The following is a 71,201-nucleotide window of genomic DNA, read 5'->3' on the forward strand; positions in this document are numbered from 1 at the left end:
GTAGCCCATTTCAGATAACAGAGGTGCGCCAAGGAGGTCGTTTTTATTGATTGAGCACTGGAAGAGCAGCTCATTACAAAAACATCAAACCACACAATGCCTCGTCAGAGGACTGGTGCATCCCAGCGGACATGCAAGAGGGAGACTATATGATAGTGGATCCTGCTTGTGATTTGAATGAAAGGGGTACTCGCGACAAAAACGACGGGAATGAGGTGGTGGACGATTGCGACCTACCACTGGACCTGGAGTTGGACCGATCGAGTAGAGGTGGACCACGAAACTCTACCTGATGCCAAAGAAGACTGGGACTGCCCAGAACAAACTGAAATTGATAAAGGAATACAACCCGACTTTCCTCTCACCATGAGACACGCCAGTGCAATAGAGGAAGGAATAGGAAGAAGTACAACCCGTACGGCGAGGATTTTGTCATAGACAGGATAGTTTTAAGTGATATGGTGGACTCGCTGGTAGGACTGGATGAGGTGGCGGTGCCAAAATAAATCGACTTGGTGATTGACATGGATCGGGATTGGATTGACGATCGTTCAGAACCGGAAGTGGAGTTCGAACCAGAGGCAGAACAGACTCATGAACAAGAACTAACGAACTTGCGAGTGCTCGAATGGCTCCATGATCTGCCGGCAGATCCTAAAGATACAATCTTGACAATTCAGGACGTCGATAAAGATTCATGACAATACCGAGTCCAACTGGGTCGCCCCAGATGGTCCTTTACGCGTTCCGCAATCCAACCTCGATCTGCTAGACTTTGGGCGATCGACGGGGACGTCGATGGACATTTTTGTCGGGAGAATGGGGGTAGGACTCACCCACACCAAAAACCTGATCATTAAAAAATTGAAATCGGCAAGAGAAACCGGAAAACTGGAGACGGAAGGCGAGAACGCTAAAAAACCACCTTTTGTACAAATTTTTGAATCTTATTTTGACCTACCGAACCATTATTCAAACAATATCGTCATAATGAACAGCGATTTCATACTCACGGATCCTACATGCGCTATAGCGATAACCGCGGATGTAAGCTTCAAAACAGCACTAGCGGCTGACTTCAAAATAGAGTCTAAGAATATCGAGTTTTTATGGAAACAGAGGCCTGGTGTGGGAGGGATGATAGCGCTGCCCCCTGCTGCATCACAGATACCAGGGAAATATTTGTGTTTCTTGCTTACTAAGGCCACTGATAGGCAACACGTAAATCCAGAGAGCTTGGTATTGGCCTTGAATCGATTTAGGGATTTTCTGGTTGAAAGAGGAGTGACCTCTCTCTCGTTGCCAGTCTATGATCCCAATAGGGGAAAGCTACATCCGAGAGTGTTGTACGCCCTTGTACACGTGATATTTTTGAAAGCTGACATAGAGGTTTACTTACATAAAAAGTACTATCTGAGCATATGCTAGGAGTTGCATTCGGCAATAAGTTGTTTTTATTTAGTTCACTTGATAGCAATTAGGATTGAGTTTTAGATTAGCTATTAGGAATTATGTTTATATGTGATAGTGTAGACATGTCATGTTTATGTGTTATGTTATTGTTAGGGTATGTTTTATGTGATGTTTGTGTCGTAGCAGACCTGGAACACTTCAAGTAGTGAAGGTGACAGCGCTCATTTGTGCTACCTTGACAAAGACGCAGGTGGACGATCCACCTTGGTGCTAACTTTTTAATGACCAGGAACAAAAAGAGATTTTCAATAGAGAGTTTTAAAGATCTGATTGATGTTATATCCTGAAAAAATGACGGTTTTAAGTCGTGACTTGTTTTTTAGATCTTGATTGATCAAATCTTGTTTAATCAAATCTTGTTTATTGAATCAAACAAACTAGGAGGAACTTGACGACACGAGAATCAACACGATAGAAATGGGTGATACGAATGAATTAATGGAATTCCTCTCAGCGAGTCTAGGAGCGATTCTAGACGAGATCTATCAGCGGCTGATTGATTGTGACTTTACACTAGAAGACCCGGGACTTGCGATGTTTGTGGTTGCGCTCCTCAACGCGTTAGGACAAAAGGGTGGAGGAAATCGCCCTACAGAAGAGATGTTGATGCTGGTCTTCGGTGTGTCCGGGACCGCCGAGAGAGGTCGAAACCGATTGATGAGATGGCGGCGAAGAGAAATGTCTGGCCACGTCTTGGCTCGTGAGCCAGGACTAGGTGAGCAGAAGGATCACCGGCTAGTTGAGATGCCCCTATCGGTCCAACCTGCGCAGCCGCTCATCGGAGCAAAAAGACTACGTGATGGGTCGGGCCCGTCACATTTAGTGGACTCTCCAACAGCTGCTCCTCCTCTGAAGAGAGTGAGGGTGAGCGAGATATAGATACAGACCTCGGAGACGATCGAGACGTTGGAGAAGAAAGAAAGTGATCAGAGCGAGCTGTGTGCCAAACTGCAGCAATATAGGGCAATAGCTCGAGAAATGGACGAATGGAAAAAGAAGTTCGAGGCTCTACAGGTGGCCTACAAGGAGGATGAAAAAAAGCACCTGAAGGAGCTGTATATGGCGAAGGTGAGCCAAATGACACCGGAGGTTCTGGCGACGATGAACTCCTCGGAGGGGTCCTGGGACACACGCCCCAGGACAAGGGTACAGGAGCTGTGCGCACCGAGAGAGCCCGAGGCTCCTCAGCAGACATCACAGTTTGCTCCCAACCCGAGAATCACGATAACAGACCCCTCTGACACGTATCTCGCTCCTCAGTTTCAAGAGTCATTCAATGAGGTGGCTAGAGCAACAATGGATGAGATCAACAGAACCACTGGGCGGACATTGGGTAGGGTCGTCCCTTCCCAACGCTTTGATCGTTCTTCAAGCAGCTCGGAGTGAGCACCCCGAACTGTAGTGTCAACGGGGACTGCGCATGGCGGAACCTTTCAAAAGTCTCGTGTAGTAGACATTAGAAAGAACCTGATGGTACGTATCCAGTTCACGCAAGTGGCCGCGGAGCATCCTCGAGCCTGCCTGAATGACATGAGCTGGAACCCCGCCACAAGAAACCAGGTAATTCCCACAGGAAATCGTCACCTGGTCATAGGAGATAGTTTGGTGAGGGATCTGAATGAGATCTTTGTCCATGGTCAGACTACTGCTCTATCTTTTGGAGGAGCTTCCGTGGCTCAAGTCATCAAAATGATGGAGTTCCAGAGCGAGGATTACCTAGACACGTTGGTGATAATGCTCGGAACCAATGATGTCTCGAGATCCCCAGTGACCCCAGAGGGCAAGTGGGAGCCTCTATTGGTCTGCCTTCTGAATGAACTGAAGGAGAAATGCAGGCCCAGAATTGTGGTGCTGTGCACGATACCGCAGAACCCGATGGTGGGCACTCTGGTGGCTGATTTCATGAACGGCAACGTGACCCGGTGGAACGAGATGACCCGCGGTGTGGTGAGAAATGACCCCGGCGAGCTGCGACGCATGGATCTCGAGAACATGCTGCGCATGATTGATCACCTCGCTTTCACCAGAGATGGAATAGATTTAAACACCCAGAAAGGGAGACGCTGGATCAATGTCGTATTCCAGACGCAGTTGAGGGAAGTGGAGCAGGAAATGAGGGCGACCAACTCACTGGCTTGGACCAGTTCGACTGGAGGAGGTAGAGTGAGCGGCAACGTGCCAGGATCACTCGTCAACCGCCTAGGGCCCCTGGCAACGGAAACGGGTACAGCTGCTCTCGTAGCTCCAAGCTCAGATGTGAGAGAAAGGTTGGGCACTGCTCCTCTCCCTAGAAGACAACCATTGGAGAGCCGACTGGGGAGATTGGTTGATCAGAATCAGCCTAGGTCCCAGACCGTGTATAGGACAGGTGATCCGGCCACTACGGCGACTCCTGCCGTGACAGCAAACCAGTCGACAAGTGCAATGCCGGTAGAGGGAGTTGAGCCAAGTTGCGTGCTGTTTTGGAACCGTCCAGACCCCAGCGGATGGGGACAGCACAAGACGGACATGTCAGCGAAGATGAACATGAACACGTTGACGTGTCGGGAGGACGCAAGGAAGATGATCGGCGGAGAGGGTCCCACGGTGTCACGATTATATCGAATACCGGGCGTGGATTGGCTGTTAGCAGAACAGGAACAGTTTAGCTCCGCGACTACGCTCAGGCACGTGGACCTTAATGGATTGCCTAGGACAATACCTTTGGGCCCTTGAACACCCGATCTCTCACGGACGTTCGTCGGAGAGCCAGAAAACTGACGCCACCTGCTCGGAAGGGCAAGGTTCTGGCAGAGAGTAAGCCTAACAACAAGTATCACAAGATGTACAGGCAGTTCGCCAAACCACCCGGCCAGGCGCCTGGTAAGTACTCGAGAGATTATCCCCGAGCGACCTCGGTGGAAGGAGACGACAAGAGATATGCGGGACTGAAGGCACCAATTGTTGACAACCGGTTTGCCGCCTATGATCCCTTGGATATGAAGGCTGCCAAATATCTGATAGTGGCCAGTTCGGATTACCTCTACACGCCCGGTTCTCTCTTTTGGATTGATGTGATTTTTTTGACGGCGCCTAAGTTGGACTGGGGACAGTCAGCGGGCATGACGATAAGTATGCGAAGAGTAGTCAGCATAAAACCGCAAGTGATAGTGATTGCCGGCTCGAATGTCCACCTGCAGAGCAGAGGGTTATTGTCCCGTCTGACGGATGGGTCGATCGCGAGTTATGAAATCATCGGAGAGGCGATAATGACATTGCTCTCAGACATGGCCGAGTTGGAGTCATCAGTACAACGACACTTCACCAAGAATGTGGTGAAGGTCATCTTTGTGTTATCACCGGGGTACGCCATACTGCCAGAACCCCTTCAGTTTGTGTATACGATGGTCACAATGATAGCAGAGGGACGATTCATCGTGATAATTCCCGCGCCAAACAGGACGGTGGACCCCAACAACTACTACTCACCCCGATCAGAGCTTCCTGCCGTTTGGGCCGACATTTCCAATGCCATACAGGGATTCAAGGATTGTAGTACAAATCGGGTGGTGCTGGATGAAGTCCTGGGGTTGGAGCTGTCCAAATTCGTCATGTTGCTAAAGTTGAGACCAGGGAACGATCTCTGGTTCAGATTGATGGATTACGCAGAGAATGAGCAGGGGAGGACAGTCAGGAAAAACATGACGTCAGCGGAAGAGGATCTCATGGCACTGGCTTTGCGGACGAAGCCGCACACCAACTCATGGTTGTACTTGTCACCGAGATTGTGTACCTTGGGGAAGATGCGTTCGAGCATGCATGGGCGGTGATCAAAGAGATACACGCGTATCTGAAAAACTTGTTTGATGAGAGGGAGTTAGCCGGGGGCATGATGTTGCAGTTGATGCAGGACGTGAACACGATGTCATTGGATAAGTTCCAAGCTGATATCTTGGCAACGAGGACAAAATATGAACAATCAGACGCTGTCTTTGGTGGAATGGGAGTGGGATGGACGCCATCCTTCCTTTCAACGTGCTATCCGAGGGCCTCCCAGAACCTGATCGCGAGCTTTGTCATGGATATCCGGAAGCTGTCAATCGGCCTGATATTAGCCTTGTACGTGATATTTGGTCACGAGAATTTCGTGAAGGGACCTGCGAATCTCTTCACCCAAGCGTTGGCAGACTTGAGCTTAGACGGACTCCTCACCCTGATCGCTATGACATCTGGTCGGTTCGGCGATTTGCTCGTGCTATTGCGCTACCCCGAACAACTCCAGGGAACGAGTCGTGAACTCAACGCGCAGTTGGAAACCGCCTCGCTCAGGAAGATGAAGGACTGGAGGACCCTCTTGCTCCAGTATCTCCTGCAACAGAACAGAAGTGTCACAGGAGAAGATAAGGTGGCGACGGATGCGGGTGAATGTCAACAGTATTGTGGCATGCCCTTGTTGACAGATCTGACTGTTATGATGCGGATCGATCCGCTGGCCCTAATTCATGGATAGCGGGAATTCGTCACGGTGGTGTATGGACCTGTGATGTCATTCGTGTTCCCGGACGTACAAGTGAAGGCATACAGGAACTCTGTGTTGTATGTCAACCTAGTCTCGGTTGTGGATTATTCCGTGCTGAATTGGGTGGAACAGAAGGAGCTCAGAGGGTTGGCCAGCGATGATAGGTTATTCGGAAGAATAGCAGAGCCGGGTTGGGTGCTTATGGACTTTAACAATCATTTCAAATGCCGAATGGGCCGCGAGGATCTTTCCCATGTCCAGTTCAATCCGAAGATTTGGAATCTGAGACCAGTGGTGAAGGGTACAGGAGAGGCGATGCTAGTCCCACTTTGGCGGGAAGCCTACGCACACGTCAAGGGGAACCAGCAAGAGTGGCTTTCTGGGTCGAGGCCGCTGCCGGACCAATGCCCCCGATACCCACCGATAAGGAGGATGTTGTTGGAGTCACATCTCTCGCAATTGCCCCTCGCATCGGAGCGGCTCGTGATGCGGAGAAGAGAATGCTTAAGTGGAGTGAAGGGATGGAGCCGCGCTTCATCAGTTGGAACGTTGCGGCCATGCATACGTTTGACTTCACATTTCCTGATGCTTGGAGCCGGAAGAAGATCAAAGCATCACCTTCCAGGAAACCAGAGGAGGTCTCGACTGAGGTATGGAATGATGTGTATACACCTGCAGATGATCTATCAAGATTGAAGTGGTCAGGGGAAGTGAAGGTAGTAATCCTGGAGGTCGCAAAAGAGTGCAGAGGAGGCACGTACATGACGGTGGATGATCTGGCGCCACATGGTAGAATTCCTAGTGAACGATGAGTTATTCTACCATGCAGGGGATCACGGCCGGACTCGGGCATGGATATGAGACAAGGCCCTTCGCGACCTAAGCCAAAACCGGATACGAATGATGACGAGCGGATGGATCAGGACGATGATCACATGGAGGGAAAGGGAGAGAAGTCGGGTGAAATGGACCTAGGAGCATTGGAGAGAGACTTGCTGGAATACCAGTTTAGTGAAGACGACGACGGGGAAGTCGATGGGAATCTATTGCTGATGACGCCATCGTCTTTCCTGTCCTCTACGAAGGAGGCGCCGGCCAACTTATCCCCAGTGGATCCGATAGGCCTGGCAATGGTTTACCGGAGTAGGGACCCACAAGAACTGCTCCATGAGTCACCAAGGAGGAGAAGAATTGACGAGACTCTGAGGGTATCCTTCGTGAGCACGTTGCCTGAAGAAGAGTTGGAGAGATACCAGAGTGAATTTGAACGAAAGGCAGGACCGACCTGGAACCGAGTGACCTTCATGGTTAGGACATGGGACGTGATACGCAGGTACGGGACGCAGTCCGTAATGAAGGTGGGATTAAACCAACCCATTTTGCGCGAGGTTCTGGAGAAAATAATGAACTCCATAGAGTCTGATGTTCTGACCTTGTCAGTTACAGAGGACAGTGCCGATGATCAGCAGGTCACCAGAAAATTACCCGTCAGACGAGCCAAGAAAGGGCTGAAGCGGCTGAAAGGAAAAACAGGAAGCCGAGCCGTGAACCACAAAGTGGTGAAGTCAAAAGCCAGCACAGTGTTGGCCTCGTTGGCGAGCGCAGCTCGTTCAGGCGAGAGCGGGCAAGGAGATGGTGCGACGCTGGCCGGGGGAGAAAAAGAGAACCTGATACCCCCTATGCTATTGGCAGGTCTGACCGCAACGGCCACGAAATCGAGGAAAAATGCACGGACTCTGGCGGATACTAAGCTAGAAATGGAGGTCATCAGTCAGTGCGGATCTGGAGGACTTGATGACTACAAGCCCTCGCGAACCAACATGGCCCGGATGAAGCTGGAGGGACAACTCGACGCGGTCGAATATAGTCGAATCACTGTGCCAGAATCGGTCCACATGGGAGATCCGGCAGGGAATTATGTGGAGATGCTGAAGGCGAGGAATTCCACGAGAGGAAACCTGATGGCTTGAATCAAAAAGCAAGTCATGCAGGACTATCTGAAAGAGCTGACGGAGAATTCTAACTTGAATCGGAAAGAATACGGCACGGTAATGTCCTCGGAGGCAAACGAGATCGGGCTGGAAAAGCTACTGGAAATCTCTTGGAGGGCGGCCCTCCAAAGATACTTCGATGAGACGATGCATGCGTCTGCGACGGTGGCAGCATACCTGGCTTATCCGTGTACAAGAACTGACTTGCAAGTACGATTGGCTTGGTGCCTTATGGGCATCATGAAGGCGGAATATGAAGCCAACAATGACTCGAAATCAAAGGAACAGGAACTGGAATTGATGGAAGCCCTGCGAATATTTTTTCTTGAGACGATTCAGCGATAGCCTGGGCTAAGCGTAAAGATGCCCTTTGCTTTGTAAGGTTCGTGGTGGATCGTATCCCCACTCCTGTTTTGGGAGAATGCATAAAGACCATTCGGCGAGGGGGAGTTGATTGTGAACGAAACTTTCTTAGGGCACTCCTGGAGCTAAATCAGGACATGCTGCTGGCCGTACCGAATAAGGAGTCGAACGACATGGAGAGCTATCCCAGGTTGGAAGAGGTGAGAAGGTATTCCATCAAAGAAAGAAAAGTGAGCCGAGAGTTAATTGAAGCAGTCAGGGGACAGAAAGACTTTGCAACACTAGGGAAATTGAAGTTGTTCTAATATGTGTCTGGCATACCTGGGATGGCATATAATCCCTTCGTAAATGCAGAAGCCAGGGAAAAGTACTTCGACTATGAGCAAGTTGTAGTGCTTGGTTTCTGGGTTGAACGGATCAAGGAAACTGGAATGCTGATGGTGGAACAAACCAAGCTGGGAATTGTTTTGGAAGAGCGAGTGGTCAAACCCTCGGTTCCCGAGCTGAAGGGGCAAGTGAGTTTTGATTGTGTTCTTGGGACGGTCCCTTGAAAACCAGCTTAATAACCATGTGGGAACTCATGAAGCCTTCTTGCTGTCCACGTCCCAACGCCGGTTTAATCTGGGATATGACGGCGGATGTCATATTGGACTTGGATGTGACGCGATTCTGCATGATTTGGCCTTGATACACCATCTGCTGGCCATGAGGATAACGAAGCAGAAGAACAGCCCATCCACAGAACCATCCGAAGGAAATCCATCGAGCAATTGGTTGTGACAAGGCACCTGTCTAGCTCACAGTAATGGAATGGAAGGACATGTGTGCAACTCAGGACACTGCCTGATTACGCTGAGCGAGCACATCGACAACTGGCACAACTGTATGGAAGATTGAGCATGTCGGATAAGAGTGGGATGGAGTTGATCGCGGACTGTCATGGAGTGACGGAAGTAAACTTGATCACTGCCTTGGGATTTTGCAGCATGACGAGCTCGATAGCATCACTGGAACGCCTAGAGCGTGCCCATGGGCTAGTGACGTCCCTCGGTGTGGAAGTATTTCCTGGAGCGATACAGACAGAGCAAAAGATTGAAGGCTGGCGAGAGGCTCTGGAAAATGAAATGAACTTGAAGGATAGTGAGGCCTATCATAGACCTACTGGCTCGAAATATCTGGTGGGTTCAAGCTCTGCACCATATTGTAATAGTAGTTATCCTACGCACATGGTGGTGATGGATGCGAGGACGCATCAGGTATTGGTCGACCAACTCTTCTCTGTGCCAAAGTGCGTGAGGTTGAGCAGAATGTCGGAAAGGTCATATGAGTTTCTTAGTTTTAATATTGAGGAGAACCGTATAAATAACTGATTATACCTGGTGAGTGACATTAAATTAATTTTAACGGGTGCGTAGCCATGCCACGTCCCAACTTTTTAATCAGCAAGAGCGAAATGAAGTTTTATGGCAAGATGACGTAAGTAGTCAGAAAAGAAATTTTATCTAGGACACTCCTCATGGTGCAAATTTTGTGAAAATGTTGAAAGGCAGTGGGATGTAGCATGATGCCATTTGTGACACGTAGTGAGTTGAGGTGGAGTAAATAAATTTCATTTTCTAATGCGATTTATAAGGTTGATTATAGAGAACTGGAACACTACTTGACGATAACCCGGTGTTATGCGATAAATAGGGACATTGATGGGGACTGTCTGGGGAGTATGTTTCATTCTGCCAGACTGGCACAGCGCAACCTTCCAGCGAAACACGAAAGAACGATAAAAGGCTTTGACGACAAAAAAGTGCTGCAAAGGAGGGTAGAAATATTCTAGAAGTTTCAATTTTCAAAATTTCTATTATCGAATGGATATTTCTCAGAAATACAAAAAACAGCCATTTTGACTAAAAAGAGTGAAAAAGTCTGAACAACAGCGAATATAGTGGAAAAAAGTCGCACGTCAACACAGAAAAACGAAGCCTTTTATCGTGACGATCACGCACGATAAGACTCTTAGGAGAAGACGATAGTGGGAAAGGAGGCTTCAGTGGGGAAGGAATATTGAACAGAACCCTCCCGTGCCACGAATTGAGAGTAACTTTTTACTTAGCCCTAATCAGACTAGAAAATCAACTGGCAAGGTCGAGACGGTGAAAAACGAGTAGAATTAAGGTAACTGACGCCTGCAATTCGTTAATATGTACTTTTTCTACGCTCCGTCGCTGTGTAGTATTTGGGCGAGTGTTACACCAATAGATCAGTTTTTTCGTTTTTCCTTCCTTCGGCCTAGAAGGTTTCTGCTCGTATTATATCGACTTAACGGCCTTAGTTTAACTCGTCTGATGAACAAAAAAAGATTGTTGTGTTAATCTGTTCAGGGGGGACTTGAAGTTTTTTTATGAAATCATTTTTTGTTCGGCTCAAATTGTGTCTTCTTAGATTTTGTCGGCTTTATTGTGTCTTCATGATTTGGCCTTGATACACCATATGCTGGCCATGAGGATAACGAAGCAGAAGAACAGCCAATCCACAGAACCATCCGAAGGAAATCCATCGAGCAATTGGTTGTGACAAGGCACCTGTCTAGCTCACAGTAATGGAAAGGAAGGACATGTGTGCAACTCAGGACACTGCTTGATTACGCTGAGCGAGCAGCATCGACAATTGGCACAATTGTTTGGAAGGTTGAGCATGTCGGATAGGAGTGGGATGGAGTTGATCGCGGACTGTCATGGAGTGACGGAAGTAAACTTGATCACTGCCTTGGGATTTTGCAGCATGACGAGCTCGATAGCATCACTGGAACGACTAGAGCGTGCCCATGGGCTAGTGACGTCCCTCAGTGTGGAAGTATTTCCTGGAGCGATACAGACAGAGCAAAAGATTGGAGGCTGGCGAGAGGCTCTGGAAAATGAAATGAACTTGAAGGATAGTGAGGCCTATCATAGACCTACTGGCTCGAAATATCTGGTGGGTTCAAGCTCTGCGCCATATTGTAATAGCAGTTATCCTACGCACATGGTGGTGATGGATGCGAGGTCGCAGCAGGTATTGGTCGACCAACTCTTCTCTGTGCCAAAGTGCGTGAGGTTGGCCAGAATGTCGCAAAGGTCATATGAGTTTCTTAGTTTTAATATTGAGGAGAACCGCATAAATAACTGATTATACCTGGTGAGTGACGTTAAATTAGTTTTAACGGGTGCGAGGCCATGCCACGTCCCAACTTTTTAATCAGCAAGAGCGAAATGAAGTTTTATGGCAAGATGACGTAAGTAGTCAGAAAAGAAATTTTATCTAGGACACTCCTCATGGTGCAAATTTTGTGAAAATGTTGAAAGGCAGTAGGATGTAGTGTAATGCCATTTGTGACACGTAGTGAGTTGAGGTGGAGTAAATAAATTTCATTTTCTAATGCGATTTATAAGGTTGATTAATGAGAACTGGAACACTACTTGACGATAACCCGGTGTTATGCGATCAATAGGGACATTGATGGGGACTGTCCGGGGAGTATGTGCCATTCTGCCAGACTAGCACAGCGCAACCTTCCAGCGAAACACGAAAGAACGATAAAAGGCTTTAACGACAAAAAAGTGCTGCGAAGGAGGGTAGAAGTATTCTAGAAGTTTCAATTTTCAAAATTTCGATTATCGATTGGATATTTCTCAGAAATACAAAAAACAGCCATTTTGACTAAAAAGAGTGAAAAAGTCTGAACAACAGCGAATAAAGTGGAAAACAGTCGCACGTCAACGCAGAAAAACGAAGCCTTTTATCGTGACGATCACGCACGATAAGACCCTCAGTGGGGAAGGAATATTGAACAGAACCCTCCCGTGCCACGAATTCAGAGTAATAACGACGTTATTACAAGGAGAACACGGAAGCGGAGGCTTGGTTGCCAGAGACTGATATAAGGTGAAACACTGTAAAAAACTAACTTTTTAGCTACTCTGATGCCATAAACGTTTGAAATAATACCGGTATTATCTGATATTTTAGAATATGAGTAGCTAGAAAGAGGAAAGGGTCAATCCATCTCCAATGGATTTATTATAGAACTGTTAACAAAAACATAACAAAATAGGGTGTTCGAGCCGTGTTTTTAATAGCAATCACGTAGTCTGAGGATCCGAGACTCAGTTATGTGGTTGTGTTCGCATGTAAACGAAAGCTGATCAAAAGTCGTTTGACTGATGGCTTATAATAGTAACTTTTTACTTAGCCCTAAACAGACCAGAAAATCAACTGGCTAGGTCGAAACGGTGAAAAACGAGTAGAATTAGGGTAAATGACGCCTGCAAGTCGTTAATAGGCATTTTTTCTACGCTCCGTCGCTGTGTAGTATTTGGGCGAGTGTTACACCAATAGATCAGTTTTTTCGTTTTTCCTTCCTTCGGCCTAGAAGGTTTCTGCTCGTATTATATCGACTTAGCGGCCTTAGTTTAAGTCGTCTGAAGAACAAAAAAAAGATTGTTGTGTTAATCTGTTCAGGGGGGGACTTGAAGTTTTTTTATGAAATCATTTTTTGTTCGGCTCAAATTGTGTCTGCTTAGATATTGTCGGCTTTATAACCGCTTAGTTACACTTGTGATCAGCTTAGTGTATTATTACGAAACCTCTTTTTTCCAATCTAACTCGCAAATAAAGTTGCTCCTTAAAGTGTTCACTTATTTGGAAATTTCTCTTTAGCATAGAAAATTGCATATCATCTGTTCTTTGTTTTATTTGTGGCTAGTGTTTGGCAGCTAGTAAGTGTCCGTGGCTGATTGGTTAGTGTGTGAGTTTCCTAATTTCTAGTCGCAGGTTCGAGTCTCAGAGGCAACAGAATTTTTACTAATTCGAGCCTTATTTCTAATTTTTATTATTGCTCTTTATAGAGCTGCATTTTGTGGTGTTCTCACAAGGTTGTGTTGGCATAGTTTTCAATTGATTAAAAAGCCAAAATAGACATAATTTTAGTTAAAATTTCTGGGCCCAAATTTTGTATAATTAATTACAGTATATTACTCCGCTGAAATTCTTCTTCGTCTTTCTTCATCCTCTTCTTCGTCTTTCTTCGAAACAAATTTTTCTTCGTCTTTCTTGTCTAAAATTAATCCATTTTAAAAAACCCACTTAAACTTCTACTGTTTTTGGTTTTGCTCGGATTGTTCAAATTAGCTTTATTTAGTTTTATTGGAACAGTAGAACAAAATCTACCACTTTGTTGTAGCATAGCTCGTGAAAAATTAAAAAAAAAACTTGGTTTTAAAAAAACTATATTTTACAACTGTGTAATTTGTTTTTCGGTGGTCAGTTAGCGTTCATTTCTCCTACTCGGCTTTTTTGGAAGGAAGTTTTAAAGACAAATATATCTCTTTTTCCGTCGCTTAGTTCTTCTACAGGAGGCTAGAAACAATCTAGAAGTTTCAATTTTCAAAACTTCGATTATCGAACGGAAATTTCTCACAAATACAAAAGACAGCCATTTTGACTAAAAAGAGTGAAAAGTCTGAACAACAGCGAGTATAGTGGAAAACAGTCGCACGTCAACACAGAAAAACGAAGCCTTTTATCGTGACGATCACGCACGATAAGACTCATTTATGATTTATGAAATCATTTTTTGTTCGGCTCAAATTGTGTCTGCTTAGATATTGTCGGCTTTATAACCGCTTAGTTACACTTGTGATCAGCTTAGTGTATTATTACGAAACCTCTTTTTTCTAATCTAACTCGCAAATAAAGTTGCTCCTTAAAGTGTTCACTTATTTGGAAATTTCTCTTTAGCATAGAAAATTGCATATCATCTGTTCTTTGTTTTATTTGTGGCTAGTGTTTGGCAGCTAGTAAGTGTCCGTGGCTGATTGGTTAGTGTGTGAGTTTTTGGAAGGAAGTTTTAAAGACAAATATATCTCTTTTTCCGTCGCTTAGTTCTTCTACAGGAGGCTAGAAACATTCTAGAAGTTTCAATTTTCAAAACTTCGATTATCGAACGGAAATTTCTCACAAATACAAAAGACAGCCATTTTGACTAAAAAGAGTGAAAAGTCTGAACAACAGCGAGTATAATGGAAAACAGTCGCACGTCAACACAGAAAAACGAAGCCTTTTATCGTGACGATCACGCACGATAAGACTCTTAGGAGAAGACGATAGTGGGAAAGGAGGCTTCAGTGGGGAAGGAATATTGAACAGAACCCTCCCGTGCCACGAATTGAGAGTATTTACGACTTTATTACAAGGAGAAAACGGAAGCGGAGGCTTGGTCCCCCAGAGACTGATATATGGTGAAACACTGTAAAAAACTAACTTTTTAGCTACTCTGATGCCATAAACGTTTGAAATAACACCGGTATTATCTGATATTTTAGAATATGAGTAGCTAGAAAGAGGAAAGGGTCAATCCATCTCCAATGGATTTAATATAGAACTGTCAACAAAAACATAACAAAATAGGGTGTTCGAGCCGTGTTTTTAATAGCAATCACGTAGTCTGAGGATCCGAGACTCAGCTATGTGGTTTTGTTCGAATGTAAACGAAAGCTGATCAAAAGTCTTTTGACTGATGGCTTAAAATAGTAACTTTTTACTTAGCCCTAATCAGACTAGAAAATCAACTGGCAAGGTCGAGACGGTGAAAAACGAGTAGAATTAAGGTAACTGACGCCTGCAAGTCGTTAATATGTACTTTTTCTACGCTCCGTCGCTGTGTAGTATTTGGGCGAGTGTTACACCAATAGATCAGTTTTTTCGTTTTTCCTTCCTTCGGCCTAGAAGGTTTCTGCTCGTATTATATCGACTTAACGGCCTGAGTTTAACTCGTCTGATGAACAAAAAAAGATTGTTGTGTTAATCTGTTCAGGGGGGACTTGAAGTTTTTTTTATGAAATCATTTTTTGTTCGGCTCAAATTGTGTCTGCTTAGATATTGTCGGCTTTATAACCGCTTAGGTACACTTGCGATCAGCTTAGTGTATTATTACGAAACCTCTTTTTTCTAATCTAACTCGCAAATAAAGTTGCTCATTAAAGTGTTCACTTTTTTGGAAATTTCTCTGTAGCATAGAAAATTGCATATCATCTGTTCTTTGTTTTAGTTGTGGCTAGTGTTTGGCAGCTAGTAAGTGTCCGTGGTTGAGTGGTTAGTGTGTGAGTTTCCTAATCTCTAGTCGCAGGTTCGAGTCTCAGAGGCAGCAGAATTTCTATTAATTCGAGCCTTATTTCTAATTTTTATTATTGCTCTTTATAGAGCTGCATTTTGTGGTGTTCTCGCAAGGTTGTGTTGGCATAGTTTTCAATTGATTAAAAAGCCAAAATAGACATAATTTTAGTTAAAACTTCTGGGCCCAAATTTTGTATAATTAATTACAGTATATTACTCCGCTGAAATTCTTCTTCGTCTTTCTTCATCCTCTTCTTCGTCTTTCTTCGAAGCAAATTTTTCTTCGTCTTTTTTGTCTAAAGTTAATCCATTTTAAAAAACCCACTTAAACTTCAATTGTTTTTGGTTTTGCCCGGATTGTTCAAATTAGCATTTATTTAGTCTTATTGGAACAGTACAACAAAATCTACCACTTTGTTGTAGCATAGCGTGTGAAAAATAAAAAGAAAACTTGGTTTTAAAAAAACTATTTTTTACAACTGTGTAATTTGTTTTTCGGTGGTCAGTTAGCGTTCATTTCCCCTACTCGGCTTTTTTTGGAAGGAAGTTTTAAAGACAAATATATCTCTTTTTCCGTCGCTTAGTTCGCTATATTTGTGTTGCTTTTCAATATATTTTTGTTGTTATGCAAGTGGCGCAAAGCTTCGCTTCGCCTGTGTTGAAATTTTTTATGTGAAGAACAGGTCGTAAGAATATCTCCTACATAAGATGCTAATTCCTTATATAGTAGAGAAGCAAAAAAGATTTAGTAGTGGTTTAAAAAAACTTCGATAACACCAGAGCACCCAAGCCTCGGATGTTTTTGGATTCTGCTAGCAGAAGCCGCACCGTAACAGAATCTTTGCTGCTAAAAATAACTATAGAGTGTAGTTGCAGGAAATTTTTTTTGCAGGAACTCTCCAATGATAAGAGCAGGTTTTTAAACAAATCTTTAGAAAAACCAGCGAATGTGAAGCCTCATTTAGCTGTTTGTTTGTTCTAAGGGACATTGCTAGACCTCGCCCTCTTTCTTTTTGAACATATCGCCCTCTTTCGTACTGAACATCTTAAAAGTTTGGTGATGAAAATTTAACGAATATGTTAAAATAAGTAGGTCAGCTCAAAAGACACCAATAAATGCTTCAAAGGGCCGTACGCTATTTGAATGTTCCATTTTCAAACATGCTACTAATAGTTTAATTTCGGAGTGTTGCGATTATTCCAACTATTTCCGCTCAACATTTGCTGATCAAATATCCATATCGCTCTTTAATTGAGCTTGACATTTCAATACTGTTCATCGTGAGAGAAGTTTGTTTCTTAGTTGAGAACGATTTGATTTGTAAAGTAATAGCTTTGTGCTTAAAATGGACTGCTTGTTGGCAATCACGAAGATTTTTTTCTTCATTTTCACCCTTGCTCTGTGGGTGGTGGGAGTTGCTGCCTTCGGACTCTCTGTGTACGTACTGGTGAAGTATGACTACCTGTATGACACTGCGGATACATACACAATGTCCTACGTCTCCATCACAATCCTCATTGGCTGTAAGTACCTGCTGACCACAACAACGACTCACAAACACACAACTCCTACCACACCAACTGACTCAGCCCCTCATTTCATTTTAACCACTGATTTTATCACCTTGAAGCGATTAAAGTATATTTCAAGTGATTTGAAAGGACCACACATCATGGTAATCCTTCATGATCGAAGGATTGAATGTGCGAAAATGTTGTAAGCTAATCAGAATTCATTTTTCTTAAGTTCGAACTAAATAATCAATGAAATCACTGTTTGGGCAGTTTCAAGGGCATTGATTGGTTGAGAATTTCGCGCCATCGGTCCTTCGCGCTTGAGAATAGCCACTTCCCACATTTGTAAAGGTTTTTGAATGGCTCATTATAAAAGGCGCGACAACATTTCTAAACGAGTAATAATTTTGCTGCGATCCGTCATTGTGAAGCAAATAGGAAAAGTTACTTTTTTGCATAAATTATTATTTTTTCTAGTTTAATATATACGTCGGCTAGACTCATCTGTATAGAACTGTTTATTACATTTAAAGCAACATCGTTTGCTGCATCGAGTTTGCTGCATCGAATTGACATGACAGCTTATTTGTTGCACCTTTACAGCATATTGATAACATGTTCTTTGACATTCGAATAGTTATAAGTTTACAAAGTTGATGTTTTTTTCTAATTCATCAAGTGAACCGAAAAAAGCTATTTGTTTCAAACAACATAACAATAATAAAAGCTCGATTTCAGAAATTTTCTAACTCAATAGATCTTGCAATTTTTTGAAATGCATATTTTTAACATAATATGGCTTTATGATTTGCAGTTTATTACATGCAAAATTGTATCTTTTTGTATTTGCTGCATCGAATTGTCAATTTATTAGCATATGTAGCTGGGCTAATGGTGGCTAGTTTTTGGGTATTTTAAGCATCCGTGGCTGAATGGTTAGTTATGTGAGACTCAAATTTGCTAGATCGCAGATTTTTACTAATTCGAGGTTTTGCTAAGCCTCGAGTTTTTGCAAATTCGAGGCTTATTTCTACTTTTCTTATGTCACGTTTCGGAATATAGACTTTAGGTTAAATCAGAATATATACATTTTCCATGTTTACATTTAGTTTAACAAAATCTTTGGATCATAACACCTCGGAGACGAAAATCTGTGGTCCGAATCCGGTTAAGACCTGTTTTTTTTTGAAAATGGAAAATTTTCCGCGTGACAATGGGACTTTTGTCCGTCTACTTTCAACTGCTACAGTAACCGCTGCGCTGAGATGCTCAATTTTTTGAAATTTCAAATGAAAGTACCTAGTCGTACTTTTTTTCGGATTCGCTTTCGTCCTTATTTCCGTCGGATTATTTTCCTTTTTTTTCAAATGCAGTTTTTATGACTTGATGCGCTTTTTAACAGCCTTCTTGTCAAAGAATGATTTTTGTTTTAATTTGAAATGTGTATACTACAATTGAAAGCTGTTTTGTAATTTGGAAAGTTCTGATCATGAATAATTTCATTCATTTTTATTTTTTTTTAATCCATCAAACATCTTACATTGCACTCTTTCGACAGCAAAATATTTTCGTAGAGTTCGGTTGGGTTTAGGGGGGCGGAACCGTACAAGCTTTGAGTTTCAAAACTTAATAGCTTAAAAATTTTCATGACAACCGTCTTTTTTCGGGCTAGCGGGGCTCGCCTTCAATAACGGGTTCCATCCTGTTTTCTTCAAAATGAAAAAGGGAATGTGTTGAGGATCGAAAGAGTATTTATTTTTAAAGTAATGAACGTACTGAAGACTCGCTGATAAGTCTTGCTGATTTTTTTTTTCAGAAAAAGGTCTTAAAATATTGATGCTCTTCGGTATATGTGCTTTTTTTGAGTTCAATTGAATTGCATCTGCTGAAAGTGACATAAATAGCCCTGTTCAAATACGAACGCGCAAATGGCGCAAAAAACATGAACCTTTTCTAGTTTCGAAAGTGGAATTTAACTTTTAGATTTCCAGCGGAATAAAAACTTTACCTGTTGATCCAGTTCTCTCAACTTATGTTTATGTTATCAAAAAAGCGCCATTATTAATCGTTCTAGAAATTCAAAGAGCTTAAGCGGCATCTATTTTTTTCTTTGAAATTCGAAAGTTGAGATTTTGTCAACAAAGTCAGCGTTTTTTTAAATGTTTACTTGCGTTTATTACTTAATTTCAATCTTTGATTGGCTATGTTTAATTTTCCCAGCGGAATGAAAACGTTAGGAGTGTTCTCTAATTGGGCTAGTTTTTTTTTAAAAAAAAGTCAATTTTTTTTTCGCTACCTGAGCTCATTGAAATTTTGTCGCCTGTTTGTTTTTTCGAAAGTTTTTTTTAAAGAAAGTCAAATATTTTTTTCCCTGTTTTATTTGAGTTCATTTATTTCCCACCTTTTCGTTGGCTGTGTTTTGAAATATTGCGCTCTGACTCTGCATTCTGAAACTTATTGCTGTCTTTTGAAAATTGTGTAATTGTTTGCTGCTTATATCGGAAAATTTTCTACGCTGTAATTCTGGCTCGTATTTTTGTATTGCTAGTGTATCCGCTTCGCCTCTACAAAGTTTAGGTAAAGACTTGTTAAAAGGCAGTCGGAACATTCAGGGCTGGGCCTCTGGTCCGATCAAATCTGTCATTTATTTTGTTGCAGCTGCTCTTCTGGTGATTCTGGGATTCCTGGGTTGCTGTGGAACTTGGAGAAAGAGCAAGTGCATGCTGTACCTGTTCGCAGTCTTCCTCGGCATCATACTGATCGCTGAACTGGCTCTATGTTTTTATGCTGTGATTGAGCGAGCAGACATTGACGACACGGTCACCAAGGGACTCGAAAAGACCCAGGTTAGTTGGCTTTTTTCTGGGACAAATACGTAATTTAAAATAAACGATTGGTTAAATACGAGTTTTGCTAATAATTAAAATAGTATTTAGTGTAATTAAAATAGTATTTAGTTATAGGTCAACTATTACGCCTTCTTGTAAATATTCAATTTGAGGCATAGATCGATAAATCATTACTACTGTCTAAATCAAAAGCTCCTTAGTTTTACTTGCGAGAGCACGTGTAATTGAAATCGGGGACTAGACTTGTTTCTCGCTAACAAATTTTCTTAAAAAATAAGGCTGCTGCGTGTACTTTCAAGTGTAGCAGTTACTTTCAACTGCTGCAATTACTGCTGAGCTAAAACGCTCAATTTCTTGAAAATTTTTAGATAAAAGTACTTTGTAGTTCATCGTAGGTACTTAATAATTTTTAAAATAAACTTGAAAAAAAAAGTTTTTTTTTCGGATTCGTAGCTTTCGTCTAATTTCCGTCAGATCTTTTTCCTTTTTTTCCAAAGCAATTTTTATGACTTGATACCCTTTCAGCAGCCTTATTTACAAAGAATGGTTACTATTATAATCTAAAATGTTTATACTATAATTGGAAGTTGTTCTGTAGTTCGTAAAACTCTGATCTTGAATTATGTTTTTTTTTTCATCAAATTTTTTTCTTTTTTTTCGGTGTAGGTCATTTCGGCTCAGTCATCATATTTTGCACCGTTTCGACGGTAAAATATATTTTTTATGATTTTGTTGGATTCAGGGGGCGTAACGGGGTTCGCCCCAATAAAGGGGTCTATCCTGTTTTTTTTTAAATGGTTGGATTTCAAACTAAGTGCCAACTAAGATTTCCGTCTCGTTTTCTCTTTAATATCTTGTATTGCGACGTTTTTATTGTATCGCAAGTGTTGCAAAGCACTGCTTCGTCTCTGTTGACTCCTACCTTAAAAACTTTACATCTTACAAAAAAATCTACTGTCTAAATTCCCATAACGAATGACTAAGGTTCTTGATTAAGTTCTTGATAATGTTTTGGTGTAGATAAATGTCTGCGTTTTACTCTTGTCGAATTTCAGAAAAATATCGTCGTTGTTTTTTTTGTTCAATAGAAACAATATCTGACGGACGAGAACACGTTCAAAGCGTGGGACACGATGCAGAGTGAGCTTAAGTGCTGTGGAGTGGAACAGGGGCCCTCTGATTGGAATGATATTCTAGGAAACCGGACAGTTCCCTACTCGTGCTGCGCGAGTAGCGTGTGCAAAGCGACAAAATACCCCTGTGACGGTAGTTCGGACATGAAGGACAAGCCTGATTGTGCAGCGCCAGTCGGAGGCGTCGGCGCTTACTCGGACGGATGTGGAACCAAACTGACAGATACTCTTAAAGACAACTTCGCCATCATCGCTGCCTGTGGACTTGTGTTCGCATTCCTGCAGCTCCTCGGAGTGGTCTCGGCTGTACAGATTGGAGGATCTGTCTACAAGGCACCGAATCAGTATGCCTAAATCGAAGCAGAAACGCATTTGTGGTTTCAATGGGCGACAAATCACTGGACGGGTTTCATATAGATTAAATGACTGAATCGATCATTTTTTTGTCATAGCTATTTTTGTCTATCTATTCTCACTAGCTATTTATTTACTATATAAAAGCGAAAAGATTAATACCCAAATTTTTTGCCTCCTCCCGGTTATGAATATTGTTCCTATATTAATAATTTAAGTGTTCAAAAACTGCTGATGATTTTATATTTCAGTATGACAATGAGCAATTTTTGAACATTAGTCCATCAAAAGCTGACAATTAATAAGAAAAAGTATGAAAATGGACTTTTTCTTTGAAATGAGAGCAACATTGTGAGTTTCATGCCAGAAATTTTTTTGAACTTTCTCGTTCATATCTGCACTCTGTATAGGTTTGAGAAGTGCTGTATAAAAGTATTGTATCGTCTTTAGGGACTATTGAATCATTGCAATTCTCAAGCGAGCTTTTGGTTGTAGTGTTATTAAGATCAGCTTTTTTTCAACCAGAGTCGCACATTTTAGTGCAACTTTTTTGCACATTTTATCGCATACGTAAACGAAGCAGATGGATATAGCTAAATCTGCTTTATTAATGCACAATTTTTGCTGCTGGATATCTAAGAAATTAGTATGCTTGATTGTCGTGTAAGTCACCATGTTGACTAGGTTAAGAGAGGAAAATGTCGTTGGAAAGGTCTGTCTTCGATGTTTTTAATTTGTATTTGATTTAGTTGGCGGCATATTAAATCTTGCATTTTCATTTTTTACCATGTTTTTTGCTTAAATTTGCGAAATACAGATTTCTATCTGGGTGATAATTGAACGGTTCCGAGACTTGAAAGGTTTAAAAGTGATGGTAATTTGTTTCAACTTTTGCATTCTAAGCCAAATTCCAGTTCGGAACATGAGTAAGCGATTGCTGTGTTAGTATCACAGAGTTGTTGCAACATGGTACTAGACTTTTTTCCCGTCAAGTGTTCAAGATTTCGCACATGTTTGGTTTGCTTCATTACACTTGCGAAGCATTACCTAAGTCGCAAATATTGGTGCCTTTTTAGGGCACCTTTACAGCTTTTTAATAGCATGTGCTTTGATATTCGAATAGTATCACTTAGTATAGTAAAAAGTTAGTGTAGTATAGTTAGAAGAGTAATTTATCATTGTTCAAATGAACCCAAAAAGTGATTAGTTTCAAACAACAACAATAATGTAAACTCGATTTCAGAAAATTTTCTAACTCAGATCTCGCAATTTTTTCAATTGCATATTTTATACATAATATGGGGTTATGCTTTTCGATTTGTTACATGCAAAATTAGTGTGGATGCCTTCAGTTTGTTATATTCCAAATTATTACTTGGAAATTGAGTCTATTTGTATTTGGTTCCACTTTTGCTGAATGGCATTGGCAATTTATTAGCATATGTAGCTGCCCTATGCTTGACCAGTATTTGTCGTTGTTAAGCTTGCGTGGCTGAGTGGATAGTGTGTGAGACTCAAAATCTCTTGATTGCAGTAGGTCGCAGATTCGAATCCTACATGTAGCCGAATTTTAGCCAAGTCGAGGCTTATTTCTACTTTTTATTTCACTTGATAGAGCAGCTGCTTTTTGGTCGTGTTCTCGCACTGATTGAGTTTTCTCGCATTGATTGAGGCGACAAAGGTCGGTGTTTCGAATCCGGCCTGGATCTGTTTTTTTTTTCAAACTAGAAGTGTTCTACTTTTTCGGACTATTGTTTGTCTTTATATTTTTGTCGGCTTAGTTTCCGTAGCGCGAACTGTTTTTAAGTTCCTGAATGTATTTCTAAAGCCCCATTAGTTAAGTTAAATGAGAAGCAAATTTTTAGCGGAATTTCAGTTATGCGTTTTTTTGAATTTTTTTGAAATAAAAAATATCGAAAATTTTTTAAAAAATTTTTTGCTCCGTCAATTCTTGTGCACGAAGTTTTTGCATATGCGAAGATTGTGCTCGCGATGAGTAGCAAGCACTATCAATTCGGAACACAGACTGGTTCTCGTAAAACACTTGCCCAACAAAATCTTTGAATCATTTTCTCAAATCTGAACTTTCGCCAACCAATAGACATTTGTTGAGCATGTTTGCATTTCAATTACCCGTACTTTTCAATGTGTTTTTTACTGGTTTTTTAATACAATTATTCAATTGTCATAACAGTTTTTAAAAGTGAACTTTATTCAAGACAAAATTGAGAAGTTTTGGTTGCGCTTTCGTCTCAATTTCTGGCTGCTAGTTTGTCATGCTATGTTTGAGTGCTATGTTTGTTCTGCTTTGCCTCTGTGTGGTAACTAGTTCCAAATACATTTTTATTGAGTCACAAGATAAAGCTGAATATATAATTATGTAGGTTGTAGTCGGAAATGCCTCTATTTTTAAGTGTCGAGGAATGTGGATTAGACACTCATTAAGACTTTTCAGTCATTAATGAACGTTGTGAGTCCATGCATCAATGATTTAAATAAAATTTTTTTTCTTGATTGACTTAAAATTTGCTCGCGCTCTATGAGCTCAGATTAGAAAAAGGCTGAAAAAATAGCGTGAATTATCTCTTCACTCTTCCTTTTTGTTGTAGGGTCTTTACTGATCTGAATTATCTGCAAAAATGGCAATTAATTTGGTTTCACTAGATAGTTTTATCATTGCGCTTGCAATTAGCAAGCGTTATCAAATCGGAATATAGACTTTTTTGGGTTAACAACTAGTGTAACAAAATCACTTGAAAAACTTCTTTCATCTGCACTTCATTCACGTACTGTTATGCTCAAGGTAAACCAGGCATAATTGTAACAACTACGCATTAACTAGTTCCTCAGGGGGGACTTTTTGAAGTTTTTTAGCTAAATTAGTTTTTTTCGGCTCAGCTGGTGTCTGCTCAAAGATTTTCGGCCTTGTTTCCGCTTCGTAAGTTTTATTCAGATGCTAATTTGAATTTCAAATGAGTTGCTAGACACTTTTGCCTAAAGTTTTTGTTTGATAATTCAGATAGTATGAAATTGTTTTATCCTTTTTTGTAAAACAACTTTTTCTCAAAAACTTCTACCGTTTTTTAAAGAAGGGGTATTCATAGAAAGATAGTCAGTTTTGTGTGCATGTATACTCACTGGTTTCTTCTTGTTTCATCCCTTTGTCTACAGCCTCCAAAAAATTATTTGGGCGAATATTTGACCGACTTTTTTTATTTTTTTTTTATTTTCTCAAAAACTAACCTAACAAAAGTCAGATTTTGATTTCAATGAATACAACGGACTCAAAATGCTCCCCTCCATGATACGCCCATATTTTTTCTACACATGAAATTTTGTACCTGGGAATAGTCAAGTTTTTGATTTTTTGACCGCTTTTATGAACTTTTTACACTTGCGGTCAGCGTAGTTTATTACTACGAACCTTCTTTTTTTAAAAGCTAACTCGTAAATAAAAGCTTTATTGAAAGCAAAAAGTGTTACTTATTTGTTAACACTGATGCTATAATCTAGATTTAGCATTGTAAATTTTATTGCATCTGTTCTCTGCTCCATTTGTGGCTAGTGTTTGACATATTTAAATAATTCGAGGATTATTTGTACTTGTTCTTATTGATTGCACTTCAAAGATGAATTTTAATTTTCAGAGTTCCCAGTGGAATAGAAAATTTATCAGCTGAGCCAGTTTTCAGTTTGATCCAGTTTTTTTAAACAAAAAGTGACAATCAGAAATAGATCGTTTCCAAGGAAATACAATTCTAACACTCCGCTCTGCTTTTTCGAGTTGGTTGTATGTTTACCAATTGGTTTGCTGAAATTTATTTTTTCATTCCGGAAAATTGTTTCCAAATATATTGGAAAAGTTTTAGTTTTTCTCAAAATATTTAACTGATTTTCAAAAAAGGGGTATGATTTGAAAGACTGTCTAGTCTTTTATTTGCCTGTATACTCCCCTAGAGTCTCTTTTTACTCAACCCCTCTGTCTATAGCCTTCGAAAAGTCTGTGGGGGAATATTTGAACTCTATGTGTATTTTTTTCGTTTTCTCGAAAACTATCCCTCTCAAACTACCTGAGTTTTTGGTTTCAATGAATGGAACGGTTTTGAAAAGCTCCCTGATCGAGAGGGTATGCCCATTTTTTCAACACCAAAAATAATGGCCCTCTGAATTATCCAATTTTTGACCGTTTTGGGAATCTTTTTCACGAAAACAAACCTCTCAAATATGATTTTGTGGGTTCAATGAAGATAACGCGTATTGGGGAAGCTCCCCTGCATTAGCGGCACTTTACAAAGTTTTAAACATAAAAATTTATCGCCATCGGAAAAGTCAAATTTTTGATTTGACTGTTTTTGAAACTTTTCGAATATTCTCGAAAACTACCGTGGCATATCTGAGATTTTAGGTTTTATTTAAAGAACGCGTTGTGGGAAGCTCATTTGCTTATGCGAACATTCCCAAATTTTTCTGACATCGAATTAATGATTTTGATCGTTTTTCTGTAGTTTCTGACTTTTCTCGTGAACTACCCTTCCAAATCTGAGACTTAGGGCTCAATCTAAGCTACAGGTTGAGTGAATCACTTCTGCTTAAGCGGCTTCGTTCGATTTTTTTATGATTCTAAGAAATGCCAAATTTTTGATTTGTTGACCTTTTTTTGATTTTTCACGCTTACTATCCTGTCAAATCTATCATAAGTCTAATCGAAACAACAAGTTTTTGAAAGCCTACCTTTTCGATTGGCTATGCCCAGTTTGTTTAAGAAAAAAATTGTGGCCTTCAAACAAGTCGAAGTTTTCAAATTTTGACAGTTTTTATGGAAACTTATTGACTTAACGCGAAAACTACCGTGGCTATTCTCAGGTTGTTTTCAATTTTGAAACCCGGCTCGGGAACGTTCTCTGCTTAAGCGGGCAGAATCTGCTTTCTGCAGAAAACACTTTTGGATTTTGGAAATCCTTTCGACCGTTTTCAGAACTTTTGATCGTTTGTTACAAAATTTTTCTTAAAATTTACACCATCAAATCTGAGATAAAAAGTTCAATTGAAAAAGTATCTATTGTCGTAAACAATTGGTTTGTCTAATTTTTTGAAAACAAAATTTGCACGAAGAGACAATGAAACATGAAAAAATCCAACTTAAATTTACTTTTGTAGTTTTTTTTCTAGTTCTTATCACAAAGTTTGTGAACTTAGATATTTTTTTTGAAACAAAAAAAACGTAAAAGTATTTTTTGCACGGGCAGAACAGTATTTCTGTACGGTAACATAATGGGTTTTTTCAAGGTAGAAAACTCAATTGTTTTCTATCAAAGGGTTTTTTGTACAAATTGCGTTCGCAAATTTGGATTATAAATGTTTTAGTTTTTGGTTTGCTTAAATCTCTTTGCTGATCTTGTTGTTGTGACCACTCTCATGGAAAAGGACAAACTGTTGCCTTGGGTTTTACTGATTCCAAGTACCTCGAGTAGGGCGCGTTGGGGTTTGAGTAAAATATGAGAGTAGGTTGATGACATCTGGATTCGGTAAAAGTTCTATTAGTGTCGTGAAAACCGGTCAGAATCATCATCATCGTAATCGACTGTAGTTTAGGGTGATATGTTTGACCGATTAGATGAGGCTGGCAGCACACGGCATTATCTAGTTGGAGCTCTGGAATACGGTCTTGGGAATCTGTTTGGGTAAGGCCACGTTGCTTGATGTCCTTGTTCACACAATCCAAACCTATCATGGTATCCGACGTCTTTTAATGGATGGGATTGACATACTACTGGACGTGTAAATGCGTAAAGTAAACGGAGCACGCTAACCATTACCATGTGATGAGAGGGCCTGTAGGACGACGATAGCTAGAAGTAGACTAAGAACGGAGATCTGGTGTACGCCGTACAACATGCTTAGTTTGCAAAAAACAATTAACGTCTTAATTCCGTTTTATTGGAGTCGTCTAATTTGCTTGTTTTCTAATTTCCTAAGCCCCGTTTCTTATTCCTACGGCTCTTTCGGCAAAATCTTGATAAATTGATTTCAAAACATATTACTTTTCATCATTTTATGAGTCTTTTACAAAAGGCAGATTGTTCTGACAGATGTCCATGAAAAACAATTAACCTGTTTCTAGGTGTCTAGCGTATTTACACAAGCAAAGCTTGTGTGATAGTATGAGCTCTCTTTTTTTTCAACCTAAGTCGCAAATATTAGTGTTCATTTTGAAAGTGTTCATTTTGATCAATAACCAGCTATTAAGTTTAGCCAATGCTACAGATATTAACATAGACTACATTACAAATAGCCTTTTAGCTTCAAGATATTATGGATATATAGTAAAGAGGTAGGGAAGGAGACCCGCAACAAAATAAGAGGGTTCGAACATGGACAGGGTTGGATGTTTTCAGTGAATTTTTTTCGTATACTAGTTAAAATGTGTCCGCTCTATAAATTGAGGCATGTTAGTTGGATTTTTTTTTCAAATTGACAGGCGTTGATAATGCGTCAGAATTGGCTTGCGTCACTTAGCAATTGTGTAGGCTCATAATTGGCGTGCGTCACTTAAGAAATTTTGTGGACTCGATGTTTTACTCATTCAGCTTTTCCCACTAGCGATCGTCCGTCTATTTGTTTTTGTCGGCTCAATTCCCGTAGCCCAATTTTTCCAAGCTGCTATAAACCTCTTCTTGATACCGGTAGTTCGATTCAACTCGAGACCTGTTTTTTTGCGAATTGAAAATGTTCATTCATATTTGTATCGCAGGTGGCGCGAAGCTCAGCTTCGCCTGTGTGGATTTTGAATGTTTTTTTTTCGGAACATCTTACGTGGGTGTTTCAGCGATTTGTTCCTTGACCTTATAATGTAGTTTTTGATATATAAATGCTAACGTTTTTCCGTAATATGATATAAATACCTGTCTCTTCCTTCTTTACTATTTATGCTGCATTTTTCGTTGCATTTATACCTAGAAATTTGAAAAACGGCTGTAAGAGCAATGGTTTTAAATCAAGTTTATCAAGCTGGTAGCAAAAGGTTCAGACTTGAATTGATCAGTCAATACTATCAATACGTATTCTTTTTGAAAATGGTCTTATCTTTTGCTAAGGTGAACTCCATTTTCACTGCTCCATTTCCATGTTTTTGTTAATCTACTGAAAATCTGATACAGCCTTTAATAATGACTTTTTATGTTTCTCTTAAGTTTAATTTTTTTGGTATATTGGACACTAGAGTTGATTGATCCGTTTTGAACAAAAAACCGCATGCAGTTTTTTACTGTTCGAATAGTTTAAGAAACATAAAACTTAACCTGTTCTTTACTCTTACGAAAAATGAAATCATTTGCATTGAAAAATGGTGAAATCGTTAATGAAAACAAAATCCACTATTATTTTGAAAATTCGATTTGATATAATGGATATTTGGTTGCTGTGTCAGTACTCTTCAGTAGTTTTTGTAGCATTATTGATTTTACAGTTTTTCTCGGAAAGTTTCAATAGTCGGTCTACTATCTGCCTTCATCAGTTTTTTTGCCTCAGTTTTCGCATCATGAAAATTTTGCAAATTGAAGTTTTTATTACTGAAACTGAGGGTCAATTTAATTTTCTTGTTATTTGTAATTTTATTAAGTTCGTTTTGTATAGATTCCGGTTTTATTTTTTTTTCTGAAAAATTCTGTATGGCTGAAACAGTTTTGACCGATATGTATTGGCTTAGATAGCTCATATGGCGTCGTTTGATGGTTTATAATAGATTTTCAAGGTGCTTCTGGATGGGGCGATGCCAACTCTTCGAGAGCTCAGAGCTTCTTAGCTATTTATCAAATTTTCTTCAAATTGAAACTCATGTGTCGAAGCCTAATTATTTTTTACGTAGTCATTTTTATTGTTCAAATTCTTCGGCTTAGTTGCTTTTGCTTCTTTTTCGGTATGCTAGCTTGCTTATCTATCCCTAAAAAATGTTCATCATGCCTTCGAGACAAAATATCACACGGTTTTATTTTGTCGTTTTGGATTGGAACCCTAAAGTTTCTCCCAAATAATTCACCCTTTCTACATTATTTTACCGTCCGTTTAAAGCTTTGAAACCTCCTCCAGTAGATTACTCCTTTTTTCATCGTTCACTCACTGATACCATGCTGTTGCTCTTTCTCTCTCTCTCTCTCTCTCTCTCTCTCATGCCGTAGTAGAATCTTTTTCCATAACATCCATTTGAGGCAATTCAATCTCGGCATTCTTTTCAATGTAATATGGGATTGAAGACGGACAATTAAATTGATGATGTATATCAAACGAAGTGCAGATCAAAGGATATATTTTAACTGTCAAGTTATCAGGATGCGATTTATTTCAATCGGACCCGGCTCAAAACAAAAGATTTTTGATGTTCAACAGTCTTTCAAACGGCGCCGAAATAACCTTCGAAATGTTTCAGTGCATCTCGTTGTTAGCATGTCGTTGCTTACCGTGTTGAAAGTAAAAACATAAAACAGGTCAATATCCGTTATGCTCAATATATGCTGTTTGTTCTTCTGATGAAGTCGGATATTTTCAGATTTAGAAATGCCCCTTCTCAGGAAGATTCCCAGTCTTTTTTCTGTGCATACTCCCAACTTCCTTGCCGATACAAAGAGCAATGAAAGAGTCTTCAGAGCTATGGAAAAAGTCATCAGATTATGCCAGGATGATAGAATTCAACTAAAAAACAGTCCACCTTACATTTTAGAAATTTTACCTGAGCTCTATCCTTTATTACAGACAGCTATTAAGCAAGTTTTACATGAACTGTCTTCCTATATTTCACTTTCGGATAAGAACTTTCTTCACAATACGAGTAACGCCGACATGCCAGTGTTCCTTCCAGAGTATTTCACACATCTGTGGGACAAGTATAAAATTCCGGAAAACCTGGCAAATTCTGCCATTTATCTGAAGTTGTTTTTGACAAATGTGTATCTGAAATGCAGAGATATCGTTCAACTGTTTAAGGAGGACGAAGGTCTATCTGAATTGTCAGATGCCAGATCCAAGACTAGGTAAGCGATTGTCATTTTTTGGGTGTTTTTTTTTTCATTTATACGACTTTGCAGTATGCATTTTTGTTTATTTTGAAAGTTGGATGAAATTGTTAGAATCTGATTACTAGAAATTAGCTAAAGCGAAATTCAATCTGAAACTTTAAAAAAAACTCGTTGAATTCCTTGATAATAATGGGGCTGCGTAACAAATAGTATCCTTTTTGCGCTTTTCGACGCAGTTTTTTGTTGGTATTTGGAGTCGACTTGAATAATATGCACGATGGTGGCGTCCTGAATTGACATAATAACCGAATGTTATAAATGAACATACGCCAATAAAAATTGATTGTTAGAAAGCCTCGAACAAATTGCGGAAGTCTTATCTAAAAAAGAATCCAGCAGTCTAATTGCCAAATTACGAAAACGCTTTTGTTATAATAATTTAAACTGGTCTTTGATGATGATGATGACGATGTAGGCTTTGCCACCCATTTTCATTGCAAATATGGACCGTATGATTAAAATGCTTCGCAGAATAATTACTTCTTAAGAGCTTTTTTGAAGTTCTCCTAGCGCACAAAGATAAGTAGAGCGTTCCATGTTATTGCTCCACTATAAATAAATGACCTCTGATATAGTTCAATTCATTCTTTTTTTTATGTCGATAAGGCTTAGGCAAAAATAAACTGGCAAGCTAACATGGGGCACTGTAACACTTCGAGTAGAACACTAGTGTGAAGACAAATCTAGAAACTACATTCTGAATTCGTTTTAATTTGTTCAAATAACTATCTGGCAGTCTATCTGATTTTTGAAATTGAAAGCTGCGAAACCTAATCACGCTCATGATTTTTGAAAGTGAACAAAGTGAAGAAACTTACATAGGTGTGGTTTTTTTTTCAAGAAAAGTGTTAAATAAAAATTATGAAAAAAAGATTTGACTTGATTTGTTTTTGATTTCAATTCAAATTCATCAAATTCATTTGCTAATAGGAAGGCAACGGGCGCTGACCAATAACGGAAGTGCAAATGGTGCAAATTAAATTTGGGTTAGAAATGGAGTTAAAATTCTGCTTTCCAGCAGAATAATTAATTTACTTATTGATCCAAATTTCTCAAATTTGGTTGTCTTAAAATTGTCGCTTATCAAAGCTTCTTAAATCTCAAAGACCTCAAAAGCTAAATTTTTCTTTGAAAACGCGTTTTATTAACTTTCACTCACAATTTTCCAGCTGTGCCTGTTGGCTGTTACTTTTTAAGAGGTTTATGAAAATTTGCCTCCAAAAGACTGTTTTTGCGAGATTTCCAATGCCTATATCCTCAGTGAAGATCAGAAGAAGAAGAAGAAGAAGAAGAAAGAACACCTGAATTACTATACAATAAAAGCCGAGGCATCAGTATAGCAAAGTGTAAATAATAAAGTTGGTTAAAATTCATTGGTTACATCAAACAAAAACACAACATCAGAAAACAAGCAATAAACAAAACAAAACAAGTTCGGTTACAGTTCAAAAATTGGTTGATTAAAATATATGAAGTTACGGATACTAAAAAAACATCAGTTTTAAGAATTAAGAACGAGCTGGTATTAAAACTTTACAAACAATTTTACAGATAGTCCAAACATACAGCGTATATACAGAGTATATACATATTCTCTTTCAAACAATGTGTGAAAAATTAAACTAAATTAAAACATATAGAACTAGCAAAAACGGAAATCACGCCACTTATTTGTATTTGTACATATCGGATTGTTTCTCAATTCACTCACGTAAAATTCTTTCAATTTTTTCTTGAATCCTGTTCTCGATTTTTCTAAATTGCGCAAAATTATGGGCAGTGAATTCCATTTTTTAGAAGTCAAATGAAAAAATGATTTTTGTAGAAAAGCGGTTCAACAATGTTTGTCAAAAATAATTTGTTTCGTTCTTTTGAGCCTATAATTGGCAGTCGGTAGTCTCAATGTATTTTAAAAAGCCTTCTTTTTGTTTGTAAGATATTGGTATAAGTATGTTATACACTTTAACTCAATTCTTTTCTCGATTCCAATGAACGATTTGCTAATGCGAAGAAGGGAAGAAGATTTAAATTTCGATCTGAAATATGTTCTTTTTGACGCCCAGTTCAACTGTTTCTCTAGAGATAGCATCAAAGTAGCATTAATTTGTATTAAAAATATTGCTGAATAATCTAAATGTGATAAAACAAGACAATGAAGCAAGGCAACTAATGATAATGTCGGCAGTTGTTGTCCAATTGTATCTATAGTTTTAATTCCTTGTGCCATTTTTTGGAGAATTGTTTTGATTTGAGCATGAAAAGATAAACTTGAATCAAGAATAAGGCCTAAATATTTGCATTCTGATTTTTTGGCTACATAATGCCCATTAATTACTATTGTATCAGTATCTACATTTTTGCTATCATTTTTTTGACAAAATGTTATAAATTCCGATTTAGATGCATTCAGAATTGGTTCTCTGCAAAAAATTCCGTTAGATTATTGAGTGATTTTTGTAATCGATTCAAAGCATCCTCAGAAATTATAGAAGAGGAAAAAACCATAAAGTCGTCAGGATATTGAACTAAAGTACAAACTTCATATAATCGCTCTTGTTTGTCATTAACATATAAAATGATCAACAACGGACCAAGTACCGTTCCTTGTGAGAAACCTCGTTTGATTTCAATCCAGTCTGAAAAGATTCCATTGACGTTTACTCTTTGAATACGTTTGTTTAGGAAGCTAGCAATTAAAGCATTTGCTCCATTTGAAAAACCGAGAGAAAGCATTTTTTCAATTAAAACTTCATGCGAAATAGAATCAAAAGCCTTGGACAGATCTAATAAAGCTGCATGTACGATTTTTTTTGAATCTATTTGATTTCGAATACTTTCTGTCACATAAACAAGAGCATCTTGTGTTGAAATGTTTTTGCGAAATCCGAATTGAAATGGTGTCATTATTTGAAATTTGTCAAGATGTTCTGTTATTTGGGCATGCAAAATTTTTTCAAAATTTTAGAAAAAGCACAAGTTATTGATATTGGCCGATAATTTTTTGCATCCATTGGGTCATCTTTTTTAAGCAAAGGGGTTACGTGTGCTTTTTTCAGTTCGATCGGGAAAATGTTCTCATCTAAGCAAGTATTTATGAGAAAAGTTAAATGTGGAACTAAAACTGATTGACCGTCAATGATTGCCCAAGCAGGTACGGTACAAGGTCCGAGTGGTTTTCTGACATTGATTTTTCGAACTATATCAAAGCATTGCTTCACTGTAATGTGTTGAAAATGGAAAGGCGCAGATTCAGAGGCAGATTTGTTGTAATTCGGAGGCTTTTTAGCGCCGAAAAATTCGCCTAAGTTTGAAAAAATATAATTTAAATGATTGGCAATTTTTTTGTCTTGGGTTATCATTTCACTGAAGGAATTTCGTAGAACTGTAATTCGATTGTTTCCAGAACATGTACCTCTAACTTGGTTAATATATTTCCATTTTTGTTGGATAGTGCTGAGAAGTTAAAAACTATTTTTTGAATGATCGAGTTGTTTACTTCTAATCAATTGGCTCATTTGATTACGTAAAAACTGGTACTTTGACCAATTATCGCTTGTGCTTTGACTGCGATATGATCTGAGTGAATTCTGTTTCTTAGTCATCAATTGCTGACATTCTGAATCGAACCATTCCGTTTTCAACACATTTTTTGGTTTAAAATTACGAACAAATTTTTTTTCGATAGGAGCATGTTGCTGAAGAGCACTAGAAATTAAATAAATCATTGTCGAGAACATGTTTTGTGCGTCTGTACATTGATATAAGAGATAACAAGGAAGAGCGGAGAGTGTATTGCAAAATTCATTTTTCTGATAATTTTCCTTATTGAAAGTCGAAATTATCCTCGGTAAACTTTTGCCGCATTTTATATCCGTCAAAATAAATGAAGCAAAATGGTCGGTTTTATATGGTGTATCAAAACAAAATCCAATGCCGTTTGTTTCATAGTCACTGATAATGTAGTCGATATGAGTTTTAGTTGAGGAACTAATTCTGGTCTCATCGTTTTGACAAAAAACCTTCAATCCATATGGAATAATTATAGAATCTAAATTTTCTTTTTCTTTGCTATCCACGTAATTTATGTTATAATCACCCAGAAGCGTAATTTTATTAGAAACTGAAAATGCATTATCTATGTTTCCAGCAGAATAATTAATTTACTTATTGATCCAAATTTCTCAAATTTGGTTGTCTTAAAATTGTCGATTATCAAAGCTTCTTAAATCTCAAAGACCTCAAAAGCTAAATTTTTCTTTGAAAAGGCGTTTTTTTAACTTTCACTCACAATTTTCGAGCTTTGCCTGTTGGCTGTTACTTTTTAAGAGGTTTATGAAAATTTGCCTCCCAAAGACTGTTTTTGCGAGATTTCCAATGCCTATATCCTCAGTGAAGATCAGAAGAAGAAGAAGAAGAAAGAACACCTGAATTACTATACAATAAAAGCCGAGGCATCAGTATAGCAAAGTGTAGATAAAAATGTTGGTTAAAATTCATTGGTTACATCAAACAAAAACACAACATCAGAAAACAAGCAATAAACAAAACAAAACAAGTTCGGTTACAGTTCAGAAATTGGTTGATTAAAATTTATGAAGTTACGCATACTAAAAAAAACATCAGTTTTAAGAATTAAGAACGAGCTGGTATTAAAACTTTACAAACAATTTTACAGATAGTCCAAACATACAGCGTATATACAGAGTATATACATATTCTCTTTCAAATAATGTGTGAAAAATTAAACTAAATTAAAACATATAGAACTAGCAAAAACGGAAATCACGCCACTTATTTGTATTTGTACATATTGGATTGTTTCTCAATTCACTCACGTAAAATTCTTTAAATTTTTTCTTGAATCCTGTTCTCGATTTTTCTAAATTGCGCAAAATTATGGGCAGTGAATTCCATTTTTTAGAAGTCAAATGAAAAAATGATTTTTGTAGAGAAGCGGTTCAACAATGTTTGTCAAAAATAATTTGTTTCGTTCTTTTGTTGAGCCTATAATTGGCAGTCGGTAGTCTCAATGTATTTGAAAAGCCTTCTTTTTGTTTGTAAGATATTGGTATTCTGCCGTTTTTGGATCTAAATTTGATGATTGTTGGGTTTGCTTCATTCTGGGGCGGGTTGTAATCTCACATGTGTTTGCATTAATATCAGAACCTCTAAAAGAATCTCTAAAACGTTGCACCAAAATTTCAACACCCCCATCAGAAGGATGCAAACCATCCGAGCTAAGCGCATCGGTATTTTGACTAAAATTTTTGTTTATGTCTAAAATATCCAATTTTACTTCGCCCAAGTCCTTTACATTCCGTAGTAAATTAAGAATTTGCTTGTTTAGCTTCTGTACATTTGGATTAAAATCTTTTCTAAAAGCGCCTAAGGGAGTTACAGTACATAGTGAAATTGTTTCTGGGGAGAATTTATGATTTACGAGATAAATTAGTTTTTCTAAGCTACTCACGGCTTCCTTCGCGTCGAAATCATTTGAGAGGCAGTCATTTATTCCAATTAGCGTAGTTACATGTTTAAAATGTCGCGATTTACTATTTCTCACGCGTTGCGTTCCAGCAATGCAGAAATTGTGTGCCCACCAAATCCTCTCGCCAACACATTTTCCGATATTTGTTCCCCATTGATTCTGTTAACAATTGAGTCTCCCAGTAATAGGCCAGAATATTCTCCTTCTCGTGGTAAAAATAAATGTTTTCGTTGTTGGTCGATTTTTTCTTCTTGAATATTGGTTGCTTGTATTTTGATTTCTTGGTTATTTTCGCTTCGCTTGTTCTGATTTCTGCTCCGAGTTTCAATCTTGCTCCATTCATTTTCAAATTTGTTTTCTGCAATTTTCGAATTGCCAGTGTTTTTAAAATTTTCTAGATCAATAAATTTGTTTCCTTTTTCTTCATCTTTCGTTGATACAGTTAAGTTTTCGATAATTCGTTTAAAATAAGTAACATTTTCGATCAAGTCTTTATACAGCTCGTATTTCAATTCGTCGTTCAAATTTTGGAAAGTTTCGAGGTCAAACATGTTGGCGATTAAAAGCGAAATTAAAAATAAGACATTAAAATGAACCGACTGATCGCTAGAAATTTAAATTGGTTGTGAAATAGATCAAGTTCTCATTGTTTGTTAGGTTGAAATTGAGTCACATCTCTCTGATTCTGTCCAACATGTGGAAAGAGTTTGAGGCCATGTTCAATGTCAGTGTCCAACAGGACTCCAGTGTCTTCACAGGTAGTGAGTTCAAGGTCACCAAACAAGAGGGTAACACATTCTGGCAACACCATTTCCCCAAACAGTGAGTATATTGTTATTCTTGATATTAAAAAACTGATCAAGTATTCCCTTTAATGACAGAAAGGATAAAGAAGGGTGTAATTCAATTTCTACTTCAACTGTTGCAGTTGCCACTCTATTTTATCGAAGTAATAGATTGAACATGTTGAGATTGCATTGCAAGTGTAGCCAGTTATTGTTCAAATCGGTGTGACCCCAAACTAGTAGTTAAGTAATGACCGTATAATGAAAGTAACCCACAGAATTACCCAGCAAGTTCAAGTTCAAATTTACAGTATTTTTTACTCTCAAGTTGAGCTAGAATAGGGTTTATATTTCAGTATTCATCAATAGAGAACTTTGAAGCTTTCTTGTTTTTTAATTAATGTGATTGGAACTGCTCGCATGTTTAGGTGCATCGTGCACTGGTCGCACTTTGTGCGCGTGTTCACCTCTGCCAAAAACGAGTTCGAGATCATGTCCAGTGAAGAGTCCCTGCGTCTGCGGGAAACATTCGACATCACGGAGAACGGCTACGTGTCAGTGTTTGAGTTCGACATCTTCGTCAGACTCTTTCACCCATTCCGCAACTTAATTAAGAACTGGCTCCAGATTACCAGTCATCCGGCTCATATGGGTTTCAAGACGTACGATGAAGTATGTGCCATTTTGGGCAAACATAAGTCCCGTCCCGGCAGGTGAGGCAACAAAAGACAGGCCTCTAACCACATAAAGGATAGTCCTTTGTGGCTGATTAACCAAATGACGAAAAATTATACCAGCCAATCGAAATGCATAAACCAGATATCCATAATCCAGATATTTGAATGTTAGAAGATTTCTGTGATTCAGACCTCCTGCCATGGGCGTAGTTCCCACTAAATAAAGCATGTGTTTACTTGTACTTAAGTCCTTCAATTTCATCGTCTGTTCAGTCCGATAGCATCCTTTTTTATTTTTCGAAGCTACTGTTAACTACGTCCTGTTATGGCTTGTGGCAGGGGCGGATCTAGGATTTTCTGAAGGGGCTGGAGGTGGGCGTATTTTCAAAAGAACAAAAAACTTTGTCGACCTATGTTTTCTTAGGTCAACCAAATTGATTTCCCGAGCACTACCAGAACCCTATGAAGACCCTATTTCGATAAGATTTCACTTGCGTCTTCGTTTCGACCAGTTCACGAATTTATTTCCCATTATTTTTGAGATTCTTCATTCAAATCATTGTGGTTGGAATTTTTTGTGCTGAAGAGCCGAAGTTTATAAATCTATTATCTATCTGGTAGCTATTATATATTCAAATGCGGGGTTCACTATCTCGCTACGATTAAGCTTTTTCAATGTCTTTCAACTTTTTCCCGTTAAAGCTATATCGTATATTGCAATGGTTAAGATTTTTTTTTTATTTTTCAGTTAGAATTCAGTGTTTTTTTTCACTGAGTTCAAAATTAACAGCCCAATAATGGCATGCTGTCAGGGTTCTCCCCAGGAGTTGCGAATTTGGCCTCCAATTATGAACACCTAATTTTTTTTAGCCTATAAGATTCTTAACCCTGTAGTTGGGTGCAGTCAGGGAGAGTACTCCCAGGAATCGTGAGTCCTGCCTCCAAATATGGCTGCTCAAATCCTTGTAGTTTTCGAGATATGACATTTCTTATGATTTTGTTTTCATTTTTCGGAAAACATAGATTTTGAAAGATTCAAAATATTTGAAGTTCGCAACCCTGTTGTAAAGGGATGTGAGAGTAATCTCAGGAGTTACAAATCTTGCGTCCGAATGAGACGCTCAAAAGCTTCTATTTCCGAGATATGACATTTTTATGTTATTTAAAATGTTTCAAAGAACTTAGATATAAGAAAATTACACAAAATTTGGAGGTTCGTTCTCTATAGTGAGGCGCTGTCAATGTTCTCTCAGGGGTGGCGAATCTTGTCTCCAAATATGACTGCCCATATCCTTGTATTTTCTGAGATATGACGTATGTCATGGTTTCCAAAAATTTCAGAAAACTTAAAAAATTCAAAATGTTTTGAAATTTCCCACCCTATAATTGCGTAGGTTGAGGGTAATCTCAGGGGTTGCAAGTTTTGCGTCCAAATGCGACTGCTCAAATCTTTAAGTTGTCGAGATGTGACGTTTTTTTGAAAAAATTTTTCAAAGAACTTGCTTACAAAAAGTTTCACAAATTTTTAAATTCCCAGCCTTATAGTGAGACAACCTTCGCCTCTAAATTTGATTTCTCAAATTTTTTTAGTTTCCGAGATATGACGTTTTTTTTTCATTTTTTGTTTTCGGGGAAAGTTGGGTTTAAAAAATTAACGAAATTTGAAATTCCCAACCCTTTAGTGGAAGGCTCTCAGGTTACTCTCAGTGTTTGCAAATCTGGCATCCAATTCTCCAAAGTCCCTTTAAGTTCTCGAGATACGTGTTTATGATTTTTCAAAATTTGAATTAAAGAAACTAGTAATATAGCTGTTAAAATATTTTTTCAGCTACGTGTTCCGTGTGAGCTGTACTAAGTTGGGCCAGTGGAGCATTGGGTACGTGGATGGGCATGGCAAGATCCTGCAGACCATCCCCAGCACCCCCACCCTCATAGAGGCTCTCAACAGGGGCGTCGAAGACAGATAGTGAGTAGTTCTCGTATTAACAAACCCTAGTAATACTGGCGGGGTATCTAATTCGGAATCTTCGAGCTCTCAAAGTTTTTTGAAGTCTTTTTTATCTGCAGTTAAATTTTAAAGAAAACCAGCCATAAATGACTTCTTAGGGCACTTTATGAATGGTTTTGACCAACAGAACTGCTTTTTTTTCTGTCGCGCGCTCTCCCCTTATGTTCGATGTATATTGTTACCCAAGGCACTTTTTAAAATTGTTTAGTGTTAGTCGACTTTGGTCCCGCTGATATTCGTTTCTATCGGAGAGCATGACAAAATCTTCAAATCAGTAGTAGCTTTTTCAGGATTTTTTTTTCGATTGTGTATGTGAAGTGCTGCAGCGAGACAGCCAGAAAGATCGATGTTGTTCAAGATTAGCATTTTAATGGGCCTTAAAATTATATTACTAGCGTATTCCCAAGAGTAATGACCTAAGTTGACTTAATCAAACAACTTGCGTTCTGATGCGCCTGTAAAGAATCAATAAATATTCACAACATGAGAATCGACCGAATGTTGCTAGATTCAAAATCACTAGAAAGAGAAAATTGAAAGCAAAATGATGTTATTTGATGCTTTTTAGTCTGAATGAATGCATGCATATGAAAACGCATGCATATGATTGTGGTTTTTGCGTTGGCAAGTGTCGTCTTGTAACACAAATTCAAAGAAAAAGCAAAAGTTTGGTTTTCTATTCAGTTTTTTTTGTCTGAATGTGAAGAAAAACTCATGCATGTTGTGTGTGCATTTATGATATGTACTTGATGGATTGATATGGGACGTCTTGTATCTTGTTCTCTTGTTTCTAGTTACCTGTATCCGAATGGGGAGGACTACAACCCAGACTTGAAGGCGGAGGGTGTGGTGGAAGTGGAGCAGCTGGTAGTGAGTGAGGAGGAGCAGCAGATCTACCATTTGATGGACTCCACCTACGAAGAGTGCAAACTGTGCTACGAGAGACAGAAGGACACCAAGATAGAACCATGTGGACACCTTATTTGCAGACAGTGCCTCGAGCAGATCAGGGTCAGTTGCTGTGGTAGAATTGGCTAAATTGGCAATTTTCAAACCCCAAGAACTTAACAAAAAATGATCGGTGGTCAAGTATCTTTTTATATTTTATTTTGCAGAGTCAATATCTTCAACGGGCTTTAAATTTTTTTTGTCAAAAACTGTTATTTCGATCGCCGAAAGTTGACTGAATAAAAAAACAACCCAAAAAGAAATATTTCGTTTGCTTCGAAAGTCGGAACAATAATTTGTTAGTTGATGTTAAATATATTGCTTCACTCTTTACAAGGGTGTGGGACGAAGTGTTAAAATTCCATTATTGATTGATTATATTCCTGGAGGTTCGTGGTGTAAAAAACGGTCGAGAAACAGAGCCACCACCATTGAATAGATTTTTAGTTGCAGCTATCGAACAACAACTAAGCTGATGATACTTGGGTAAACGCCACTGAGCTGTAAACAAAAATTGTGATAGGAAGTTGTTGTTAAAAAAATAATTTGAGCTATTAAATTTCAAAACTTGTGGTTTTTTCATGTCAACAATTTCGTATGTTATTTTTTAGGCCCAGTGGGTCTCTACCCAAGTAGTGTTGGCTTGCTGACCGTTTGATAATTGATACTAAGAGCTCATTCGAAAATGGTGATCCAGTTTCGACTGTTTTTCTGAAATTGATCTTTTTTCTTTTTACATTTTTTTTCGACTCACTGATTTCGCACTCAATTTCAGTTCCTTAGCTTGGATTGCTACGCTTGAATTGTATCGGAAGTAAGGCAGAACTCAGCTTTTTTCTATGCAAACGGTTCTTTGAAAATTCAGTCAGCTCTGAAAATATTTATGGCCTGCTTTTGAAATCAATTGAAAGGTCCTTAGTGTAACAATTTCCATAAAAATGGACCATGCTAAGCTACTGTCAAACACTTTCGCTTTTGTTGTTGTTATCGTAGGCTTGAAAAGGAACAATGGCGTGTTTTTGACAACTTTGAATGAAAACGCGTTCCGTGGTCCAAAATCGAAGTATCAAGTTATCTGGCTACGTTTTTCCGTTTTCAGACAAGACCAGTTCATAATTTACTTTTTCTATCATTATTATTCATTGATTTTTTATCTCATTATTGCAGTTTTTTTATAAATTACTTGTCCCTTTTCTGAAAACTTGATTTTCCCAATTTTTTTTCGAAAAGCACTTTTTTCTATTTTTCTTAAATCATTGTTGTCGGAATAATATGTGCTATCCTTGTTTCCATGTAATCGCGTCTGTTTCTTCACATTTTTTGGGAACTCCTAGGATGTCGAGTAGAATTGAATTTTCTGCATCTGAAAGCGTTTTAAGTCATTCACATTGCCGTGAGAAGCTATATCCACTTTTATAGAAACGATGATTTCCTTTTTTATTAGCTGTTCATTGGAGTTTCTAAATCAAAATCTGTAATTGAAAGTGACATGAAAATTGGTTTTTCCAAATGTGTACTAAAAAAAAGATGACTTTGAATTGCGATTCTTTTAAAGCAGAAGAAAAATTCTCGTATGCTCTAATTGGTTTGTAATTGAATTTTCTAGGCTAATTAACCAACGTAGAGTTTGTTAATGCTGAAAAGAAAATTAATTTTGAGTTTTAATTTTATTTTAGAAACAGACTAAAGCGGAGTGTCCATGGTGTAGACAAGATATCAGAGGAAATGTTAATATCAACATCCAGCCGAAAGACAAGCCAGCCAAAAGCGAACAGCTTCCAGCGACCAGCTACGAACTCCCAACATACAAACCAGAAAAGAAGCAGATACAGTCTAATTCAAAAAATCTAGGAGGAGGCACCTTGAGCGACTTTGACAACCCTTTTGAAAGAAGCACCAGTACCATGGGCGCCAGTACTTTTGCCGCGGGAGTCGCAGATTACAATGGAAGCTATGCTTCAGAAACACTGCCCGCCGGAGCATCATCGTCAGGAGTAGGCGTATATGGTAATTATGGAGCCTACGGAACAAATGAGTTTATGGCCAATAGACCTCCGCAACCATTGCCTCACGTACCTCTGGCAACCTCATCTCGAAGTCACAGTTCCTCAGAGCGAAAACCGAGATCCGACACATTGTCGTCGAAATCAAGCAGTGGCCGAAGACATCGCAAAGTAGGTCAAAGGCCTCAGAGCTCGAATGGGAGTTCGAATGATTTCGTTTATAATACAGCGCTTGTTGTTGCACTCCCTGAACCGGAGTATGGTGCTACGTTCGACCAAAACAGACCCTTATCCGATCATGAAGATCCCCCGCCACCTTACACCGAGTCTCCAGAACAAGAATCGTCTTCAAATCCATTTTCAACTGAATACATTAACTTGGGTCTTGATAGCGTGGCAAACGAAGACAGTCCTACTTCTGAAAATGATTCAGCAGCTCAAAATGGAAATTTTTTGAGGGCCAATGAATCTCTAAACCTTCGCAAATCCGACACAGCGATAGCGGGTCAAGGTAGGGACGGAGCTGCTGCAATTATCGGTGCTAGTTCGGGTGGTCAGACGGAGTTTTTGGGTAATAGCAACGGAGTCTCTGAAGGTGCTTTGTCCAACTCGTATCCTGCTCTGTCTGTATGCAATCCGATTTACTCTTCGTTCACCTGACCGAACTGTCACATAGCCTAAAATGAATTGATGTTCAATGGACTGAAAACCACTCTGTTTGTCAAAGCTATATGATATGATTTTCAGTAAAATTTAGACTAATAGTGGCAATCCCAAATTCTCTTAGCCAAATTTGAAGATTCACTTAAATTAACTTCAATTAAAATTTACAATGAGTAGAAACAACATTGCAGCTGAAGGATAATTGATCATTTGTTAGTTTGTGTACAATAGCTTTATTTTTCTACATTGCGTGTGCCCTTCAGTGGCGAGATCCCGATGATAATGGACTGAATATTTCGGTTCAGTTGCAATTGCGTTTGACCCTCTGAATTCTTACTTCGACAGATGTATGATGATGAATTTTATTTCTGGAAAAAATTGTTGAAAAGGGTCAAAATAATGTAATTGTTGTGTTGTGCTTTGCGCATGTGAAAGATAATAGCTGTTTTTTTTTTCGTTGCAGATGTCGATAAAATAATAGCCAAAGCAAGAGCTAACTAAATTGTTTGTACATAATTTATCTCTATGAGTTCAAACTGATTCTTTTTTCATCTGTTTTTCTATGATACAGTCCAGGCTCCTCATTCGAGCCCAATCTGAGCAGAAATGATGGTTGCATGACATATTTTATATGAGCCTGGAAACTTTTCTAGAAAGTGCAATTAAAATGAGAGCCACCAAAACTTAGTGAGGGAATCAGTTTCAGTGTACAAAATTTGGTGTATCAATTTCAGATGAGATCGATCGCTTTGCTTCGAAACTTGATTACTGCTGGCTTAAAAAGGTGCAGCTTGGTATGTATATCCGATGATGAGTTGAAATCAAAGGGCTCCTGCTGCGAGAATAAAGCCAATGAATAAAACAGTGAACCACGAGTAAAGTCGATTCGCTTATCGTGAGGTGATGCCTCTGAAGTTGGCATTTTCAACGACATTTTCTATTCAGTGTGTCTGAAGTTAAGACTCTGGTAGTTCGGCTCTTTAGAGAACAAAATGAGTAACTTCCTCTGTTTTCCTCGTTTTTCCTCCTCTTCTCACAACCCCAGAAGAAGTTCTCGACACCCGCCGAGGACTGACACCCCACAAGGTAGAGTCGTGGATCCAGGTATAAATATAGTCGAGACTGATGGGACTGGGATAAGTGGTACTGGAGTTACTGGCAAAGGAGTGCAATACTACTACCCGACTAGTGCAGAGCAGGCTAGCCAGTGAGTGAAAAAAAACCATGAGTAGTCTAAATAACAGTTTTTGGTTGTGGAAGTCTTTTTCCTGTCGTGTAGTTTAATTGCTAAATTGTAAGGACGATAGCAAAGCTTGAGCTTTCGCATTCATTTTCCGAATGACGATTCAGCAACGATCAAATCTAATTGAGAACACTTTATTACAAAAGTTTTCTGTACAGATTTGTTCACTTGAAATGTACACCAGCTTCAGGAAGTAAAGCTCAAAAAGTTTTGCACAAAACGTCAAGTAAGATTGATTGGATATTACGTTTCACATGCTTGAATTTGTAAAGGTATGCATAAAAGATACTATTTCTAGAAATTAAATAAAAACGAGTTGAGAGCAGAAAACATATTCAGTCTAGCATCCATGTATTACGCAGAATGCTCATGTGCTCGGAAAAAAAGCATCCCGCGCTCGTGAATGTTTTTGAGGTCAAACTTTACCTTTAAAATTTAAAACAAACTGGCGTGAAATAACCAAAAAAGGCGGAAAACAGCACAAATGCTGTCTTGGTTTATTGTTCCTAATTATTACCTATATATATTTTTTTGTTTCCTTTTCCTAAAAATTTTTGTTGCTCTGCTCCGGCTTACACTTCGCGTTTCTAATAAACTGCACGATTACCAACAGCAAAAAGTCTAATTTCGTCGCTTTTTTTATTTGCCCCTTGAATAAATTTGCCGATTTTGCCCCATTTTTCTATTTTGTGGCCTTACTGTTGCTATTATTGTTAGAAGCGACTCACAGATATCGTTTCGTCTGCAGATCAATTTTTTTCAGTAATCCACAACTGTCAAATGTGGAGACTGATTTGAGCGTCGTTTTGACCGTTAAACAGTTATTCTGGCAATCCTAGGTTTCGCTAAGAGCAAGAAAGTCACTTTTTCGGGTATCGTACTTCTTTTGTAGCAAAAATCATCGGATGCTGCGCCAGCTTGTTATTGACTTACTCATGAGTAGTGGTAGTTCGTGGGTTGAAATCCTAATGTATGATCACACAAGCGAACTTTAGTGAGCGTTAGTGTCATACTACGACTATCCTTTTTTTTCTCATCAAAGTCACTAATATTGGTGCCACTTTTGGGGCAACTTTACGGCTTTTTGATAGCATATGCTTTGAAATTCTAATAGTAATAAGTTAACATAGTTGATACATTTTGAAATTCATCAAAAGAATCGAACAAGCTATTTGTTTCAAACAACATAACAATAATATAAACTCGATTTCAGATATTTTTTAACTCAATATATCTTGCAGTTTTTTGAAATGCATAATTTATGCATAATGTGGCTTTATGCTTTCCAGTTTGCTATATATAAAATTAGTGTGGATGCCTTGAGTTTGTTATATTCCAAATTATTACTTGCAAAATTGCATTTGGTGTCTGTTTGCATTTGGTGCCACTTTTGCTGCATAGCATTGGCGATTTTTTTAGAATATTTAGCTGCTTTATTTGTGAATAGTGTTTGCCGGTTAAGCATTCATGGCCGAGAGGGCAGGACGCGAGACTCCAATCATCGAGGTCCTAGGTTCGAAGCCCATGTGTATCAAAGTTTTACTAATTCGAGGCTCATTTCTATCTTTTCTTATTTCACTTTATAAAGCTGCTTTTTTTGTCGTGTTCTCGCTGGTGTTTGCGAAGCACAGCTTCGCCTCTGTGTAAATTATTTTGCCATTAAATCATCGGTACTACTTTTTCAATTCAAATGCAGTTTAAAACATAACATTGAAACTTTAGATTTGAGGATAGATTAAATTGCTGCAGGAATATATTACACGTTTTTTGAAGTGTATCTTAATACAAAAAAGAATTAATTGATTGTCAATTATATTGGTCTTAATGATTTTGTTTTGTTTTTTCACTTAAGTGTCAAAAAGCTCGAATAATAAGTACAGAAGAGCCTAAATTCATTTTAATGCATTTATGAATGAACTTAGATATATATGCATTTTTTGAGTTCAATTCAAAATTATCTGAACTAGTTTTCTTAAATTTGGTTAATTTGATCGACAAATTGTAATCAAAAATTGGACTTGAAATTCAAAAAATTCTAACCTGATTATTTTCGAAATTCAAAAAATCTTATCTGATCATTTTTTCTTCGAAATTTGAAAAATGTACAATTAATAATCAATTTTTGATAGCTTGATTTTTGCTCTTTCCCACCCTTTTGTTGACTGTTTACACAAGCATAGCTTGTGTTATAGTATGAATTATCTTTTTTTCCAACCTAGGTCGCAAATATTGTTGCGATGCAATTGTTGCGACAAAATGTGTTCATTTTGAAAGTGTTCATTTTAATCCAGCTATTAAGTACAGCCAATGCTTAGGATATTAACACAGACTATTATATCACAAATGGAACTTTGGATTCAAGGTATCATGGATCTGTAGCGTAGAGGTAGGGAAGGAGACCAGCAACAAAATAAGAGGGTTCGAACCTTGGCAGGGTCGGATGTTTTTAATGAACTTTTTCGTTTACTAATTAAAATGCGTCCGCTCTATAAATTGAGGCATGTTAGTTGGTAAATTCCTGTTTTATTATAAATAGGTATTATGAAAATGTTTGGGATTGGGTTTTTTTATTTGTTCTTTTAAGACGCTTTGGAAAAATTTTTCATTTTTTTCAAAAAATTAGTTTTTCTCGAAAACCATTACCGATTTTTCAAAAAAAAGTGGTACCAATGGAAGTTCCGCCCATTCCCTTGTGTGCCTGCATAATCCCCTAGTCTCTTTTAACCTTACCCCTTTTTCTACAGTCTGCGAAAAAGTGTGTGGGGGAATTTTTTACCCAAAACTTTTGGATTTTCTACATTTTCTCAAAAACTATCCTCCTAAATTGGAGATTTTGGGTTCCACTGATAGAAAAGGTTGTGGAAAGCTCCCCTCCACAGCGACCGCGCCTTTTTTTCAACAAAAATGATGACTCTCAGAAAAGTCAAATTTTCGAATTTTTGACCGTTTTTTGAAACTTTTTGACTTTTCTCAAAAACTACCCTCCCAAATCTGAGATTTTAGTTTCAATCGAAAAGAGGGGTCGTGAGAAGCTCCCCTGCACGGCCGCTACGCCTTTTTTTGCTTGCATAAACAGTTACGTCCAATTTTTTTTTTTTAAAGTTGGGCTTAACTGTCAAAAAGTTATGACCCTCGGAAAAGTCAAAATCTCGATTTTTTTGAAAACTACCCACCCAAATCTAATGAGCAACGTTTTAAGCATCTTTCAATCTAACAAGCTCTTGTAATCACTTCTATTTTTATGAAAACTGAAGTTATTGATGAAACAGATTTTCAAGTCATTGTATTGATATTTACTTTTCTTTGATATAGGTCTGTTTTTGAAATTACGCTTGTCCTTCCGCATCAATACAAAAATGTCAAAAATGATCGAACAGGTATTTCCAACTTGAGCTGGCCTCTAGTTTCTTTTTTTTTAAAAAAATTGACTGGTACTGCTAATTGACTGGTACTGCTAATAATTGGCTTGCGTCACTTAGCAATTATGTTGAATTATAATTGTCGTGCGTCACTTGAGAAATTTTGTAGACTCAAAGTTTTACTCATTCAGTTTTTCCCAGTAGCGTTATCGGTCATATTTTTGCTTGTGCATGCGAAGTGCAACTTCGCCTCTGTGTTCATTTTTGTCTTCTCGGATTTTGGTTGTAACAGCTGTCAGTTTTTCATTCAAGATCATCAAGTGTAAACAGCTCCTGCTTAAGAGAAATCTATTTCCACTTAGAATAACGCGTGTGTATAGCAACCATTATCAAATCGAACCATCGACTTTTCTGTAGTCTGGTTTGTGAGATTATGTCTGTAGATTAGGAATTTCGAAATTTTTGAAGGTCCCGAGTGAAAAGGAACAAAAGCAGGGCTAAGGAATCTTTGGTAGATAAGACAAATGCAGCAAGTAGCAGTAACAGCAGCAGTAGCAAGTGCAACGTGTGTGCGTGTCCAGGCGAGGGGGAAGGGGACTCGAAAACGAACATGTATCTACAGCTGATGCCAACGGAGGTGAAGCAATTGCACGTGGCAGTCATGAAGAATGATTCAGTTACTGTCTCCTCACTCATAGAACAGGGTCAGTAATGCGATCTTTGGTTTCCATCAAAATGATTTCTAATAATAAGAAATCTTTAATGAAAAATCGATAAAATCTGGTATTTAAAATGATTGGATAATGTCGGTTACCACGTGTGTTGTTTTTTTTTGTCAGGAGTGGATGTGAACTTTCCGTGGGTGAGTGAGCCGAATTCTTGTGCAGTTAAACATGGCATCAGTCCTCTGAACGAGGCAGTGGCACTCAACCACACTCGGATAGCCCTCATGCTCATCGACGCAGGCGCAGACGTCAACGAGGTCGACTCCAAAGGTGCGTGTGTATGTCAGAAGTCTTGTTTGCAGTTTCTTCTATATTGCAAGAATGGAGGAGGATTAGTTAAGAGGCTCAATATTCGCTTAGCCTATGAATAAATCCCTTGTAGGGGTGGATATTCGTCTCTAGGTCCTATAGACGAAGGGGAGTTGTGAAATAGGGATAACATTCCTAGCAAGATCTGTCTGGACTAGCTGTTCCTCGATTCTTTCTCTGGTTCGCCAGGTGGTAATTATATAATTACGCTTGCGATAATCAAGCGTTATCAAATCTGGATATAGACTTTTTTAGGCTAGCAACTTGGGCTCTTACCACTCCCTCACCATTCAAATTTTCTCTTTCTATAGTTGTTTTACGTGTAACTATGGCTAAGCGCGTTGAGTTACGATGTAAAGAATTAAGAACACATTTGTCACACACAATTGCTAATTTGTTGATCATGCCAAGTTTCATTGCATCTTAACAATATTGAAGTAATTTTTCAAAATTGAAAATCATCGTTGGGGGAGTGGAATGGAGCTTTAATTTGATTAACATAATCACTTGAATCATTTAATAGATTAGCAGATAATAAATGGCGTCTCCCCAGCCTTTTGGTAACGGCTACGCCTGGAAGGGCGAATGTCATAGGTTCGTTCTGGGCAGGACATTATTTTTGGCATAAAGGAAATATTGCCTTTCAAAAAATGATCGGCTTTTTGTTTGTCTGGTTTTGTTTCATCGGCTGAGTTGCAACATCACAGATTTTTTCTGTGCTGTATGCGATTTTCATTGTATTTAAAAAAAGTTTTCGATTTATTCCTGAAAATTGTAAGTTCAATAAATCCGACCTGGTAATATCCTTATTTTGTCGATGAAAAACTGTTTCGGATTTTTGAAAAGCTTTGCTTAGGCCTAATTTGTTTCGGATTATGAAAAAGATTTGAGAAGTTTTTGAACTCAATGTATCTCGCAAGTTTTTGAAATGCATAATTTATACATAATGTGGCTTTACGATTTGCAATTTATCACATGCAAAATTGTGTCTTTTTGTATTTGGTGCTTCTTTTGCTGCATCTAATTGGCAATTTATTAGCATATGTACGTGCGTTATTGATGGCTAGTTTTTGGGGATTTTAAGCATCCGTGGCTGAATGGTTAGTGCGTGAGACTCAAATTTGCTAGATCGCAGCTTTTTCAGTTTTTGCAAATTCGAGGCTTATGTTTACGTTTTCTTATTTCTATTGATAGAGCTGCTTTTGGTCGTGTTCTCGCAAGTGTTTGCGAAGCGCAGCTTCGCCTCTGTGTAAATTATTTTGCCATTAAATCATCGGTACTACTTTTTCAATTCAAATGCAGTTTAAAACATAACATTGAAACTTTAGATTTGAGGATAGATTAAATTGCTGCAGGAATATATTACACGTTTTTTGAAGTGTATCTTAATACAAAAAAGAATTAATTGATTGTCAATTATATTGGTCTTAATGATTTTGTTTTGTTTTTTCACTTAAGTGTCAAAAAGCTCGAATAATAAGTACAGAAGAGCCTAAATTCATTTTAATGCATTTATGAATGAACTTAGATATATATGCATTTTTTGAGTTCAATTCAAAATTATCTGAACTAGTTTTCTTAAATTTGGTTAATTTGATCGACAAATTGTAATCAAAAATTGGACTTGAAATTCAAAAAATTCTAACCTGATTATTTTCGAAATTCAAAAAATCTTATCTGATCATTTTTTCTTCGAAATTTGAAAAATGTACAATTAATAATCAATTTTTGATAGCTTGATTTTTGCTCTTTCCCACCCTTTTGTTGACTGTTTACACAAGCATAGCTTGTGTTATAGTATGAATTATCTTTTTTTCCAACCTAGGTCGCAAATATTGTTGCGATGCAATTGTTGCGACAAAATGTGTTCATTTTGAAAGTGTTCATTTTAATCCAGCTATTAAGTACAGCCAATGCTTAGGATATTAACACAGACTATTATATCACAAATGGAACTTTGGATTCAAGGTATCATGGATCTGTAGCGTAGAGGTAGGGAAGGAGACCAGCAACAAAATAAGAGGGTTCGAACCTTGGCAGGGTCGGATGTTTTTAATGAACTTTTTCGTTTACTAATTAAAATGCGTCCGCTCTATAAATTGAGGCATGTTAGTTGGTAAATTCCTGTTTTATTATAAATAGGTATTATGAAAATGTTTGGGATTGGGTTTTTTTATTTGTTCTTTTAAGACGCTTTGGAAAAATTTTTCATTTTTTTCAAAAAATTAGTTTTTCTCGAAAACCATTACCGATTTTTCAAAAAAAAGTGGTACCAATGGAAGTTCCGCCCATTCCCTTGTGTGCCTGCATAATCCCCTAGTCTCTTTTAACCTTACCCCTTTTTCTACAGTCTGCGAAAAAGTGTGTGGGGGAATTTTTTACCCAAAACTTTTGGATTTTCTACATTTTCTCAAAAACTATCCTCCTAAATTGGAGATTTTGGGTTCCACTGATAGAAAAGGTTGTGGAAAGCTCCCCTCCACAGCGACCGCGCCTTTTTTTCAACAAAAATGATGACTCTCAGAAAAGTCAAATTTTCGAATTTTTGACCGTTTTTTGAAACTTTTTGACTTTTCTCAAAAACTACCCTCCCAAATCTGAGATTTTAGTTTCAATCGAAAAGAGGGGTCGTGAGAAGCTCCCCTGCACGGCCGCTACGCCTTTTTTTGCTTGCATAAACAGTTACGTCCAATTTTTTTTTTTTAAAGTTGGGCTTAACTGTCAAAAAGTTATGACCCTCGGAAAAGTCAAAATCTCGATTTTTTTGAAAACTACCCACCCAAATCTAATGAGCAACGTTTTAAGCATCTTTCAATCTAACAAGCTCTTGTAATCACTTCTATTTTTATGAAAACTGAAGTTATTGATGAAACAGATTTTCAAGTCATTGTATTGATATTTACTTTTCTTTGATATAGGTCTGTTTTTGAAATTACGCTTGTCCTTCCGCATCAATACAAAAATGTCAAAAATGATCGAACAGGTATTTCCAACTTGAGCTGGCCTCTAGTTTCTTTTTTTTTAAAAAAATTGACTGGTACTGCTAATTGACTGGTACTGCTAATAATTGGCTTGCGTCACTTAGCAATTATGTTGAATTATAATTGTCGTGCGTCACTTGAGAAATTTTGTAGACTCAAAGTTTTACTCATTCAGTTTTTCCCAGTAGCGTTATCGGTCATATTTTTGCTTGTGCATGCGAAGTGCAACTTCGCCTCTGTGTTCATTTTTGTCTTCTCGGATTTTGGTTGTAACAGCTGTCAGTTTTTCATTCAAGATCATCAAGTGTAAACAGCTCCTGCTTAAGAGAAATCTATTTCCACTTAGAATAACGCGTGTGTATAGCAACCATTATCAAATCGAACCATCGACTTTTCTGTAGTCTGGTTTGTGAGATTATGTCTGTAGATTAGGAATTTCGAAATTTTTGAAGGTCCCGAGTGAAAAGGAACAAAAGCAGGGCTAAGGAATCTTTGGTAGATAAGACAAATGCAGCAAGTAGCAGTAACAGCAGCAGTAGCAAGTGCAACGTGTGTGCGTGTCCAGGCGAGGGGGAAGGGGACTCGAAAACGAACATGTATCTACAGCTGATGCCAACGGAGGTGAAGCAATTGCACGTGGCAGTCATGAAGAATGATTCAGTTACTGTCTCCTCACTCATAGAACAGGGTCAGTAATGCGATCTTTGGTTTCCATCAAAATGATTTCTAATAATAAGAAATCTTTAATGAAAAATCGATAAAATCTGGTATTTAAAATGATTGGATAATGTCGGTTACCACGTGTGTTGTTTTTTTTTGTCAGGAGTGGATGTGAACTTTCCGTGGGTGAGTGAGCCGAATTCTTGTGCAGTTAAACATGGCATCAGTCCTCTGAACGAGGCAGTGGCACTCAACCACACTCGGATAGCCCTCATGCTCATCGACGCAGGCGCAGACGTCAACGAGGTCGACTCCAAAGGTGCGTGTGTATGTCAGAAGTCTTGTTTGCAGTTTCTTCTATATTGCAAGAATGGAGGAGGATTAGTTAAGAGGCTCAATATTCGCTTAGCCTATGAATAAATCCCTTGTAGGGGTGGATATTCGTCTCTAGGTCCTATAGACGAAGGGGAGTTGTGAAATAGGGATAACATTCCTAGCAAGATCTGTCTGGACTAGCTGTTCCTCGATTCTTTCTCTGGTTCGCCAGGTGGTAATTATATAATTACGCTTGCGATAATCAAGCGTTATCAAATCTGGATATAGACTTTTTTAGGCTAGCAACTTGGGCTCTTACCACTCCCTCACCATTCAAATTTTCTCTTTCTATAGTTGTTTTACGTGTAACTATGGCTAAGCGCGTTGAGTTACGATGTAAAGAATTAAGAACACATTTGTCACACACAATTGCTAATTTGTTGATCATGCCAAGTTTCATTGCATCTTAACAATATTGAAGTAATTTTTCAAAATTGAAAATCATCGTTGGGGGAGTGGAATGGAGCTTTAATTTGATTAACATAATCACTTGAATCATTTAATAGATTAGCAGATAATAAATGGCGTCTCCCCAGCCTTTTGGTAACGGCTACGCCTGGAAGGGCGAATGTCATAGGTTCGTTCTGGGCAGGACATTATTTTTGGCATAAAGGAAATATTGCCTTTCAAAAAATGATCGGCTTTTTGTTTGTCTGGTTTTGTTTCATCGGCTGAGTTGCAACATCACAGATTTTTTCTGTGCTGTATGCGATTTTCATTGTATTTAAAAAAAGTTTTCGATTTATTCCTGAAAATTGTAAGTTCAATAAATCCGACCTGGTAATATCCTTATTTTGTCGATGAAAAACTGTTTCGGATTTTTGAAAAGCTTTGCTTAGGCCTAATTTGTTTCGGATTATGAAAAAGATTTGAGAAGTTTTTGAACTCAATGTATCTCGCAAGTTTTTGAAATGCATAATTTATACATAATGTGGCTTTACGATTTGCAATTTATCACATGCAAAATTGTGTCTTTTTGTATTTGGTGCTTCTTTTGCTGCATCTAATTGGCAATTTATTAGCATATGTACGTGCGTTATTGATGGCTAGTTTTTGGGGATTTTAAGCATCCGTGGCTGAATGGTTAGTGCGTGAGACTCAAATTTGCTAGATCGCAGCTTTTTCAGTTTTTGCAAATTCGAGGCTTATGTTTACGTTTTCTTATTTCTATTGATAGAGCTGCTTTTGGTCGTGTTCTCGCAAGTGTTTGCGAAGCGCAGCTTCGCCTCTGTGTAAAAAGAAGGCCAGTTCCACTATCGAATAGCAAAAGCCTAAAGGTCACGAAAATCTACTTTTAGTTTTGAATTTAATTATCCAATTTCCCAGCGAAATAAAAAACTTAAACTATTGTTCCAGTTTTCTCAAATTGGGTTAATTTAATCAAAAAAGAGTATCAGTTATAAATTGTTCTTGAAATTAAAAGAGTCATCTTTTTTTGGAATTCGAAAGTTTACGATTTTTCAAAAAGAAGTCCGTATTTTTTCTGTTAACTTGCGTTCAATGACTCTTTTTCAACTTTTCTGTTGGCTATATTTTGGCTTAGTTGCCGCTCAGCGATTGTGTTTCTGGCGTATTTTCCCCCAATTGAGAATCATTACAGACAAAATTTTTGTTGACCTTGTGGCTTTCTCTGCATTTTCTGTCTGTTAGCTTGCAATTTATTTTGTGCAACAATGTTTTGACTGATGCCGACATAAAACGAAGAAAAAGCAGAAAAAGCATATAAGCCGACGCAGCACTAAACTGCACAGAAAAGAATGTCAGCTTTTGTACAGGAAAATAGTTACTTTTAAACGCTCGTTCTCTCAGTCATTGGTTTATTTTATTTGTTTTATGAACGGTTTGACGTTGTTTGTTGTAAAATAATCAATTGTTCCGGGTCAATAAAATAAAGTTTCCATCGGAATAAGGTCATTGCGACGTAATATGTCCTTTTTATAGTTCCATGTGAACATTTCATCATTCGTTATTTGTTCGCTCTCTTAATTTGTTTTGAATTATAGCTATTTTGTAATTTTGTGTAGAATTATTGGGCCCTGAGAAAACCTTAGAGGCTGTTTAGAATTGGGTTTAGTGGACCTTGAGCCCATATTGTTGCAGACATGAGACCGAATCAAAACAAACTGAGTTTTGACTAAACGCCTTAAGTGACTCATCTGAAATTAGATGGTACATGTATTGCATGTTTTGCTGCAGAAGTGACAACTGGTAAATCATGGCGAATAATGGGTCAGCATGAACTATTTTCTGTCAATAGACATTGAATTCTCTTTTTATCGAAAATAAGGTGGAATCGTCAATGACAGTGATTTCGACTGTGAAAAAAATTCTAAAAAATTTCTATTCCGAACAAAGCAATGAAGTGACTTGTTTTTTTTTTCGATGGGTATACCTTAAGGACTTTAACTAGATCCGATAATTATGTGATCATTAGGGAGCTCAAGTTTGGACTATAACATAACTAAGAAATGTCTATAAAGTTGCTTCATAAAAAATGTGAAAGTGAGCAATTAAATTTCAGGAATGAGCCCATTGTGCCGTGCATGTCATTTTGGGAATGAAAAATTGGTGAAGAGGCTGGTCGAGAGAGGGGCGAGGGTGAATCTGTCTCGAAAGATAGAACACAGTCCTCTCTGGTTCGCCATCCTCTGTCTCACCCAGTGCAAGGCAGGCCTCTTACCCCAGTACGAATCCGTCATCAGGTAGGTAAACCGCATGTAACACCATGAAAAGATCACCTATCAAATCATTGCAGAAATCTCGTGATTTTTGATTTTCTATATATTTTTAAGCTGAAAAAAAATGAGAATGCCGAAAAGTTAAGGTTCATTACCTATCCCTGAAATCTAAGTTTGATAAGCAGTTGACTTGAAGAAGCTGTTTAATTAGGCTGAATAAAAAGCAAACGAATTATCCTCTTGTGAGGTTTTTATTATTTGCCCCAAAGTGCATTACCTTGAATATGACAAGAGGTTTAAAAGCGAGATTTTTTTTATTAAGTTTAAATTTTTCGGAGTAAATGCTTAATGTGATCAGTTTGGCACAAGGATCTTTTCTTGTTTTTCTTTTGATACTATATTGTAGATATTAAGCTCCTAATTTGTAGGTGCTAAATTGATCTCAGAACCTACAGCGTCGTGCCCAATGCCAATCTTGAATTGAGTTTCTTCTTTTCTAGCTAAACTCCATTAAATAAGTTGTCTCTTGATCTCTCCCTCTCGGCCGAAAGTTTGATGGTTCGATGCTCACTGGAATCAGATGAATTATTACCCTGCTAGTCCAGTTAAACAACCAAAAGAACTAAGTGTAGGTGTTTTAATCAGGGGAGAAACAACGGTTTTTTGTTACCTGTAAAACAGCTCTGATGTTGGGCCTTTTCTGGATAAGTAATCTGAACGTGAACCTCTAACATTCTGATTAGCAGTGACCTTGATTTCAGGACCCTGTTGTGTGCGGGTGCGGAGGTGCGAGTGCCTAATGCAGTGGGAAAGAGTCCTCTGCACTTTGTGTGTCAGTATATGATAGCCCCTGTCATCCCCATCTTTGTGGACTTCGGGGCAGTGGTGGACATGGCCGACATGCACTTTCACACTCCGCTCTTTGACTGCATCTCCTACTCGGGAAACACTCCCTTCTCCAAGACAGTCCAAAGATACAGGCATTTACTTTCTGTATTTTTCCTCAAAAATATGGCTGCTGCGCCGCAAATGTTTAGCCCATTAAAGTTTCAAGTAAGCTCGCATAATCAGTTTGATTGTTCCTAAATGTCGGCAAATCTAAATCTTTGAAACTTTTCTAAAAATAAGCACACTGCGAAAATCATGGATCCGCACCTATGTTATAATATGTTTGATAATGAATGTTTTGATTTATGCTAAACCTATTTCAAGCGTAACACCTAACCAAAAAATTTTCATTTTCAGGTGAGCATGATTTTAACCAAACTTGACACAAAGCAAATTCGAAAATCATTTTAAAATTATTATTTTATTTCAGGCAATTTGCAGTCGCCGAGCAGCTGCTGAAAGCGGACTGTGATGACCTTGACATTGCAGTGTGGATTGAGAGGTGCAGTCCAAATGCAGTCACTCAGATAGCACAGAGCAGCGACTTCACCTATCTGCACAGCTGGTGTCTGGAGAACGTCAACCGACCTCTGAAACTGAAGAACCTCTGCAGACTGAAGTTACATGATCACTTCGGAGGAGTGTTCCAGACATCGCTGTGTGTGAGCTACTTGGACATACCTCTGACCTTGAGACTCTACTTATGCAGAGAGACTTTTTATCATTTTCAAACTACTTGAAATTACTGGATATAGATGATACCTGTAGTATAAAATTGATTTAAATATTCAGCATTTCTGCAGTTATAGAAAAATATTGATATTGTTTTTTCAATTTTTGCAAATATGTTTTTGGCGTTAATTCAGAAAAAATATTTGAATTAAAGTTTCGAGTGCAATAATATATAACATTTTTTTGCGAAACTTTTACAGGAAAAGCTTAGACAACCAATGTGACCAGAACTGTTTGAGTTTGTGTTTCTGCATTTCATAAGCATTACGATGAAAGCAGTACAAACAATAATTTATTAATCTTTTCCATAAAAAAATTGGCGTAATTTTTGGTTAGCTAGCGTCAGATCAAGTTCTGGTTATTTACCTCTATATCTCAGGAGCTACTTGATTACACTAGCATCAGCTTAGTGCATTATTAACCACCTTTTTTTCAAATGCAGTCACCCAGATAGCACAGAGCAGCGACTTCACCTATCTGCACAGCTGGTGTCTGGAGAACGTCAACCGACCTCTGAAACTGAAGAACCTCTGCAGACTGAAGTTACATGATCACTTCGGAGGAGTGTTCCAGACATCGCTGTGTGTGAGCTACTTGGACATACCTCTGACCTTGAGACTCTACTTATGCAGAGAGACTTTCTATCATTTTCAAACTACTTGAAATTACTGGATATAGATGATACCTGTAGTATAAAATTGATTTAAATATTCAGCATTTCTGCAGTTATAGAAAAATATTGATATTGTTTTTTCAATTTTTGCAAATATGTTTTTGGCGTTAATTCAGAAAAATTAATTGAATTAAAGTTTCGAGTGCAATAATATATAACATTTTTGCGAAACTTTTAAAGGAATAACTTAGACAACCAATATGACCAGAACTGTTTGAGTTTGCGTTTCTGCATTCATAAGCATTACGATGCAAGCAGTACAAACAATGATTTAATAGACTTTTCCATAAGCAAATTGGCGTAATTTTTGGTTAGCTAGCGTCAGATCAAGTTCTGGTTATTTACCTCTATATCGCAGGAGCTACTTGATTACACTAGCATCAGCTTAGTGCATTATTAACCACTTTTTTTTTTCAAACGTAGGTCGCAAATTTTGGTGACATTTCTGGGGCATCTTTATCAGCTTTTTGATAGCATATGCTTTGACCTTCGTATAGTAATAAGTCAACACAGATGATGCATTTTAAATTCATCGAATGAACTGGAAAAAAAAGCTAGTTGTTTCAAACATCATAACGATAATAAAAACTCTATTTAAGAAATTTTCTCGCAATTTTTTGAAATGCATAATTACCCTGGCGATGAGCAAGGGTATTGCAACTGGGTACTAGACTTTTTCCCGTAAACAAGTGTCCACATCCCTCACCTCTAAATTGTTTCTTTATGTATTCAAATTTCTTAGCCTGGAGGTTACAAATATGCCTCGGAGGGCAAATGTCTTGGGTTCGAGTCTATCCTGGACCTATTTTTTTCAATGGGAAATATCCAGTTTAAAACAAAAATTGACGGCCAATTATTTGTCTGCTTATCGGTTGTCGGCGTACGTGTCAATATATCTGGGAATCGTTTTTTTTTAGAATATCTTGGATTTTTTTCTACGCGCATTTTTCAATGTTGTTTTTAGTGGTTGATTTACGCCTACTTTTTGTAATTTTACATACCTTGACTTCATATTTCTTTTATTTTTTGTTCCGATAAAAAAATTCCTCGGCCAAAATTATTTCGGCCTATTTTTCATCGTCTTAATGACCTAATTTTGGGACGTTTCAAGCTCAACTTAATTCACGCTTTTCCCTCCGCACTTTTCAATTTTGATTGTATGTTTACCGATATGTTTGTTCATTTTTTTGTTTGGAATATTTTCAATTTTAGCAAAAGCTTCAGTTTTTCTCCGAAACTTCTGTTTTTCACGAAAAGAGTATCAAATGAAAGACAGCTTATTTCTCTGTGTGTCTGTAGTAGACTCCACTAGAGTCTTTATTATACTTCACCCCCTGTCTACAGCCTTCAAAAAAGTATGGGACAATTTGACCCATATTTTTGATTTTTTTGCGTTTTCTCGAAAGTTACCCCTCTCAAAAATAAGTTTTTGATTTCAATGGAAAGAATTGTTTCAAAAAACTTCCCTGCATAATTGGCTACGACTAATTTTTGTTGCACAAATTTATGGCCGTCGGAATAGACCAACTCTTATTTTTGACCGGTTTGTGGATCTTTTCGACTTCTCACGAAAACGTATCTCTCAAATTTGATATTGTGAGTTCAATGAGAGAGCAGTTTGTGGGAAGCTCCTTTGCATTAGCGGACACTAACAAAAAGTTTCACACAAGAAGTTATCGCCCTCTGAAAAATCAAATTTTTGATTTTTGACCGTTTTAAACTTTTTTTTCATATTCTCGAAAACTACCCTGCCATACCTGCGATTTAGGGTTCAAACGGTTTGATGAAAAAAAAGGTTCCATTGAAAGAACTGGCTGCGATAATAGTTTATCTTTTTGTTGCTTTACTGGCTGCTTTAACTTTTTGTTAGGGAAATGTTATCAATTTGGGAAAATTGATTATCTCTTTACTCTTTTTTTAGTTAAGGAACAGCTAATGATTTGTCCGAAGTCGAAATTTTGAAATCACACTTTTCGTGCCGCATCAGTGTAGCAAACTCATTCAATATTAAACACGTACCTCCAGCTTTAGCTGGGCTTGTAGTTATTTTTATCGAGACTATGAAAACATGGGTTCAACTAGTTTTTTTCATTGTCTAAAATTTTCTAAACTTTTTTCGACATTTTTTTAATGTTTGTTTTGTATCGCAACGAAATCGGGGACACTAACAAAAAGTCTCCCACAAGAAGTTATTGCCCCCTAAAAAGTCAAATTTTTGATTAATTGACCTTTTTCGTAAATTTTTAGAATATTTTTGAAAACTACCCTGCCATACCTGAGCTGTTGGGTTCAATCGAAATTGCAGATTTCGTGAATCATTTCTGAATTACTTTTTGTAATTTTTTCTAAGCGTTATGATTCTCAGAATCGTCAAATTTTTGATTTGTTGACCGTTTCTTACTTTTCTCGCTTACTATCCTGCCAAATCTGATCTTAAAGGTGTAATCGAATAATAAGGTTGCTAAAAGCCTACCTTTCAAGTTAGCCATGCCCAGTTTTTTTGAAGTGTTGGCCTTCAAGCAAGTCAGTTTTGAAACTTTGACTGTTTTTTTTTTGGAAACTTATTTTTTTTACGCGAAAACTACCGGGCCAACTCTCAGGTTGTGTTCAATCGAGAAAACCGTCTTTGGAAATCGTTTCAGCTTACGCGACCATAACCTGCTGTTTGCAGAAAAAACATGCATTTTGGAAAATCTTCTGAACGTTGGTTAGAACTTTCGACAGTTTTGTAGAACTTTTAATGTTCTCAAAGTTTAAACAATAAAATCTGGGTTGAAAAGTTCCATTGAGAGAACGGGTTGCATAAATTCTTCTTTTTACTCTTCTCACTTACTTTTTTTACTCTTCTCACTTACTTAAGTAGCCAAACAATTAACGTTTTGGGCAAAGTCCACTTTTTGAATTCACACTTTTCGTGCCGCATTATTATAGTCAACTCATTCAACTTTAAACACGTACCTCCAGCTTTAGCGGGGCCTGTAGTTGTTTTTTATCGAAAAGTTTGGTTCACCTAGTTTTCTTCAACATCTAATTTTTTTGTGACTTAGTTTTTTTTGTTTGTTTTGTATCGGAAAAGGTGCGAAGCTCTGCTTCGCATCTGTGCATGCATATTTTGGCTCTAAGTTTTGCGATTTGTTACATGCAAAGTTAGTGTGGATGCCTACAGCTTGTTTCATTCCAAATTCTTACTTGCAAAATTGTGTCTATCTGTATTTGGTGCCATTTTGCTGAATGGCAGTGGCAATTCTTTAGCATAAATAGCTGCTTTTTTCGTGACTAGTGTTTGTCGATAGTTGAGCGTGGGTCGCTGAGTGGTTAGTGTGTGAGACTCATAGTTTATATTGCAGTAGGTTGCAAATCGAATCCTAGCTGATATTTTTTTAATTTGAAGCTTATTGCTCTTATTCTTATTGCACTCTCTAGAACTGCTTTTTTTCGTATTCTCGCCAGTGTTTGCGAAGCCAAGCTTCGTCTCTGTGTAGAACTTGTTGAGTCGTAGATTGTTGCATATGTTATACCTGTGAAGAAAGGGAAGCAGCGGGGAGCAAAATTAAAATCGATGATCACGAAAGGTCACGAAAAACATGATCGACTTCTAGTTTCGATAGTGGAACTTAATTTACAGATTTTCCGGCGCAGTATTATTTTGTATTGAGCTAGTATATTCATAATGGCCTAAACCTATTAAAAGCTGTAATTCAAAGAGCTTTAAAATCATCTATTTTTTCTTGGAATTTCGAAAATTGAGTTTATTCCAAAAATAGTAAGTCAGTGTTTTTCTATTTAGTAGCGCTCCTTGACTTATCTCCAGTTCTTTGTTGATGACCTGTTTTCTTATATTCATTTTTGACATAGACGCACTTTTATCAAAACTGAACAAGGACAGCCGGTTACTGTGCCGGTTACCACGGTCTTGAGAAAACTAGGTTTAGAAAGTTTTAATTCCAAATTAGTGTAGTTTTTTTTTCTGTTTGGTGTGATGAAAGGATCTGACGTAAAAATACAATTTAGGCGTTTTAGACAGTCACAGTAATATAGGCGAATTGCCAAAAACTTTGTAGAAAAAAGACAAGACGTTTTCTTTTTAAATTTGAAATTTTTTTTTGCGGAAACTTTTTTGAAATTTTTTAAGTTAGTGGTTCTCAAAATGCAGCTAAAAACTCCCGAAACTCGATTTACTTGCTTAAGTGTTAAAGTCTTATATAAAGCATAATTGAGCTGTTGCAAGACTGCTCTCTCGCTTCATTCGCTTGAGCTAAGACGAAAAATTCAAAATTTTAAGCCGGTTTTTCTCGACACTGGGAAATCTATTGGAATTTTTTTAGATGATTCGCTTTAAGACTGAAAGAGCGTTAATCTGATATATCATTTAACCCTGTCTGATGATTATTGACTACTTGTTGAGCCTGATTTTGCGTGGAAAACAAAAAACACTCGAAAAGAAAGTTCCTCCCAGTTTTCCAAATGGTCGGAACAAAAAGATGTTTTACCGGCAATTGCTAGGTAGAGGGTATTAAACGTTGGCAATAAGAGTTGGCGGTGCGGCATAGGCGGTGAACTAAGCTGACTCGGAACGCTTTTTTCAAAGAATTGTGGCTAGCAATGCCTTAAAATGGCATTGCAGGACGAGTAACACATTTTTCGTGTGATTTTTCTTTCTGCTTGCTCAAGTTTTTTTTATCAGATTCGCGGTTCAAGTTTCTGTAACTTTGCTCGTACTTGCAAAATTTAAATTCGCATCTGAACAGAAAAATTGTAGTTTGATGTATAGCTCGAATTTTCAATCGTTTTTAATTAGACGTGTGAAGTTGATTCGAAAGAACTTCAGGGAATTGCAAAAAATTCAAATTCTGGTTCGAAATTTAGCCTCAAAATTGAATTGTGAGGCCAAACGTTGTAATTTGTGAAATGGTAGTGAATTCCGCAATAAGTTGAAAACAATTTTTTTTCGGAAATCGAAACTTTTCCAGATTTTTTTTGATGTTCTAGGCTATTTTTGATACCACGAACAAATATTTGAAACAATGTATTGTTCAATTGTGCTCCAAATACAGGAAATTTGGCGGAATCTGAAGCAAGTTTTGTAAAATCGGAACAGTTAGTGGAATTCAAAACCAAATATATATTCATCATTTATTAAATGACGCTTTTGCTAAATCTGCCTTTTTTTGGACTTTGATTACACTCTGTGGAATCGATTCAAAAATTAAATTATTCATTAAAATTTTGGCGATTACGCTTAATTTTGTGGAATCCGCATTCATTTTGCATAATTGATCGGATGAAAACAATTAGCAATATATTTCTTTCGGCAATGTAGCATTGGCAAATTTTATATTATTGCAGTTTTGAATGTGAATAATTTAAGTTAGGACACTAAAGATCATTGGATTTTTTCTCCGGTGGGACGTTTTCGATAGATTTTATATAGTTCGCCGGGAAATAAACTCTACCTTTTGGAAACTTATGTTAGTTTTCGCGCCATTTACAAGGTTGTTATTGAAAAGCATAATTGCTTTTCAGTTGAAGGATACTTGATTCGCGAAGAAAACTTGTATGTGAAATTTTTAACATATCTTCCTAAAAAAAGAAAGCAAAAAAACAACACATGAAAATAAATCAAAACAACTGATTTCTCTAAAGAAAACTTGACTTAAGTGCAACTAGTGTGATTGAGTATTAGTAAACAAAGCAGAGCAGGACAGTGGAAGAAGTTACAATGCAGGGCAGGCCAAGGACGATCATGGCAGGGCAGCGCAAAGCATGGAAGCGCAGCAAAAAATAGGGCAGGGCAGCGAAACGCGAGGCAGCACATGGCAAGGCAGGGCGGTACAAGGAGGGGCAATTTCAGGCAAGGTAGCGCAGGGAAATGCAGCGTATTGCACGGCATGGCAACGCAAGGGATACAGGGACAAGGCAAAGCAGTGGAGCGCAAGGCAAGGCAAAGCAGTGCAGGGCAAGCAGCGCAGTGCAAGGCAGGGCAGCGCAAGGTTAGGCCGCGGAATTAAGGGCGAGGACAAGCAGGGCAGCGCAAAGCAATTCATGGTAGCACAAGTCAAGGCAGCGCGAAGCAAATCAGGGTAATTTTCAAATCAAGATAATGATCAAGGTCAAGGCCTATGGTCTAGAAAGATTTTCTTGACTTTTTGAGAAATATTTTGTTTTCTAGGTATATATCACTAAAACGGAATTTGACTTGGCTGTGAAAAAATCCCCTAAGATTTTACCAGTTTTTCTAATGCAGCTCTTAGATCACTATTTTCCCATGCAATTTAAAACACAGTGTGTTGCCCCCTATGTGAATAATCATACTTCTCTGAAATTTTAATCACTGAGTTTTTTTGTTAGTCAGAGCGGAGTGGGATGGGCAAATTGCAAAATAGGAGTTCTGAAAATGCACAGGCTCCACAATCAACTATCAAACAAGTTTCTGAAATTTATATATGTTCTCAGTTTGTGGTTTGTGATGCCTGACACTCCTTTTTCGTACTTCATTCAACGAAGGTCCTCTCTATCAAGTTTGAAGTAAAACTTAAATGGTAAAAAACTTTTTCCTCGAGTAGTTTTAATTTATGAAAAATTATTTTAAGAAGCAACAAGTTTCAATTTGCAATTTTTGCAAGCAAGCAAGAAAGGGCAGGATGAGGCAGGCTATTCAAGACAGGGCAGCGTAAGGCAAGGCATGGTAGCACAAAGCTGAGCAACGCAAAGCAAAGCAGGTTAAATTTCAACTTAAGATCAATTTTAAGGCCAAAGCTTAATAGAAGGACAGATTGTTTCGACGTTTCGAGGAGCCTTTTAATTTTCTAGAATTGTACCACCAGCTCAAAGCTTGAAACGGCTGTTAAAACTTCCTTCAATTTTACTAACTTTTTATAGCCTTAAGTGACTCATCTGAAATTAAATGGTGTATGTATTGCATGTTTTGCCGCATAACTGACAACTAGGAAATCATGGCGAATAATGGATTAACATGAACTGTAGGATTGATTCTAAAATCTTGTCTATCAATAGATACAAGAATTCTCTTTTTATCGAAATAAGGTGGAATCGGCAATGACAGAGATTTCGACTGAGAAAAAAATTCTAAAAATTTTATATTCTGTAAATGCAATGAACAACTTGGGTTTTTTCGATGTGTATACTCTAAGGACTTTAATTAGATCGGTTAATTTTGTCATTATTAGGAAGCTTAAGTTTGGACTACAACATAACTAAGAAATCGCGATGAAATTTTCATAACAAATGTGAAACTGAGCAATTAATTTTCAGGAATGAGCTCATTGTGCCGTGCATGTCATTTTGGGAATGAAAAATTGGTGAAGAGGCTGGTTGAGAGAGGGGCGAGGGTGAATCTGTCTCGGAAGATAGAACACAGTCCTCTCTGGTTCGCCATCCTCTGTCTGACCCAGTGCAAGGCAGGCCTCTTACCCCAGTACGAATCCGTCATCAGATAGGTAAACCGCATGTAACACCATGAAAAGATAACCTGTCAAGTCATTGCAGAAATCTCGTGATTTTTGATTTTCTACACATTTTGAAGCTGAAAAAAAAATGAGAATGCCGAAAACTTATGGTTCATTAGCTATCCCTGAAATCTAAGTTTGATAGGCAGTTGACTTGAAGAAGCTGTTTAATTAGGCTGAATACAAAGTAAATGAATTATCCTCTTGTGACGTTTTTATCATTTGCCCCAAAGTGCATTAACCTTGAATATGACAAGAGGTTTAAAAGCGAGATTTTTTTTAAGTTTTAAATTGTTCGGAGTAAATGCTTAATGTAATCAGTTTGGCACAAGGATTTTTTCTTGCTTTTCTTTTGATACTATATTGCAGATATTGAGCTCCTAATTTGTAGGTGCTAAATTGATCTCACCTACAGCTTCGAGCCCAATGGCAATCTTGAATTGAGTTTCTTCTTTTCTAGCTAAACTCCATTAAATAAATTGTCTCTTAACATAAGACGAGCGGTGGCCAACGGGCCAAGATCTGTCCCTCTCGGCCAAAAATTTGATGGTTCGATGCTCACTGGAATCAGATATTTAAAGGTGATGAATTATTGCCCTGCTAGTCCAGTTGAACAATCAAAAGAACTAAGTGTAGGTGTTTTAATCAGGGGAGAAACAACGGTTTTTTGTTACCTGTAAAACAGCTCTGATGATGGGCTTTTTCCGGATAAGCGATCTGAAATTAATTCTCTAATATTCTGATTAACAGTGACCTTGATTTCAGGACCCTGTTGTGTGCGGGTGCGGAGATGCCTGTGCCTAATGCAGTGGGAAAGAGTCCTCTGCACTTTGTGTGTCAGTATATGATAGCCCCTGTCATCCCCATCTTTGTGGACTTCGGGGCAGTGGTGGACATCGCCGACGTGCACTTTCACACTCCGCTCTTTGACTGCATCTCATGCTCGGGAAACACTCCCCTCTCCAAGACAGTCCAAAGATACAGGCATTTACTTTGTGTTTTTCCTCAAAAATATCGCTGCTGCGCTTTATATATTTAGCTCATTAGGCTTTTTAAAGTTCCAAGTAAGCTCGCATAATCAGTTTGATTGTTCCTAAATGTCGGTAAATCTTTCAAACTTTTCTAAAAATAAGCACACTGCGAAAATCATGGATCCGCACTTATGTTATGATCTTAATCTTACTCTTATATCTTTTAGTCTCAATAGATCTAGAGTATACTGGTTTGTTACGAGTCGGTCTCTTGGAGAAAGCAAATAGGTTGTAAATTAAATTCAAAATGCTTTGGTGCTGAAATTACAGGTAATTCCAGCACTTACAAATAAGTGGGTGGTTAGTTTGATGGAGTGTGATTGGTTAGTCTTTAATATTTTATAGGGATAAAATATCTAATTTATAACCAATAATAATATATAGTTTGGATCAGGTTACACTTCAGTCGGTTAATTGATTGCGTGCTTTAAACACATCATCCATCTACTTGCGTTTCCTGACGTCTTTTTATCGAGTTTTTTTTTATTTTTGCTGGGGGGGAGATAGCTCAATTGGTCATTACGGGGGGAGATTGCTCAATTGATCCGCAACTAGTTTTTTCTATATAAATCAGCTCTAGTTCTGCGAAGGTGAGAAAATTTTCAAGGTTAAACCTCCCCTAAAATACTAAACTTATTTCTTCTATTCCTAATAACGATGGCAGGATCAATGGGACTGATCAAAACTGGTCTTGACAAAAAATTCGTACAAATTTAAATTTTTTCTTTCATTTAGAAAGTGTGAACAATAAGTTTAAGTGAATGGTTCAGATGCTTGCAAGCTTACAATGTGTCAAACATTGACGACAACCAGGGGTCCGGCACGCTTGGTAGTGGATGATGAATGGGTTGATGTTGAGGATTGAGCTAAAGAAGGGGTATAATCTGAAGAGGTTGTAGGAGTAGGTGGGTTTGATGAATTTATGTTTGACGATAATTGATGAATGGTTAGGGTGTGAGGGTGTTGTATTTGTTGTTGTAGTGTTATTAGGTTATTCAGTTCATGTGAGATTTGCGTGGTTTCTGGGGAATTGTTGTTGGAACGTTCATTGGTAAAAGGGGAGTATATCGGGGTTGCTTGAGAAATATGAGAGATTGTAGAGGGGGAATCATTTTGGGATTGTGAGTGATTGGGTCGAAAGGGGGGTTGAGAAAATGTTGATGGGCTGGGTTCAGAGTTTGCGAATTCGGCTGAAGTTTCTATTTCTGAATTTTTAAATTGGGAAATTGTATTAAAAATGGTGATATCTGAGTTAGCGTCAGAATCCATGCCGGATGATGTGTTAATATGGGGTGATTCAGGTGGCGGGAGAGCAAAAAGTGTAATGATGGGAATTGGGTTTTGGAGATTGACTGGATGGGAAATTGAACGGTGAAGAGATCCAACTTGTCGGCTCATCGTGGGCTGAAAAATGATTGTTCTGAGATTGAAAACTCGTTGTATGAGGTTGTTCGATTATTTGTTAATATGTATCGTCGTTTTGAGATTGTTGTGTTACTATGTGTTGAATTGGACTTTGTATATGATTTGGTCTTGAATTTGCAATATTTACGAGTGCTAAATTTGTGAAATTCCGTGGTACTAGTGATAATGGGTGATTACGATTTAGACTTGGTAGTTGTGGTGCTGTGGGTAATGTATTTGTATGTCAAAAAGTATGCGTGCAAAAAGTCCTGCGAAAAGTATGCGTGCTACGCTTGCTTGTCTATTTATTTGTGTGTGCATTGCGCTTGTCTTATAAAGTCTTTTTAAAAAAGAGAAAATAAATCCAATAAAATTAAACATTGCGTATAATATAGTCAATCTTTCTAAGAATTAATAAGTCCATTCTAGAAAGGATAAAAGTTCGATTTTGAAATGTACAAAATTAAAAATGTTGATTGGTGATATATCTTGTCGATATTTTTGCCGTTTAAATAAATTTAAATTATTACACAAAAAATATTTCTATTTATTGTGTAATCTTATTTCTTATCTAAATGTATGTCATAGTGAATTGCGCCAAAATGTGTGCTGTTCATAAGTGATAGTTCTTGTAATTGTGTACTTTCTGTGTCTTGTGGTTTTAATTTTCCTGCGATCTGTCCTGCGTTTTTCTGAATTTTTACTGAAACGTAGGAGTTTTCATCAGTGAATGAGCGAGTTGTGGCCATCGGGTGTACGATTAAGTTTCCTGTGTTCATGTCGAAACCATACTCGTATTCGACAAGACTTTCTGAATATTGCGTTTTATAAATTGGCTTGTTGTATTTGCATGCAAGTTCTGTTTCTGGGTATATTTGAAATCGTGTTAAATTATTTTCCAAATTGTGGATGTTTTTAAATTTATGATTTGTACTTTTGATCTGGTCAGGGTTTATATCTTCATATGGAATTGATTCAATAAAATATTTTTGATGAAATTTAATCATTTTAGCGTGTATCTTTGCTACTTGAAAAACTGACAGATTTCTTCGCGAAACCATACAATGGTTGCTTGTGTGCGTGTTATAGGATCGCAATATCCTTGTTCGTTTTTGCAATGGAGTCTAATTCCTTGATAAAGAAATCTATCGTCTTTTAAGTCGCGTGTAAGTTGTACTTTTTCAAATTGTATTTTTCAATCGAAAAACATTGTTTCTTGGTATCCTCTAATTTTTGTGTCTGCTTTGCAATTTGAGGGATTATTTATTCCAATGTGTGGTAACCAATTTTTATCATGAAGATCATATGTTAATCTTCCGTGTGCTCCATGGAAGGAGAATTTTGTATCTAGTCGTATGTGACCTTGGTGTTTTTCAAGTTCGGCTTGATGTGCTAAGTCTGGGAAAACTTGAAAATTTACAATTTTTCTGTTTGCGCCTATGTTTGGTGTAAAGTTTAGTCGCTTTAGTTCGTTTTTACAGTCTTGGGGTCTGAGATGTAAAAATCTTTCGATGTTACTTTGATAGAAAGATTCATGGTCTAGTCTGTTTTTATTTCCGTTTGAAACTCGTGAACAGTGTACTTTCTTTTCGGAAAATGTTGCTTTAAATTTATATCCTGTGACTGTTGCTGCTCGGGCTTTTGAGTACAATGTAGCTATTACATTTGTGGTTTCTATAGCTTGTGGTTCGGATTCACGTTGTGTTACTTGATTTATAGCATATTTGTGAAAGGTTTTTTGTTCGTTTTCTTCACAATCGTAGTGTGTTACTAATTAATCCTGAGGTCCTGTGCGAGGAGAAAGATTTTGGTTTGGTTCTTAAAAAATGAGAAAAAGAAGATGTTGAAATGTGAATATCTTTAGAATATACATGTGTATGATAACCCTGAGTATAGGTTGTAAAAAGTTATATATCCGATTGTCTTTTCTGTATATCTATCGTATTTATATATTATTTCTGTTGTTATAAATGGGGGAGGTAAAGATTGAGCTGTTATATTACGAAGATTTAATGGATATGGGTGTTGAACAATGTTATTAAGTCTTCCTGTAATTTCAAAATTTAGTGTGAGACTGCTTTGTTGTAGTATTTGGATGTTATGTTCTTGTATATCTTTGTGAACATCGTGTCGATATTGTAATCTATTTATTGCCCAATTATGTAGTCTGCTACTTTCTTGATGTTGACAAAATAATGGTGGGGGTGCTACGAATGTATTCCAATCTAATCGTAGTGGTATTTTATGAGATGATTGTTCTTGATATCGTGAATCAAGATTTGTAGGAAAATTTAGAGGAAAAGTTGGTGGTGATATCTGACTTAAAGAAGGTGTTAAAGGAGGGGAAAGTGTTTCGGGTAATGTTGATAGTGTTGTATCAAATGAAACATCAACTGGGTTGTTTACCAAATTTGGTTCACCGTGAGGGTATTTGTGCGCTACCCAATATGGAAGACGTTCTGTGGTTGCTGGGGAATTAAAAGGGTTTTCTCTAATTTGTTCTGATGTGGTGGTTGAACCTAAGTAGTCAGATGGAAAATTTGAAGTGCTTTGTTGTGAAGTAGTTGGAGGTGTATTTGATAGTGTGCTACTAGAAAGGTCTAAAGGATTTAATGCTGGCGATTGAGGTATATTAAATTGAACCCTAGGAATTTGAAATTTTCTGTTTCGTCATGGATGTGTAATTTGTCTATTTATTTCGAGTGTGTTTTGGTTTTGGCCAATGTGTATTACCCTGTTAAGTTCTTGTTGTAGACTTGGATATATGTTATATGTTGGTTCGTTTTGCGGTTCGCTTAAAGGTGCTTGGTGAACAATTTGTTCTAATGGTTCAGATAATCGTGCGTGTCTTTCTTCAAAAATATATGAATTGTCTTGGAAAGAAATGCGTGTAGATGATTGTGGATTTTGAGTACTTGTGGGTGTTGTTGGGTTTTATTGGGAGGGTTTTCTTGGTGGGGACTGGTGTGGGGGTTGTTGATTAGCAATTTTGAAAAATTTCTAAGAATTGAATTTTTATGATGGAAATTTATGTTTATTCCATTATTCTTCAAAAAAAAAGAAATAAAAGAATGGTAGCTAATGTGAATGTGATGATTGCCTTTTTTATACAATTACATATTGTCATTATGAGTGATGTTAAAAAAGTGAGAAAAACTACGAATAGTAGAAAAACATCGGTTCTACTAAATAGATTGCGAAACATTTAAATAGTTATTGAATTATCGTACCTGAGGAGGTTATCAAGAATTGTGGAAAGGGATGTATATACTTCAATGAGTGAAAAGAAAATTAAAAAAAGATTGCAAAAGGTTATGAAAAAAGTTATAAAAGATTCTATGATATCAGTTGAAAATATTATAAAAAATTTGAAAGATTTGAAAGATTTGTGAAAAATTTGAAAAGATTTGTTTAAATTTGGTGACTGTTGTTGAAAGAAGCATTTAAGAAAAGATTTGGTTTGTCGAATTTTTTTTTGGGGCTAAATTCGAGTGCGGTTGGATTATTTATTGGTTTTTTGACAAGTGGAATGGAATTTGTCAAATGTTGTTGAGGGGTTATTTTGAGGTGTCGGGGAGATCTTCTTAGTTCTGTTTTTATTCATGGAATAATTGGGGGTGTCCAAAAAACATTCGTACTTTAGGCTAAATGATCATGTGCTTTTTGTTCTTCAGGCTAATTTAATATTTTTGCTTGGAGGGTTTTTGAGTGCTAAGTT

General features: G+C 37.8%; 4 protein-coding genes across 4 annotated transcripts; all 4 read left to right on the forward strand.

Annotated features, from left to right (window-relative positions):
• The first annotated feature begins 15,869 nt into the window (after positions 1 to 15,869).
• LOC134841508 (leukocyte surface antigen CD53-like) lies at positions 15,870 to 21,550 on the forward strand. Its single transcript, XM_063857536.1, has 3 exons — positions 15,870 to 16,992; positions 19,642 to 19,829; positions 20,921 to 21,550. Exons 1-3 carry the CDS (start codon positions 16,815 to 16,817, stop codon positions 21,317 to 21,319), a joined length of 765 nt encoding a protein of 254 aa, XP_063713606.1. The 5' UTR covers positions 15,870 to 16,814; the 3' UTR covers positions 21,320 to 21,550.
• An 8,315-nt stretch (positions 21,551 to 29,865) lies between these two features.
• LOC134842929 (E3 ubiquitin-protein ligase CBL-B-like) lies at positions 29,866 to 43,510 on the forward strand. Its single transcript, XM_063859458.1, has 6 exons — positions 29,866 to 30,342; positions 36,533 to 36,697; positions 37,089 to 37,373; positions 39,166 to 39,303; positions 40,140 to 40,356; positions 41,970 to 43,510. The coding sequence occupies exons 1-6, from the start codon at positions 29,870 to 29,872 to the stop codon at positions 42,954 to 42,956; spliced, it is 2,265 nt and encodes a 754-aa protein (XP_063715528.1). The 5' UTR covers positions 29,866 to 29,869; the 3' UTR covers positions 42,957 to 43,510.
• Positions 43,511 to 43,697: 187 nt separating this feature from the next.
• Positions 43,698 to 48,874, forward strand: LOC134842930 (uncharacterized). Its single transcript, XM_063859459.1, has 3 exons — positions 43,698 to 44,166; positions 48,030 to 48,265; positions 48,401 to 48,874. The coding sequence occupies exons 1-3, from the start codon at positions 43,952 to 43,954 to the stop codon at positions 48,655 to 48,657; spliced, it is 708 nt and encodes a 235-aa protein (XP_063715529.1). The 5' UTR covers positions 43,698 to 43,951; the 3' UTR covers positions 48,658 to 48,874.
• Positions 48,875 to 51,646: 2,772 nt separating this feature from the next.
• On the forward strand, positions 51,647 to 57,131 carry LOC134842931 (ankyrin repeat and SOCS box protein 13-like). The gene is made up of 5 exons (XM_063859460.1): positions 51,647 to 52,264; positions 52,400 to 52,555; positions 55,133 to 55,313; positions 56,051 to 56,269; positions 56,608 to 57,131. The coding sequence occupies exons 1-5, from the start codon at positions 52,171 to 52,173 to the stop codon at positions 56,915 to 56,917; spliced, it is 960 nt and encodes a 319-aa protein (XP_063715530.1). The 5' UTR covers positions 51,647 to 52,170; the 3' UTR covers positions 56,918 to 57,131.
• The last annotated feature ends 14,070 nt before the right edge of the window (positions 57,132 to 71,201 follow it).

This window comes from Symsagittifera roscoffensis, chromosome 3, assembly GCF_963678635.1.
Source record: "Symsagittifera roscoffensis chromosome 3, txSymRosc1.1, whole genome shotgun sequence".
In the NCBI taxonomy this organism is placed as follows: domain Eukaryota; kingdom Metazoa; phylum Xenacoelomorpha; order Acoela; family Convolutidae; genus Symsagittifera; species Symsagittifera roscoffensis.

Bases quoted from the DNA above. Each gene is read 5' to 3' on its own strand.
- LOC134841508 (XM_063857536.1), top strand. From the start codon at position 16,815: ATGGACTGCTTGTTGGCAATCACGAAGATTTTTTTCTTCATTTTCACC. The intron at 16,993-19,641 runs GTAAGTACCTGC...ATTTTGTTGCAG, and splicing joins CATCACAATCCTCATTGGCT to CTGCTCTTCTGGTGATTCTG. The intron at 19,830-20,920 runs GTTAGTTGGCTT...TTTGTTCAATAG, and splicing joins AGGGACTCGAAAAGACCCAG to AAACAATATCTGACGGACGA.
- LOC134842929 (XM_063859458.1), top strand. From the start codon at position 29,870: ATGCCCCTTCTCAGGAAGATTCCCAGTCTTTTTTCTGTGCATACTCCC. The intron at 37,374-39,165 runs GTGAGGCAACAA...ATATTTTTTCAG, and splicing joins CATAAGTCCCGTCCCGGCAG to CTACGTGTTCCGTGTGAGCT. The intron at 39,304-40,139 runs GTGAGTAGTTCT...TCTTGTTTCTAG, and splicing joins AGGGGCGTCGAAGACAGATA to TTACCTGTATCCGAATGGGG.
- LOC134842930 (XM_063859459.1), top strand. From the start codon at position 43,952: ATGAGTAACTTCCTCTGTTTTCCTCGTTTTTCCTCCTCTTCTCACAAC. The intron at 44,167-48,029 runs GTGAGTGAAAAA...AAATTTTTGAAG, and splicing joins AGTGCAGAGCAGGCTAGCCA to GTCCCGAGTGAAAAGGAACA. The intron at 48,266-48,400 runs GTCAGTAATGCG...TTTTTTTGTCAG, and splicing joins CTCCTCACTCATAGAACAGG to GAGTGGATGTGAACTTTCCG.
- LOC134842931 (XM_063859460.1), top strand. From the start codon at position 52,171: ATGTATCTACAGCTGATGCCAACGGAGGTGAAGCAATTGCACGTGGCA. The intron at 52,265-52,399 runs GTCAGTAATGCG...TTTTTTTGTCAG, and splicing joins CTCCTCACTCATAGAACAGG to GAGTGGATGTGAACTTTCCG. The intron at 55,314-56,050 runs GTAGGTAAACCG...CCTTGATTTCAG, and splicing joins CAGTACGAATCCGTCATCAG to GACCCTGTTGTGTGCGGGTG.